The following is a 72,089-nucleotide window of genomic DNA, read 5'->3' on the forward strand; positions in this document are numbered from 1 at the left end:
TCACCAGATACTCGAACTGTCCCATCGGCGTGTTAAACGCCATTTTCCACTCGTCCCCCTCCTTTGTGCGGACCCGGAAGTACGCATCGCGCAGATCGAGCTTTGTGAACACCCTTCCCTCGGCCACAGTACTTAGTAAGTCTTTTATCAGCGGGATCGGGTAGGCGTTGGACATTGAAATCCCGTTTATCCCGCGAAAGTCTGTGCAAAGTCTCAAACTTCCATCCTTTTTCTTGCGAAATAATACGGGGGCCGTGTGGGGGGCTGTGGCGGGTCGGATGAAACCCCGCTTCAAGTTTTTGTCTATGAACTTCCTAAGTTCTTCCTTCTCCGCCCAGCCCATTGAGTACAGTTTCGCTTTTGGTAGCTCTTGCCCCGGTATCAGCTCGATGGCACAATCGGTGGGGCGGTGTGGGGGGGAGCTCGTCCGCTTCCCGTTCACTAAAAGCCCCCCTCAAGTCCCGATACTCCTTAGGGATCGATCTCACCTCCTCTATGGTCAAGCAGAGCCGCTCGTTTTGCGGCGGAGCCTGCTCTCTGCCAGCTGGAGGTCAGTTGTAAAAGCGGGAGAGCTCCAGGCTCCACCTGGAGGTTTGCTACCCTATGGAGTCATAACAAAAGAATTTGACACCTCTGCTCTAGGCTGATCCTCCATTAAGCGGGGGGCTGGACCAGATGGACTGTATGGCTCCTTCCAACGCTGAGTCCATGATTCTGTAAGCTCTTTCTTTTTATCCTGAAGATTTAGGATCATATCAGCTATGCCATAACATGCATTTCCCTACTCCTGATACCAGATTGCTGGCTGCCGTTGGAGGATGCAGGTAAAAGCATACAATGTTACACAGAAGAAAGCTACAAATAGCATAAATGTCATATCCTTTTCCCCATCTGTCAGATTTGTTTTCTTCTGGCTAGTCAATCATGCTCCTTGTTCCCAAAAAGTGACTGGTCTGGAGGGGCCATGCAATTTTATTATGCCAAGGACTTTTTGGCAGGTGCAGTGGCAACAATTCCAAATTGAGGAAGAGACAACTGCTCCCCCAGGACTCTGGATTCTCTTCATGAGCACAGAGAGAGCTGCCACGTTGGTCTGTCACAGCAAAATAAGACAAGTCCAGAGGCAACTGTCAGACTTTGCCGGTTGCTAATCAAAGGACTCTGTCTTATGCCAAGCGAAGAAGATGATGATGATGGATTTATATCCCGCCCCATAATCTGAGTCTCAGAGCGGTCACATTCTCCTTTGCCTTCCCCCCCCCCACTCACAACAGACACCCTGTGAGGTGGGTGGGGCTGAGAGAGCTTTTACAGCAGTCGCCCTTTCAAGGACAACTACAAGAGCTATGGCTGACCCAAGGCCATTCCAGCATCTGCAACTGGAGGAGTGGGGAATCAAACCCTGTTCTCCAGATAAGAGTCTGCGCACTTAACCACTACACCAAACTGAAGTAGCACAGTGTAAAGAGCTGTTTTCTACATGAGGGGTTTTGCCAGGAATAACACTTTTAGGTGTCACTAAAACACCTAAAAGACATGGGCATTTGGTCTTGCCCCTCCCTTTCCCACAGAGTAGCCTAAACATATTAAATCAACCCATTGGCAGACCCACTGGTTAACATCTCTTCTTCTCAAAGTAGCTTCCTGCTGCATGTTGAGACTTGGTGTGAGATTTACACTTTCCTTCGAATTCCATGCCTGTTACCCATGACAACCAGGTAAGTTTATTACTTCCTAAACTACAAAGCATTCTAATTCTAGACAGTAAACATTTCCCAGGATACCTGATCAGAGCATTGACAAAATTCAGAGTACAGAATGCAAATAATTATACATGTCTAAAACATAGGGAAGCCCCTAGAGTACAGAATACAGTACCAATTATGGTCGGAACAGAATAAAGTACCAATCATGGCAGGACCTTGAAAACTTAACATTTATTCCAGTCTGAACTTTCTCCAAATATGTAAAAGAAAACAATACTGGAAATTCCTCTAATGGGGAAAGTTAGTGAAGTGAAGGGGGGTGGGAAAGAGCCAAGGCAGAGGGGCCTGGTGAGAATTCCACCATGAATCTTTCAAGTGTAAATTCTCAGAGGAAAAGGGAAAAATAATCACAGGTTAGAATCTCTCAAGTGCTTCCAGTGCTTTAGGAACCATAACCTCTTGTGATGCAGCTTGACTTTCCTGAAAGCAACACTGATGATCAAGCGCCATTTGTGTTTTTATTTCCTGTGACATGGCTCTGCGGAGTGATCCACTGAGAGCTCCACTGAGGTCACCCAGAACTGTTCCAGTTCCTATGGCATATAACATTGTAGTTTTGACAGAGGAAACTTACGGACTTCCAGCAGGTGGAGTAATACTCACACATCTTTCCATCTGGCCAGAACCATGCTGTCTGAGTCATTCATGTCAGGATTTTGCCATAGAAAAGGCTTATTTGTTTCCTGCCTGGACTCTGTTCACAGAGTGCCAAAGCTTTATCATGCAGAAAGTTGTGTAATGAAGGCGTTGCCTGCATGAAGTTGTGTAATGAAGGCATGCTCTGCACAGAGCTGGGCCTGTCATGGTTCAGTGTCCTGAACTGAGCTGAGAAAAGCTGGAGCATGTGGCCTGTGAAATGGGGCCTGCTACCCGCCTTGGTTCTGATGGCCTGCTTGGGCACCGCCTCTGCTGAGAATGTGCTCGTCTGGCCAGCAGACAACAGCCACTGGATCAATCTGAAAGTGATCATTGAAGAGCTCACAGCCAGGGGCCACCAGGTAACTGTGCTGTGGCCCTCATTCTTCCAGATAAGTGTCTCCAACCAGCTGCCCTCTTTCCACCTGGAAGAGGTCACGGTTCCATTCCCAAAAGCAGAGATGGATGATTTACAGAAGAAGTCCTTGCACCTGTTAATGTATGAGCAGCCTGAGATTTCTACATGGGAGTTTTCCTCCAAGTTTTATCACATAATTGTGGACCTGTTCTCCAGGATCAAAATTCTCTGTGACGTGGTTGTTTTGAATGAAAAACGAATGAAGCAGCTGAAGTTGGCTGGCTTTGACCTCCTCATTGCAGACCCCCTCATGCCTTGTGGGGAGCTGGTGGCTGAGAAGCTTCAGATCCCATTTGTGTATTCCTTCCGGTTTTCTGGAGGAAACACCGCAGAGCATCTCTGTGGGGCCCTTCCGGCCCCTCCATCATATGTGCCAGCAAGCACCTCTGGACTGACAGACAGGATGTCCTTCACAGAGAGGATGAAAAACCTGCTCTTTTATAGCGCCCATGACTTGGTTGCCCATCAACTTATTGTCAGACACTGGAAAGTTACCATGATAGAATATGATGCTTGGTTTAAACTGTGATGAATTGCTTAGCTTAACTGACTCCATTTTCTAACCTATGTTATTAACCTCAAGGAGAAACCTTGCATATCAAAGTAGAAGCATAGTTGCTACTAAGGCTTCCTACAAGCGATGCTACATCAGTACGGGGACCCTCTCCAAGAAGTAAGGGCCCTCACAGCTCTGCACAACCTGCAACAGGGATCGAGGTCGGTGAGGGAATACACGGCAGACTTCAGAGCCCACTGCGCTAAAGTCTGAGGCTGGAATGAGAGGATGAGGATCGAGGCCTACCAGCGGGGCCTCAACACGAGCCTCCTGGATCGGGCGTTCCACCAGGCACGACCAACCACCCTGGTAGGGTGGATACAGCTAGCGGGTGAGGTCGAGAACAACATGAGACACATCGCCCTCCAACGACAGCGGCAACAAGGGGCGAGGGGGGGGGGGGTGAGGCTCGGCCGGGGGCTAAAGCCGAACCCAAAAAAACACCAGCTCAGGGAGGAGCCCCCAAACCAACACCCAGGTGGAAGTGCTTCCGATGCGGTGATCCGGGGCACCTAGCTGCCAAATGCCCGGAGAAGCCTCGAGCCCCCCCCCCCCCCGACCCCGAAGCCAACCGCCGCGGGGCCGAAGAAGGCACCGGGAAAACCTAAAGAGCCCAGTTGGGACAGTGCCGCCACGTCGTTGGTGCTTGACAAGGATGCTATAATTATCGACAACTCGGGCGAGGAGTCGTGGGAGCCAGAGACGGCGGGAAACAAGAGCGACCTGCACTGAAGGGTGCCGGACGGCAGGTCGTGGATTTGACGGCACCACTACGGGTGAGAATAACTTGGGCCCTACTTTTTGTACCAGTGACATTGTTGAACCCAAAACTGAAGCCCTAGTCGACTCAGGCTGCACCCGCGAAATCATAACCCCAAGACTAGTAGATGCCCTGGGGTTATCCAGGACTCCCTCCCCCACCCAATTCAATTCGAGCAGATGGACGGGACCGCTATGAAGGGAGAACCATGCACAGAGGAGACCCAACGGTGGGAATAAAAGAACACTGGGAGGTGGAAGTTTTCGTCATTGCCCCCCTCTTCTTCGTTTGATGTAGTGCTGGGGGTGGGCTGGTTAGCCCGACATCAGCCGGACATACACTGGGGGGAGCAAACGATAGACTTTACCGACCGACTGTGCACCCACCATCATTGGCAGGGACAATGGGGGCCAACCCCACCCCCCAAGAACGAAAAGATGTGTGTGTCGGTGGAAGAGGTCCGATCAATTCCAAAGGAGTATCGAGACCTGCACAAGGTGTTTAGTGAGGAGGAGGCGAATGAGTTACCGCCCATCGAGACACCGACTGCGCAATCGAGCTGATCCCGGGGCAGGAACTACCAAAAGCAAAGCTGTACTCGATGGGGTGGGCGGAAAAGGCAGAGTTACGGAAATTTATCTACAAAAACTTAAAACGGGGGTTCATCAGGCCAGCCACCGCCTCACACACCGCCCCAGTCCTCTTCCGAAAGAAGAAGGACGGAAGTCTCAGGCTTTGCACCAATTTTCGCGGGATAAATGGGATTTCGATGTCCAATGCCTACCCCATCCCCTTGATCAAAGACTTGTTAAGCACGGTGTCCGAGGGGTCCATTTTCACAAAACTAGACCTGAGGGACGCCTATTTCCAAGCCGGGATCAAGGAGGGAGACGAGTGGAAAACGGCGTTCAACACGCCCTGGGGCAGTTCGAGTATTTAGTGATGCTGTTTGGACTACAAGGGGCTCCCGGGGTCTTTATGAACTTTATAAACGAAGTGCTCAGGGAATACCTGTACAAGGGGGGGGGGGTTACCTGGATGACATCATTATCTACTCAAAGGATCTAGCCTCCCACGTGCCACTAGTCAGAAAAGTGCTCTCTACCCTGTATCAGCACAAACTGAATGTGAAACTGTCCAAATGTGAATTCCACCAAACAGAACGAGACTACCTGGAGTTCCGGGTATCTGGGAAGGGATTGGCGATGGACCCAGCCCAAATACAAGCAGTGCTAGACTGGGAAGCCCCGAGATGCTTGATGACAGCCTTCGCTGAGACATTTTAATGAGGTGCCTCCCTTGGACGCAAAATTGCTCTTTAGCTTGCAGAAACGTCGACTGCAGGGTGACATGATAGAGGTTTACAAGATTATGCATGGGATGGAGAAAGTAGAGAAAGAAGTCCTTTTCTCCCTTTCTCACAATACAAGAACTTGTGGGCATTCGATGAAATTGCTGAGCAGTCGGGTTAAAACGGATAAAAGGAAGTACTTCTTCAACCAAAGGGTGATTAACATGTGGAATTCCCTGCCACAGGAGGTGGTGGCGGCTACAAGCATAGCCAGCTTCAAGAGGGGGTTAGATAAAAATATGGAGCACAGGTCCATCAGTGGCTATTAGCCACAGTGTGTGTGTGTGTGTGAATATAATTTTTTTGGCCACTGTGTGACACAGAGTGTTGGACTGGATGGGCCATTGGCCTGATCCAACATGGCTTCTCTTATGTTCTTAACCAGTTGGGAGCAGAGCAGGAAATGCTGTTTGTGCAAACCACGGATCTGTCTTAGTGAAGGAGTGTAGAGAGGTACACTTGCAAGAGTCATGGAGAAAGTGAACCTCTTAGCCTATCTGAAAACTTTAATACACAGATTTTTAATGCCTTTTACCCTCTGCAGACCAGTATTAAATTCTCCCTGGCTCATCACTTGGTGTGGCCCTCAGGGATTGCTGGGCCAAACCGAGCCATGTGGCAGCCTCTCTGGGGCCTGGCTTGCCAGCGAGGATCGTGGGGGCCAGCCGCGCTGTACAGCAGTCTCCCCAGGGCCAGGCAGGGATCACAGGGCCCAGATGTACTGTGCAGCAGCCTCCCTGGTGCCTGGCTGGCCAGCCAGAATTGCTGCAGGGCCTGGAAAAAATATGCCGTTTTCCCACTGACCTTACTCCGGAGCGACGTCCCTCTTCACCGCGCAGCAATGGCTGACATTCTGAATAACAGTCACCAAACAGAGTCTCAGATTCTAATTTGTCAATCAAATCTGTAGCCAGTTAAGGAATTTATATTGTACGTATATTGTTATGTTAAATGTATATTGTTATGTATAATGTATAATGTTATGTTAAATGTATATTGTTATGTTAAATGTGCAGCCTGCAGGCCTTATCTGGCCTCCAAAGGGCTCCTAACAGGCCCACGAGCAACTGGCCATCGTCTTCTTCCTTCTTCCTCTCCTGCTTCCTTCAGACACCATTTTTGTGTTTCTCTGTGCAATGCAGCTGAGCTGAGCAGCCTTAGGCTGATTCCTTCTTCCCTCCTCCCTTTTCCCCAAGGAAGGAGGAGCCTCAGCCAATGGAGGAACTTGGCTCTGCTGTGCAAGTGAGAGAGCCTGGCAGAACTAGAACTTGTTCAATCAATGCTTGAGTTCAGAGTGTGATTGAGAATCTTTGCACCTCAGCTCAATAATGTTTGGAATTGTGGCTTTGTATGATTCCCTTTGATGTATTCCCATATAGCTATCTCCCTAATGCCAAAGTGTATCAGTCTCAATTTCCCTGTGCTCAGATACCTATGGATTACAGAATAAAGCCTAATTTTGGAACAACTCAAGGTCTGGTTGATTCTGAGGTCCCATTGTCTGACAGTAAGAGCTTTTTGCCTTGATACAGTATGTGTGTGTGTGTGTTGTGTGTTTATGCTCATTTTGCCAGGGCTCTCCTGCGTGCTACTGGATTCCCTCCCATTTTAGGACTGTATTCATGCCTTCCTGATCCAGTCTTTCTCAGTAGGAAAACAATGTGGACTAAATAGATGAGGAATAACAGCAAGCCACCAGTGAAGTGGATTAGGCTGATGGTGTGTGTCCGGCACATTTCCTTTGTAGATTGGGGATTCTGAACCTAAACTTCCCAGATAGTAAGCTGCTACTGACCACTATACACTATTCTTGCAATGCCTCATAGGAGTTGCAGTTATTTCTCTGGTGAAAACTATAGTTTTGTCAGGGCTTTTTTGTAGCAGGAACTCCTTTGCAGATGTAAACTGCTAACAACCAGTTTACATCTGTGACGCAAAAGCCGCGGCTCTTCCTGGTTGTGCGCAGCAGTTGGTGGGAAATCCGCGCAGACGCTGCGTGGTGAAGAGGGACGTTCGCTCCGGAGTAAGGTCAGTGGGAAAACGGCCTTACTGTCACAGTTCAGTTTGCACTTGATTATCCCAGATTATCCGTGTTTGCGAACAGATAGTGACCAGCGCACTCAGCTGGGTCGGGGTAAAGAAGGAGTCAATTACCTCCTTTCTCTTGCTGTCATGCTGCGGGAGGTGGGATAACGCATCAGCTAGGAAGTTCAACCTCCCAGGGATGTGGCCAAGTGTAAATTTGAAATAGTGGAAGAATCCCACCCACTGAATCTGCGTTGTTTAGCTTTCGGGTGGCGATCAGTGCCACCAAATTCTTGTGGTCTGTCCAAAGTTCAAACGGTTCCCTCACCCCTTCTAGATAGTGCCTCCATTTCTCTAGGGCTAGTTTAATGGCTGAGGCTTCCTTGTCCCACACTGACCAATTTTGTTTGGCAGAATTGAATTTCTGGGACAAATAAGCACAGAGGTGTAACTTCCCATCCTTCCCCTCTTGGAGCAACACAGCTGCGCGGGCCACATCGCTTGCGTTACATTGAACCACAAACTTTTAGTTCTTGTCTGGGTGGATTAAGCAAGGTTCGGACACAATTTTAGCTTTCAGTTCCTTAAACGCTGCTTGGCATTGCGGCAACCATTCCAGGCTGGCGTTGCCCTTAGCGCCTGCGCTCCCTTGCCCTTCATTTTCAAAAGGTCTGTTAGGGGGAGGGCCGCCTCTGCAAAATTATTTATGAACCCCCTTTAAAAAGTTGCGAACTCAAGGAAATTTTGGAGCTGTTTACGGGTTCGAGGGGCCTCCCAAGCCACCACTGCTTTCATCTTTGCTGGGTCTATTCCTAACCCATCCGCCAAGATTCTATATCCCAAGAAATCTAGTTCCATTCGGTGAAATTCACACTTCGATCATTTGGCAAACAATTTGTTATCATACAATGTCAAGTCAAGTTAGCCTTTATTGGCATAAAATATATAGATATATATATCAGAGTAAATTGGTTAAAAAAAAAAGATAAAATGGAACATGTCTGTTAGCCGCCCTGAGCCCGCTTCGGCGGGGGAGGGCGGGATATAAAAATAAAGTTATTATTATTATTATTATTACATATACATCAGGAAAAGCATAAACATAAACTATTTCTATGAGATCCTCTGCCGTGCCTTTAAAACAGAATAAAGAAACTTAGCCACTTTCTCAGTGACACTAGATGAAGTATCGTTCAAAAGATTAAAGACCTTAAGTGCATCGGAACAATCAACCATGCTAACTAAAAGAGGATGTAAATACTTGTGACAAAGATCCGTATACAAATTACAATAAAGAAGAATATGAGTAACTGACTCCACACATTTTTGCTTACAGAGACAATACTGAGTAGGCTGTCTTGTTAAATCTGCCATAAAGAATGGCAGAGGGCATGGCGTTGCATCTGGCAAGGGAAAAAGCTCTACGCTGCTGTGACACCTGCAAGATGGATAGATATGAGGCCATTTTCCCAGTACTAAGAGAGATCTCAAAACTCAGTGGGAAACAAGTTTTCTTAGCCAGATTGTATAGGTCTTGGCGCTCAATATCTAGCAACCTGTTTTTAATTTGTTGGACTACGGTGGTGAAGGACAGCACGGACAACAGTTCTAGGGATAAACCCATTGCTTTTATTTTTCTCTCAATTTGTGCTGACCAATTTGACAAATTAAATTCAGAGAGCATTTGAGAGAGATAGCTCCCCGGTTCAGAGTTGTACTGCAACCGTAGCCAGAATTTGAAGGTCATGAGCCATGCACTAGTAACCATTAAGGACATGCCAGTTTCTAAGCAGATAACTGCATATGGGACACATTTTGGCATGCCCAGAATTTTACGCAAGAATTTGGATTGGACACGTTCGATAGCACCTTCATAAGATCCAATCCAGATTGGGATGCCATACAGAAGTTGTGAAATTACTTTGGCTTTGAATATTTTCATGGCAGCTGGCACAAATTGGTTACCTCTGCCATAAAAAAGTGAGCTATGGCAGATGCACTGATGTTAGCTATCTTCACTGCATACTTGCGATGGGTAGACCAAGTCACATTATATTGAAAATAAACACCTAAGTACTTAAAATACTTGACTTGCTCTATCTCTTTACCATCAATAACCCATTTGTAAACTCTCCACTTTTTTGAGAAAACTAAGATTTTGGACTTCTCATAATTGAGCTGGAGCTTATTACTAGTAAAATACAGAACACAACGGGACAACAGACATCTTAAGCCCACTGTAGAGCAGGACAACATCACCGTATCATCAGCATAAAGTAACAAGGGTACATGTAATGCATTGAGTTTTGGACTATGGCAGTCAGGACCAGACAACTGAATAGCCAGGTCATTAAGGAAGAGATTGAATAAAAAGGGAGCCAAAATGCAACCCTGTTTGACACCCTTATTGGCAGCAATCTTCTATGTTAGGTTGCCTGCTAATGAGCATTTGATCTGGCAGGTGGTAGAAGTGTGTAATCTCTTAATAAGCATAAGGAGACTTTTATCCATGTTTAGTTTATCTAACTTAATCCAGAGGAGGTCCCTGTCAACTGAATCAAATGCACCTTTTAAATCTAAAAAAGCAACAAATAATTTCTGATTATTATGCACAGTGTACTTGTTGACTAGATGGGATAGGGTAATGCAGTGGTCTAAAGTGGTCTTCGCTTTGCAGAAGCCCAACTGTTCAGGGCCTAGAATTTTTTCCTGCAACATCCAGAGATTGAGCTTGACTAATAGATGTTTGGAGTAAAGCTTGTCAATGATGGAGAGTAGACTAATTGGCCTGTAATTGGCAGGGTTAGTGTGATCACCTTTTCTGTATAGCGGGACCACTATTGCATTGAACCATGCCAAGGGAATTATGCCAGTTTGATCTACAATTGTAAACAGAGATGCAATGGGAGAAGCCCACCAGTCTGGGTCTAATTTTAAGATTTCTGAGGAAATGGCATCTGGGCCAGGAGCCTTTCCTAATTTCCTCTGGAGGGACAGGAGGCCAGTCAGGTAAATCGGCTAGAGGAAATCAGATGGTTCAGCACAAGTTAGATCTTGATGGAACAGAGCTTAGAAGTGCTGAAACCAAACATAAGAGGAAATGGCAGACATAGATGGGTCATCGGCCCAGAATGCACCTGAGACTACGGCCCAGAACTTATTAGAATTTTTTAAGGTAGTAGCATGGTATAGCTCTTCCCATTGAGTTTTAATATAATTGTGCATCTTTTTGGTGATAAGGTGGTGCAACTGAGTCTTAAGCACAAAGTTTTGTGATGTCAAGGTCAGGGCCTTTGAATTGCGGTATTGGTTGTAAACTTTACGTAGAAGAGTTTTTGTTTCTTTACATTCTCTGTCGAGCCATCGGAGTGTAGAATTTACTAGAATAGTTGCACCTCTGCTTGGGCACCCTAAACTGACACTCAGTGATTCAGAGATATAAATGTTAAAGAATTGTAAGTTGCTACAGATATATTTGGGTCAGATGCACATATTAAAGAGGACCAGATCTGAAGAGCTATTGAGTTTTCCAAACTATGCGATCTTTCCATGGAATTCTGGGCAATAAGTCAATCTTGTAAGGTTGCAAGGACAAGTTACAGGAGGGATAAATGTGAGGACAATTTGAAGAGTCAAAATGAGGGGAAAATGGTCACTAATAATAAAATCCCCCAATGTAAAATCTTTGACATAAGGTTTCAATAAAGGAGAGATTAAAATGTAATCAATTATGCTACAGCCTCTCAGGGAGACAAAGGTGAATTCTCCTGAATTTGGGTAGCCAATCAAACTGTTTAACCAAATTCTGTTGTATTGCATACATAATTTGGTAAGACAGATGCCTGCTGAATTTAGAAGGCTATCCTTGGAGTATCTTGGATAGGAGAAAATGGGTGGAAGGGTGTCATCTTAGTTAAAATCAAGGGCTTTAAAAAATATGCTACAGTCCTTCCCTACCCTAGCATTAAAGTTGCCTACTAGAATTATTTCTATAGTGGAAATTTCCTCTCTAATTCCTCCATGAGTGTGGCCAAGTGTTCCCAATATTGCAAAAGAGTTAGCTTATCTAGAGAGGGTGGTACATATACATTCACAATAATTAAAGAGAATTTTTTGAGGAGAAGCTTGACGACCTGCACCATAGAGATGTTTGCCTGTAGAGTGATGTGTTCCATGGCAAAATGTGAGGAGACAAGTAGATGAAGATGAAGAAGATGAAGAAGATATTGGATTTATATCCCGCCCTCCACTCCGAAGAGTCTCAGAGCGGCTTACAATCTCCTTTACCTTCCTCCCCCACAACAGACACCCTGTGAGGTGGGTGGGGCTGGAAAGGGCTCTCACAGCAGCTGCCCTTTCAAGGACAACCTCTGCCAGAGCTATGGCTGACCCAAGGCCATTCCAGCAGCTGCAAGTGGAGGAGTGGGGAATCAAACTGGTTCTCCCAGATAAGAGTCTGCACACTTAACCACTACACCAAACTGGCTCTCCAAGTATAGACAATCCTGCTTGAAAATGACCCCTTGTATTACTCCTGAAGGCTGGGAGGGAATAGGACTTGTACCCTTCTAGTTGGATCTGGTGTGGAGTCCAGGTTTCTTGTAGTAGTATAACATCAAACCCCTTAAGATATCTTATAAACTCAGCATCCTTAGCCTTATTCTGCCAGCCGGCCACATTCCAGGAGACGATCTTAATATCCAGAATGGTGAAGGGTTTGGATGGCGAGAGTATGAAAGGGGTGGTGAGTCAGTCTTCTCTAGTTAGTTGTTCAAGGGTGCCATTGGTATCATGAAACACAGATCCATTACCCAAGCCGCTCAAGATGTTCTTAATTAGTTGACTTGTATTTGGTCACACAATCTCACTATTGCTGCTCAGAAGGGGGTTCTCAGCCATTACTGGAGACGTATGAACTTCAGCTTGTGTTGATGACTCAAGGTTCTCCTTGAGATCCAATTTGCCTTCTATGCCCGAGACTTTGACTACTGTCAAACACAGTCTTTCTACTTGGGGAGGGGAGGCTGAGGGCCCCAGTTTTTATCCCACCGGTGGTGGTCGCAACCCTTATCCTGAAAGTAGATTGCACTGCCACTCCACTGTATAAAGAGGTTGTGGTCCGCTAACCACTCCAGACTAAGAACAGCCTGGAACTTAGTGATGGGGGCAATCATGAACGACCATGTCTCCCAATGTTCCCCCACCCCTAGCGCACAGAGTTCAGTATCCTCCGTGCAGGGCTTTCCCTGCATCGCCCTTCCATCCATCTGTTCAAAAACTAGCAGATTTGGCAGTGGGGTGGTTTTTAGTCCCAGTACCTCCACCAGGCTTGGGAAAAATAAGTCTTTAGAGCACCCCGAGTCCAGCAGTGTCCTGACACAAGAGAAGCGCTTAGTCACTGAATTTACTAGGGTGGTCGAACTTCACCTCATTCACTCGTGGGCCTCTTGGCACCAGGGCTGGCTCCTCCAGTTGAGGAGGGGAGGGAGGAACCGGTTGCTCCCCCCCCCCTGCCAGGGGTACCTATGGTCTATCCAGCTGTTTGACCAGCGCCCCCCTGGTGGTCCAGTGGGGGGGGGGTTGGCGGGGTGGCCAAGCTACTTGTGCTACAACCTCACATAGTTGCCGGTTGAGCCCTTGTGTCTCCTGTACCAGGTAGGCATTCATGGCCAGCATCTCATCACAGTTTCCGCTTTGGGTGGCCAATGCCTCCTGTACCCACTCACTCGAGCTGTCTCCAAATCCACTCCTCCATGAGTGATCCAGACTCTCGTCCTCACCTTGAAACCCCCAGGGGCAGAAGGTGGTGAGAACCAGAGAGGATTGTGAGGAACTCCAAAGGGATCTGTTGAGACTGGGTGAGTGGGCGTCAACGTGGCAGATGCGGTTCAATGTGGCCAAGTGCAAAGTAATGTACATTGGGGCCAAGAATCCCAGCTACAAATACAAATTGATGGGGTGTGAACTGGCAGAGACTGACCAAGAGAGAGATCTTGGGGTCGTGGTAGATAACTCACTGAAAATGTCAAGACAGTGTGCTTTTGCAATAAAAAAGGCCAACGCCATGCTGGGAATTATTAGGAAGGGAATTGAAAACAAATCAGCCAGTATCATAATGCCCCTGTATAAATCGATGGTGTGGTCTCATTTGGAGTACTGTGTGCAGTTCTGGTCGCCGCACCTCAAAAAGGATATTATAGCATTGGAGAAAGTCCAGAAAAGGGCAACTAGAATGATTAAAGGGCTGGAACACTTTCCCTATGAAGAATGGTTGAAACGCTTGGGACTCTTTAGCTTGGAGAAACGTCGACTGCGGGGTGACATGATAGAGGTTTACAAGATAATGCATGGGATGGAGAAAGTAGAGAAAGAAGTACTTTTCTCCCTTTCTCACAATACAAGAACTCATGGGCATTTGATGAAATTGCTGAGCAGACAGGTTAAAACGGATAAAAGGAAGTACTTCTTCACCCAAAGGGTGATTAAAATGTGGAATTCACTGCCACAGGAGGTGGTGGCGGCCACACGCATAGCCACCTTCAAGAGGGGGTTAGATAAAAATATGGAGCAGAGGTCCATCAGTGGCTATTAGCCACAGTGTGTGTGTGTGTATATATATAATTTATTTTTTTTTTGCCACTGTGTGAGACAGAGTGTTGGACTGGAGGGGCCACTGGCCTGATCCAACATGGCCTCTCTTATGTTCTTATGTGACACAGAGTGTTGGACTGGAGGGGCCATTGGCCTGATCTGACATGGCTTCTCTTATATTCTTATGTTCTTAAGGTTTCATTGCAGGCCTGAGGTTCGGAATCGTGAAGGAGCATCGCTATGCAGATCTTCAATAAAACTCTCCCGGAAGTCTATGGCTTCCCACTCCTTTCTCCTGACCGTAATGGTGGATGGAGTCACTTTAGGCCTCTCCGGCTTAGGCTCCTCATCCCCGGTCGTAGCGGTGGTGGTTGTCCCCGTAGCTTGATCCTGCTCATCTGCCATGGTGGGGATGGTCAGGTAGTATGGGATTAGTAGTGAGTTTCAGCAATATGTCAGACCCCAGAGTTAAGGAATACACAGGTAGTTAGCTCAGTCTTTTATTCCAAGCATCTTAAGGCAATACAACCGTTTGCTGAAACTGACGTCCCAGCCCAGAGGCACTTCATATATACCCTCAGTCGACCGTTATCTATTTAAGCAAAGCACTACATAAAACGGCGGGCAATTCTGGCGGGAAACTCTAGAACCCCTCCCTCTGCTGCTATGTTCCAGGTGCACTATCTATTTCTTCCTCCACTCTCCTCCTGTTAACAATCTGAGGGATGAGCAAAGCAGGCAAAGCAAAGCAACAGCAAAAATGCAGGCTGTTTCACTCAACAGTTACATATTGGTTCATGGTCAGTCTCAGAGAACAATTACTTGTTGTTACATGGCAAGAGGATACAATATGGGTTAGACTCTTGACAAGCGGAAGTGATGTCATCGAGCTGGCGATGTCGCACGCAGCCGCTCTAGGCGTTTCCGGGGAAACTCTATGGTTTTCCTGGACGCTCTACCTATTTGGGAGGGGGATACTCTCCCAAATAGCTGGAGCATCCGGGAAAACCATAGAGTTTTCTCAGAAATGCCTAGAGTTGCTGCCGCATGCCGGCAAAATAACAGTACTTTCAGGTGATGTCATCGCACCGGCACCGTAGGAGAAGGTTCCCCCCACCAGCCTAGTGTGGGCTGGCTGATTGGGAGCGTCCTGGGTGGGGGAACCCCCACCTGGATGGGGGGCTTGGCAGCCCTAGTCACCACCCAACCTCCCCACCAGGCCTACGTCACTTCCAGGCTACATACTGAAGGTATGTCATCGCTATCTCCAGCTTCTCAGGGGTAAGAGCAGGTAATCTGAGAGGGGGAGGAGTGATCAAAAGCTGGACCTATCTGGCAACTCTAGTCACAGGTTGTGTTCCCTTTTTCTGTTAAAAAGCTGGCCCCACTACTGTTCTTTCCATAAAGATCTAGAAACAACTCTGTGAGTTGCCATTTTTTTACTTCTTTTGTCTATTGGGTAATCATTAATGAACAACAACTATCCACTGCAATGTATCACAGACCTTTTATTGGATAAAAGAAAAGGAAAGATTTCTAAATATTATTATAGGGTTTTTTTAAAAAAAGAGGGGGCAGAGGTGCTGTGAACTTCCAACGTTGCAGAATGACCCCAATTATAAGCTAAAAAAGGAACACAAGCCTAACATTAATTACCGCAGGTCCTTCCCAACCAAATTTGTCTCATGCGATGAATGGATCCTGGTTCAGGCGGGTAGACTGTACATTCAAATCCAACACAGTTCCTGAAAATTAATACAGGTCATGGAAGCCACTTCCTGTCCAAGTCTGAGTGGACGGATCCATGTAGCAGAACTTGGAGGGAGCATGGACTGGACCACTGCAGGCTGCAAGTGGAAAAGCTGGTTTTTTAAAAAAAAATGCTTCCCTGTGTTAAAAAAATCTACAAATAGAAAACTGACATATAAGGAAGTGAGAGTCTCTGTGTGGCCCCTTCTTGGTGCTTTTTAAAAATGTAGCACAGCCTTTAACTCTATGATCATCTCTCTGCAGGCTAAAGGAATGTTCTCTTGCTGTTCCATGCTGAGACAGGCCAGGCACACATTCTGAAGTGCAGTGGAAGCGATGGGCACACTCTTGGGCTGCACCATGAAGCATTTGTTTCCACGGCAGAGAAAGTGTCAAAATCACGTCTGTTGGCCTACAGGAGCCATACATGTTTTCACGCTTTATCAAGAACTGTCGAAGCTGCAGGGTGCTGGTTGAATCCCTCCGCCAATTACCAGGTGCCCCGAGACTCAGACTAACCCCTGAACCGATTACTCCGTCTTTCTTTTCTTAATCACCCTACCACATTTCTGGCAACAAAGCGTGCAGCATTTCACAGCGCTGAAGATGAACACTGCAGAGCAAAGAGTCAAGAATGCCAAGACGTCCAGGCAGTGATACTGGTACCAGGTCAAGTGATGGGCAGCTGGTCTCAAGTGCTTGGCGCTCTTGTGGCGCATGACAAACTCAATCCAAAAGACAGCTCTGTCCAGGGGCTTCATGGGTTGGTCGTGGTGAATTTGAGACAGCCTGACGGCATTTTCTTTGTACCTGGGGAAAGGAAGGGGAAGCGAGAACAAGTGGGGATGAAACCACAGATAGTATTGATGGTGCCCCTGAGCAAGGTCTACGTCTGGGTTCGTTACAAGCACAGCTACAGGTAAAGATGAAAAATGGCGTGACCTCAAGTCACACCTGACCCATGGCGACCCTGGGACTGTGGGGAGCTTTCAAGGCAAGCTTTCACCTGCGTAGCAGCCCCTGTCTTCCCTGGGGGGTTTGCATCCAAATTGTGGCTGAACCCGCTGAGCTTCCAAGCTCTGGGAAGATCAGGCCAGTCAGGGGCCAGGGCTACTCAGGCTGCTAAGGTTAAAGATTATGTACTAGTTGTCATTCTACATCCAAAATAGTTTAAGGCCCTGCCAACCTTAACGCTTCTGCTGAGATTTCTAGAAAATTGCCATAAAGCAGTATGACGGCTTCAGAAGAAAGCTCACAGGAAGCCACAAGGACTTGAGGGGGCATCTCACTTTCCCCTCCTCCACTATTTCCCCTTCCCTGAAAGCCCCCATCACCTCTCTCCTTTCCCTGCCGCCTTCTTTCTTTCCCACTCGCTAACCGAGCTACCTTCATCCGCCCCTGTCTTCGGTTTTCCTTCCTTCCCTACTCCTGGCAGTCTCTACCCAGGAAAACTGTGGCCTACTTGCATGCTGCCAGTCACCAGGCTGGGCCCAGTTGCCCAGTCAGACTGAAGGAGCTTTTTTGCCAGCTATAGAATTGTCATGGAGACCCCCCCCCCCCCATCCCGCAGCTCAGGCTGGCTGGGTGACACTTTCCTGGTTTTGTGTGGAACTTGGGCAGACTGAGCTGGGTGTTGCTGCTGCCTGCCTCCCGCCTTGTCCTCAGCTGAGCTGAACACGCCTCCATCCCACTCTTGCCTCCAGCAAGGCTCAGACAGGGCCGAGCAGGGTGGTGACACCACCTCCCCCACCCACCTCACATGGGCTGAGGCAGATGCTCCCTTGGGCTCAGGTGCGCAGGCGTCCCCTCCCTCTCCTCATGGGAGACTCTGGCATGCTGGGTGCTCCCCCCCCCCCAAGAAGAGTAATAATATCAGGATTACCTGCAAGACTCTTCTTCTGCCAAACCCACTCTCTGGTACTTAATCCTGCTCTAGACATTCTCTATAGACAATTACTGGCATCTTACTCCTAGAAAGGAGTTTGCAACTAACTCACGTGGCATTGTGAATTGCAGCGTTCATGGCCTCCACCAGATCTGGGGCTGTCATGGTATGGAAGTTCAGCTCCACAGCCATCCCCTTTGCTCTCATGTGGACGATATTATCAAACTGGTCAGCAAACAGGGGGATCCCAACCATGGGAATCCCATGGAAAATGGCTTCATAGATCCCATTGGTTCCACCATGTGTTATAAAGGCCTTGGTCTTGGGGTGTCCTGGAAGACAAGACGAACACGTACGGACAGATATTACAAGATTGTTGGAGTTGATTCCCAGCTGCATATTCCAGCTCAGTACTGCTGGCATGCAGGCCTAGAAGGTCTACTATAGATATTACAACATTCTCAGAATAAAGAATTTGTTCTAACGTAGTGCAAAATCAAGTGCACATAAAATAGTTTTGCAATGGCTGACATTCTGAATAACAGTCACCAAACAGAGTCTCAGATTCTAATTTGTCAATCAGTTCTGTAGCCAGTTAAGGAATGTTAATGTATATTGTATGATAAATGTATGAGCCCTGTGGCGCAGAGTGGCAAAGCTGCAGTACTGCAGTTGGAGCCCTCTGCTCATGACCTGAGTTCGATCCCAGTGGAAGCTGGTTTCAGTTAGCCAGCTCAGGTTGTCTCAGCCTTCCATCCTTCCGAGGTTGGTAAAATGAGTATCCAGCTTGCTGGGGGGGAAGTGTAGATGACTGGGGAAGGCAATGGCAAAACCAGCCCGTAAAAAGTCTGTCGTGAAAATGTTGTGAAAGCGACGTCACCCCAAAGTCGGAAACAACTGGTGCTTGCACAGGGGACTACCTTTACCTTTATGTTAAATGTGCAGGCCTCATCTGGGCCCCGGTGTGCTCCTAACAGGCCCACAAGCAACTGGCCATCATCTGCTTCCTTCAGTCACTATTTTTGTGTTTCTCCATGCAATGCAGCCAAGCAGAACAGCCTCTGGCACATTCACTCTTCCCCTCCACTTTTCCCCCAAGGGAGGAAGAGCCTCAGCCAATGGAGGAGCTAAAGCTCTCTCAATCAAGGGTTTGAGTTCTGCCAGGCTCTCTCAATTGCACAGCAGAGCTAAGGGCCAAACTCCTCCATTGGCTGAGGCTCCTTCTCCCTTGGGGAGAGGGAATGAGAGGGAGGTTCCTATGTTTGGCTGCATCGCAGGGAAAAAACACAAAAAGGCCAACACAGCTTATTCAAGTTTTATTTTTGCCTTGATACAGTGTGTGTGTGTGTGTGTGTGCGTGTGTGTGTATGCATGTATTGTGTGTTTAGGCTCATTTTGCCAGGGCTCTCCTGGGCGCAACTAGATTCCCTCCTATATAACCTGATTTCCTACTTCTGGATGGCGCCAAGTCAAAACGGGAGATTCTTATTTTTCAGATGGCTGATATAAATGGTGCTGACAGCAACAGTAAGATGGGCCAAATCAAATCTGGTCTGTGCCTGGCTACAAACCAGTTTTCTTTCACAAGGGGGACAGTCAGGGAAGCCTATGAGAACAGAAACATTTAAAACGGTCCTGGGGAGGGTGCAGTCTTTGTACATGCAGAGTTTGCCACTCGCTTCCGTTCAAATCTTGTTTTCTTATGGATGTATGCTAGCCCATCTGAATACTTGCTGTGTCACAGTAGAAAAGGAATCTGGTGCAAATCTACAATTCACTTTTTGCATGGATTTAATCAGTGCTGGCATGCATCGATATCATTAATCATATGCCGGCACACATCTGGGGGGCGGGGTGAAGATGTGAACTGAACGATGCAGGGACCATCCACAGGCCAGGAATTCTTCAGACTAAAACAAAGACAAGCAGAGGGAACCCAGAGGGAATCACAGAATCCTAGAGTTGGAAGGGACCTCTAGGGTCATCTAGTTCAATCCCCTACACAATGCAGGAAACTCACAAATGCCTCCCCCTAAATTCTTCATTGCTGTCAGATGGTCATCTAGCCTCTGTTTAAAAACCTCCAAGGAAGGAGAACCCACCACCTCCCGAGGAAGCCTGTTCCACTGAGGAATCGCTCTAACGGTCAGGAAGTTCTTCCTAATGTTGAGCCGGAAACTCTTTTGATTTAATTGATTGGTTCTGGTCCTACCTTCCGGGTCCACAGAAAACAATTCCACACCATCCTCTATATGACAGCCCTTCAAGTCCTTGAAAATGGTGATCATATCACCTCTCAGCCCCCTCCTCTCCAGGCTAAACATGCCCAGCTCCTTCAGCTTTTCCTCATAGGACTTGGGGAAGGAGGGAACAAGCAAAGCCACCCCTCCTCCAAGAATGTGGTGCTGGATCCAAGTGGGCAGCCGTGTTGGTCTGAAGCAGTTGAACAAAGCAGGAGTCAAGTGGCACCTTTAAGACCAACCAATTGTTATTTAGAACGTAAGCTTTTGTGTGCTCTTAAGCACACTTCATCAGACAAGTGACTCAGCCTGCCTGACACTGAGAGAAATGACCACTCTGAGGTCAAGGGGCTTGCCGTGTCATGCCATTGCCTGGGGCCTTGACGTTCTCTGTAACTGTGATAGGAATGTTGGAGGAGGATGCGAGGGGTTGCTTTTGCCAGCTTGCTTTCACTTTTGACTGTAACACATGTAGTATAGACTCTTCCCTGGGAGGGAGGTCTGTGTCTGGAACTCAAGGACAAGTTATCTCCCACCAGAGACTGACTTGGCACCTGCTGGCACAATGCAGGGCTGGGTGAGAAACTGCTTTTGCTGCTTTGTGCGGGCTTTTTTGGCATGCTACCAACAGCCCAAAAAGATGGTATATAGATCTGGCTCTCCCAGAGACCAATTTCGCACTAGGGCTTGTTCCAAGAGCCCTTTTGATCCTGGCACTTCTCTCCGTTTTTGCACAAGTTGTCCCGGAGCTGCAAGCTGGTGCACTGTTGTCCTGCAGCAAACAGAAACCACTTGGAAGAGGATCCTGCTTGCTGCGGAAGAGCATCACACCAATTCACAGCTCCAGGGTAACTTGTGCAAAAATGGAGCAACGGGAGCAAAAGGGCTCTCCACCTGGAACAAGCCTTGTGCAAAATTGGTCAGGGTCATACCTGTTATTTTTGTGTCTTTCAATAAACCTTTTCTGAATCTCAGCAAGAGGCCTGATTATTGAGGACCATGCAGGAGCTGACATCTAAGGGCGTCCAGGTGCTATCTCCTGGAATGGGATGCCTCTCTTTATCTTAACCTGGGAGCTGCCTTCTGACCCCTCTTCTTTCTCTTGCTTTGCACTCTCCCTCTCCTCACATGGCCTTTCATTGGAGACACCTGTCTGCAGATCTCTCTTGTAGATACGATGCCCTCATACTACTACACACATGATGTAGGACAAACTGGTCATTTGTGATAAGGACAGTATTCTTAAGATTAGGCTTCTTTCTCTTCCTTTGACTACAACCTGAAGGTGAACAGGATCCACTTGAAGTTTTCTTTTTTGTCATGTACTTCTTGGGAGATTTATTTACTGCACTCAGGATCACACTTTTATGACTGAGCAAAACTTTGCTACATTAACCAAATATGTGGCAGCAGAGAGGAACGCATTTCCTTACCGCTGGCAGAACAGTACAGGGAAGTCTGCAACACGAGGACTCACCGAGAAGATCATTTTGTGGTATCCAGTCATAGAGCCTGGTGTTGGATCCTAATGTGTCCGGCCTTTTCCCTTTGTACCTCCAAATCACCTGAAATAGAGACATCATAGGAGTCTGCAGTACAGTCCAAACTGCAAAAAGAGTTCATCTTGACATTGACTTTTAATACATTCTGCAGTTGACTTGTGGTGACCCCTCATGGGTTTTCAAGGGAAGTGCTGATCAGAGATGAAAACACACCAAATAAGATTTGTTGTTTTACCAGAAGTGTAACAGCCAGAGCATCCCCAAAGTGAATATTGCTAGTACAGAAGAAATCCAAATATAAATCAATGAAATTTTATTTTATTTATTCATTTTGGTTTAAATTTATATCCGATCCTTCCCATGAACAGGCTCAGGGCAGGCTACAGAATCGGTTTAAACCAGCGATGTTGAACTCATTTGTTTATGTGGACTGAATCTGACATAAATGTCACTTTGTTGGGCCTGGCCATGAATGCCATAAGATATAATAAAATAAAAAAGAGAGAGGCAGAGAGGGGGGGCAGAGAGACCAAAAAAGGGGGCAGAGAGGCAAACAGCGAAGCAAAGAGAGAGAAAGGCAAAGAGAGAGGGGCAGAGAAGCACAGAGAAAGGGACAGAAAGGGGGGCAGAGAAAGAGACAAAGGGAGCAGAAAGACACAGAGAAAGGGGCAGAGAGAGAGGGGGCAGAGAGGCAATGAGAGACAGAGGGGCAAAGAGAGACAAATTTACCTTTGTATCTCTCCCATGCAAAGCAGCCACAGAGCTCTCCATATGCCTGTGTGTGTGTGTGAGAGAGAGAGAGAGAGAGAGAGCGCAAGGAAGGAGGAGGTAGGAAAGAGGCAGGAAACAAGGAGCCATGGAGGGAAAAAACAAGATAAGGTGTGGCTGCAGCAGCAGCCCTGAAAAGGAAACAGGAGAAGGAGGTTGCTTGAAAGGGCCTGATTTGATCCCTGTGTAAGCCTGCCTTCTGAACATTTGACGTCCCTGGTTTAAACAATACAATGAGCATTAACGACTATAAAACTCTTAACAGAATAGTGTTCAACTATTTAGACTATTCATGGTGTCTATCTTTGCTGTAATGTATTTCAATGAAGTGGAGCTCAGTTTCACTTTTTAGCACTTATATGGCTAGTTGGAAGCTATTCCTTGCTGGAGTTTTGTGACCTTGCAAATAAAGGGTTGATGCTTTGAGCCAGCATGTCTCCACTGAATGGACCTTAGAACTTGTGCCTACTGAGTACTCTAACCTGGATCCCACAGCCAAAGGGTGATGTTACACTGGAGAGCCATTGCCAATCTGAGTAGACGGGGGCAGGGGAAGAAGCTTGCAATGCCCAGCCTTTTCATGTTTTCCTAAGCCCAGAGCATTTTATATTTTTGTTTACATTTTGAGTTTCTGCTGTGATCCTTGTACTTTTTCTTTATGTTTATTTTTAAAATTGTACTGCCAAATTCCACAATTCCCTCACCTTTCCATTTTAACCAAAACATTGCAAGAGTTTTAAGCATGTTTGTATCTTAAGTAAAAAACTATATATTTATCTGTATCCTTTATAAAGTTTACACCTCTGCTACCTGGCATTACATTTCAATGACACGCATAGCTTGGCCCCACAAAGTCCCATTTATGTCAGATCCGACCCTAATAACAAATGAGTTCAACACCCCTGATATAGTAGATGATAAAAGGTGGTAACAGATGGTAACAGGAGGGGCCAGATGGTATTTGATGTCCACTGCCGCACCCAAAAGCCTGGTAGAAGAGCTCTGTTTTATAGACCTTGTGGAGCTGTACGAGGTCCCGCAGGGCACTGATCTCCAGTGGGAGCTTATTCCGCCAGGCTGGGGCCAGGGCCAAAAACACCCTCTGTCCCGATTGAGGCTAGGCAGATGTCTTTTGGGCCAGGGATCACCAGTAATCACCAGTAAGTGCTGATTTAATGAGTGCAAGGCTTGATGGGGCAGATATGGTGAAACAGTTGTCCAGGGAACTGACCTTTTGTGGGATTTGGCTGAGTGCCAAGGCAATCATATTACTCTTCTCATCTGTTAAGTTCTGAACCATTGACCCCAGAGAAAAGACCACAATGCCATGATCTCCTGAGCTCTGGACAAATTCTTCCATTTCCTGTTAGGACAGACAGACATTAAAACTCCAACGTTCCTTTTTGAACCTTTTCTGTTACATGTGCTGTAGTCATAAAAATCTGATTCTGTTGGACTTTGAATATTTTGCATTTAAAAACAAGAATTTTGTAAATCTAAATTTTGTAAATCTAAAGTTAGGCATTTTATAAAAAGCAAAATAAACTGGGAAAGGAATCCTCCAGCTACAGATCTAAAGATAAAAATAAAGCTTTTATAACACCAAATAAACGTCCTGTTGATGGAAGAAATGACTAAGAAAATTAAGTTTGCCAGACAGAACTACTTTGAAAATGCAAATAGACCAGGAAGATGGTTAGCATATAGACTCAGAAAAGAAAGAGAAAAAAGAATAATTCATTCACTGGGAGATGAAGATGGAACTGAAAAATTATTTCAAAAATATTTGAAAATAATTATAGAAAATTTCTATTAAAAGCTTTATCAAAAAAAGGGAGATTCCCTCAGAAAACCAGAGACAATATTTGGAAGTACTAATTGGACTTTAAATGATGACCAGAGAAAAATATTAAATGAAGCAATAACAGTTAGAGAAATTACAGAAGCAATTAGGAACCAAAACAAAGGGAAATCACCCGCCCCGGATGGCCTTTCTATAGAATATTATAGAACACAAAGACCCTCCATTGCTGCCTTATAAACAAGTTGTAGAAAATGTGATTCAAGAAGCTATTTTACCAGACTCTTGGAATGAAGCCATCTTGTCAATACAGAAAGAAGGCACAGATGCTAAAGAAATTAAAAATTACAGACACATTTCATTATTGACTATGGATTACAAAATGTTTGCTTCTATTTTAGCTTCTAGATTGAAGAAAATACTCATACAAATAATACATCAAGATCAAGCCAGCTTTTTGCCTAAAAGACAAATGAGAAATAATGTAAGAACAATACTGAATATTCTTTAATACTATGAAGCTCATCCAGAAAAACAAATGGCACATATTCTTAGATGTAGAGAAAGCCTTCGATAATGTGAGTTGGCAATTTATCATTGAGCAATTGAAATGATTACAAAATGGAGATAACTTTATCAAGATGATACAAGCCATATATACCAAGCAAAATGCCAAAGTGTGTGTGAAAGGCAATCTGACAATACATCACAATTGAGAAAGGAACAAGACAGGAATGCCCATTATCACTATTGCTTTTTATCCTTACTTTGGAAGTATCGAATAATGTGATTAGGCGAGATAAGAATATAAGGGGAACAACAGTAAGAGGCGAGGAATATAAATTACAAGCTTTTGCAGATGACTTGGTTTTTATTTTGGAAGAATCTATGGGCTCAATCAGGTATTTGAAGAATAATCTTCAGACATTTGATGATATGGCTGGTATGAAAGTGAACCATCAAAAAATAAAGATTATCACAAAAAATAAAGACTTCAATTCAACAATTAGAAGAAAAGTCAGCATTTCAAGTGGAAAGGAAAGTGAAATACTTAGGAATCTATCTGACTAATAAATCTAGTTCATTGACGGAAGATAACTACGTGAAGCTGGTTAAAGAAATTAAGAAAGATTTGGAGAAATTTATCATTAATGATAAGAATATAGCCACAATCAAAATTAATATTTTGCTGAAATTTATCTTTCTTTTCCAAATGATACCAATTATACAGAATCAATCAATTTTTCAAAATTTAAGCAAAATAATTTCCAATTTTATATGGCAAGGCAAAAAACCAAGGATTAAGCTAAAAGCTATGCAGGACTTCAAGGAAAGAGCCAGCGTTGTGTTATCAGACTGGGGGGTCTTATAATAAAGCCTATATACTAGTATGGATTAAAGAATGGATGAAAATTGAAAACACAAGACTATTAAAGCTGGAAGGATATGACAAGCTAGGATGGCATGTTTTTCTCTGGTACCAAAAAGCAGAAACTCACAAATATTTTAAGAATCATTATATAAGGAAATCAATGATAATCATATGGGAAAAAATAAGACATCAGATATATAAGATTCCAAATTGGTCTCTCCAATAGAAGCCTTCAGCCAACCGAATTTATTTGAACTCAAGGAAATGATCAGATACAAAGAACTTTTAGGGAAAGATGGGATGTTATAGTCAATTGATGACTTAAAAACACAAAATATAATATTGAGTTGGTGGTTGAGGATACAGATTGACTCAAGATATGCCAAGGATAAGCCTCAAGGCTTCTATATAGAACAGACTCCCTTTGATTAGTTACTGATCAATTCAGAGGAAAAGCTAATTAAAAAATGTATACTTTCTTATTGCAGATAAAAATGGAGGATTAAATTGTAAAAGACTGTATGATTAAATGGGCACAAAATGTTGGACACAATACAGAATTTGATCAATGGTCTAAAATATGGAAGGTGTGACTTTGCCCATGGGGTCGCAAAGAGTCGGACTCAACTGTGCGACTGAACAACAAAATGAAAATATAACAAAATATTGCTTTTAAAGAAAATTTGTACAAAATGATTTATAGGTAGTATATAACACCTGACAAACTAGCTAAAATGTTCCCAGGAATGTCAAACTTATGTTGGAAATGTAAAAAAAAATGAGGGTACCTTTTTCATATGTGGTGGTCTTGTAGAAAAGCTATGAATTATTGGAAAGCAATTTGTGAAATGATGCAAAAATGCTGTCGTTGTTACTGTTTAAGCCTGAACTGTTTTTATTGAATATTGTACCTGACGTAATAGACAAAAATGCTAAACATCAAATAATTACTGCAGCGAGGATAGTATTGGAAAAAGATGGAAACACCTACAAAAGAGGAACTGTTGGTGGAAATATTAGAAACAGCAGAAATGGACATATTGACTGAATGGGTGAAAGAGTAAAAAAGAGATAAAATAACTTTGGTTACCATTATATGAATGGATCAATGCAAGTAATTAAACTGAAAATATTTCTTATAACACCATGTCCTAGATATTTAGTAATGTAATAAAGTTTAGTAACATTAAGGTATACATGATATAAATGAAGTGCATCAGAAAAAATGTATAGAAATTACATAAAAGTTTGATGAATGCAAAGGAACATAAGACAATGAAACATAGTGGAAGTGCTTGAATATAAGATGGAATATAAGATGATGTTTTTTCCTCTTTCCCTTTCCCTTCTCTCACATAAAATTCAATAAGCTATTGTAAACGAAAAATCTGTTGATCTCCAGATAACAGAGATCAGTTCCCCTGGATAAAATGGTTGCTTTAGAGGGTGGGCTCTTGGGCATTCTACTCCGCTGAGATCCCTCCCCTCCCCAAACCCCACCCTCCTCAGGCTCTACCCCCTAAACACTTCAGGGATTTCCCCAACCTGAGTTGGCATTTCCTGAGGGAAATGATGGCACGGGTACCAGCAGCATCTTGAAGACCATACCAACCAAGCAGGGGGGGGGGGCGAAGGACCTCAGTCCTGATCCTGCCCTCCCCTGCAGCCAAGACCCTTCCACTCTTGTCCTTCAAAAGTTACACAATGCAAAAGACCAGTTATAAGTAAATAAAGGCTCTCTGTAGTCAACTAACAGCCTTCGAGATTCGAGGATTCAGTTGGGAATCAGGTCATTTGTCTGTACCCAATTCCATGTGTCTCATCTCCTAATATGTGAGTTGGAGGCCCAGTAAGAACACCAGGAAGGTCACTGCAGGGGAGGGAGAACCAGCCAAAGGGGTCAAGCCCCCATTGCCTGGATAAGAATTCCGCAAAGACACCCTCCTGTTTAGAAGCTGCTAAGGGAGGCTGAGAACTTCAGCCCAGGCAAAGATCACCAAGTGACCTATTTCCTTCATTCCCTGCCCTTCTCCTCATTGGGCACCCAAAGCGGCTGACAGCAGACCAGTCTCCTCCATCTTATTCTCACCATAACCACCCTGTGAGGCAGGTCAGGCTGAGAGAGAGAGAGATAGCAACTGGCCCAAGGTTACCCAACTGGCTGCCATGCCAGGCAAACACCTGACTGAATCATCTCAGTGGGGGTTTGTTTAAAGTTCCCCTTGAGCAAGGGGACTTTGGGCTTGCCCATGAGGGCCAGGTCCTGCCTTGGTCATGTGCCAAAGGTGCAACTCAGAGCCATAGGAGCATTTGTGCAGCCTACAGTTCTTAGAGGTAGAGCGCTCCCAAGATCATCATGATGGTCGAGGTCTTCAAGTAACCTGCTCCTCACCCGCAGCTTTGTTTGCCAACCATCAGAGATGGGCCATCCACTAGGCAGCCCAAGGTGGCTGCCTAGATGTAAGTCAGGGGGCACTGGTCTGGGCCCTCCTCCCATCCCTGCCTCCAGGGTGATTGAGATTGCTGTAAGGGGAGAGGCCTTGGGGAGCCAGGAAGAGGCCGTGCACATTCCAGCCTCCTCCGCGGTGCCCGCCACCTGCCCCCTTCTGCCATCAATGCAGGCAAAGCCAGAGGATGGGGAGGGCCAAGTGCAGAGAGGCCGCGTGCCACCTGGTGCCATTGCTTTGCTTCCAGATGGTGGAGCAATGGTAAGTAGGGATGTGCTGCCATGCATGCCCTCCAGCTTTGCCCACCATGGGGGTGGGGGCAGGGGGGTGCCTAGGGTGCCAGATGCCCTAGGGCCACCCCTGTCCATCATAAAAGGATGAGTACGAGGCTGGTGGGGGGAGCTACCAGTCCACACATCCAAATTCATTTGGGTGATCATGATGGGGAGCAGGGGCGCACCAGACCAGCAGATGCCCATGCAGCCCTGCTGACCTGGAACACTGAAGCCATCTGCAGCACCACACATCAGGAGTGCCTTTCAGCACCACGTTTCTACAAGTGAGACTGTGGCTCATCTGACATGCAAATTAGGCCCAAATGAACCAGGTCCTGCCTAGACTGCCCACAGCAGGTTTCCCCAACATGACAGCCTCCGCCAACACTTTTCCTGGTGCTCACCAAGTGGGTGTGGTCAAGTGGGGCTTTTGCCCAGCAGGGCTTCTGATTGGCCACCAGAGAACTGATTGGCTGTGCAGGGTTTTTTTTAAAGCTGCTCACAGCAGAAGCGTCTTCACTGTGTGGCTGAAGATAGGCAGTGTGGGAGCAAGAGTTTGCATTGAAAATAGTTCACTTTAAAAGACATCTTGTTAAGCAGAGCTTTTGCCTGAAATGCTGAAGAGTTCTTATTAGAGTTATGCATGACCTCACTCCTCATTTCTTGTGGCTGGTTCCACCTTTTGTGGCTGTCATTTTGTAGTTGCACCATCCATCCAGCTTCAGAAAGCCAAAGGTTCCCCCTGCAGGGTTAAAAAGGTGGAGGACAGCTGGCCTGCCATGCTCAAGGTTGACAGTGGCTGCTCTTCCACAAGGCAGGAACAAAAGCTGTCTCTGCTCTGGAGCCACCTTTGATCCCTCATGAAACAAAACACAGTTCACCTTTGCCGTGTGCCCTGATTAGTCTTGTGGATCTGGGAAAGAAACATTGATCAACTGGAGATCACTGGAATTTGATCAGGATTTCTATCACATCTACAAAGAATCATAGAGTCGGAAGGGACCTCCAGGGTCATCTAGTCCAACCCCCTGCACAATGCAGGAAACCCACAATACTTCCCCCTAAATTCACAGGATCTTCATTGCTATCAGATGGCCATCATACTTTTGTCTGGGCTGGTCCTGGTTTTCTGGAACTGATCCTTGGCAAATGACTGTCACCTCTTGGAAACATTTGTTCAATCATTAACAGGTTGTTAATATGAGATGCTGGGATTCTTCTGTTTGACGTTTCAGCTCCCCCACCCCCACCCGAGTCTCTAGAAGAGAAGGCCAAAAGAGCACCTTGACTCTTGCTCACGGTGCACACAAAGACACTGACAGGAACACCGCCTCTGCGGTATGCACGACTGGCCATTGTGCAACCATAGCTGGTCATCTTTGATCTGAATGGCTGACGACATGTGGCAGAACAAATGAAAACAGGACACTGTCTAGGAGAGCCTGAGTCTGAGATGGGTGGGGAAGGCTGGAGGGGACACGTGGAAAGTCTGCTTATGAACAAGTACTGTCCTTTTCTAAGCTGACGCAGACGGTTTCAGCATAAGGCTCTTTACAAGGCTGCGGCAGGCAGCAAATCCCAAAGACTGGCAGAAACAGGACAGCAACATGTGGAAGTCTTCAAGAGCCACATCTTCAGGAAATGGGTGCACTCACATGCTCCTTAAACCAGGCACACTGAAGAAGCAAGGTGTTTGTGAGACTGGTATCCAAACACCAGATTGCATAAAATGGCTCATCATGTTTGTGTATTCGTAGGAGCCAGCTGTTAGAAGAGCATCCCTTGCTCAAGAGCCCAGCTTAGCCTGGTGAAAGGGCAGCCCTTAAAGCTGAAGGAAATGGGGTGGAGGGAAGAAGAAGAAAAAGAAGATATTGGATTTATATCCCGCCCTCCACTCCAAAGAGTCTCAGAGTGGCTCACAATCTCCTTTACCTTCCTCCCCCACAACAGACACCCTGTGAGGTAGATGAAGATATTGGATTTCTATCCCGCCCTCCACTCCGAAGAGTCTCAGAGCGGCTCACAATCTCCTTTCCCTTCCTCCCCCACAACAGACACCCTGTGAGGTGGGTGGGGCTGGAGAGGGCTCTCACAGGGAAGCAGGTTTGGCATCTGGAATAGGCCTAGTGCAAGGCAGACAGAGAGAGCCAGGAACTGTTTGAAACAAAAGCACTTTAGCAATCAGGGGCTGATTCTACGTGGAGGGGGGGCGGGGTTGATCATGTTTCTGGTGCAACAGGTGGTTAGTTTGCACCTGCAATGGAGATTTCAGGCAGTTCAGGGCCATAGCTTTTTGACCTTGTTAGCTGTGACTTCCCTTCCGTGACAGAAAGACCCTCCATATAAAAGCCACTTTCCAAACCCTTCAATTACCCTTGTGTCATAGCCACAGCCTAGGGTTGTCAGCTTCCAGGTAACCTCACTGTGTTCTTCCCGTTTGGTTTGCAGCTTCCAGGTAGAGCCTGGAGATCTCCCAGAATTACAACTGATCTCCGGACTACAGAGATCAGTTCCTCTGAAGAAATTGGCTGTTCTGAAGGACAGGCGCTATGGAGTCACACCCCACTGAAGTCCCTCCCTTCTCCAAATCTTGTCTCGGTAGGCTCCACCCACCAGAAATTTCCAAACCTAGAGCTGCACAGCCACCCCACCGCCATGTTCCTGAGGTCCTGTGAACACAAACCAGACCCGGTTCTGATGGCCAGGCGGAAGGCAACACTGAGCATCACCTCAGGCAAAGGCTTGGCTGGCTGGCAGTGCAGACCCCCGACAAATTCGAAATTGGGGAGGAGAGGTCGAGGGAATTCGAAGTCCCAGTAGGTCCGGATCAGCCACAGCTCTGCTTTCCCCATCGTCTCACACAGTGTTGTGGGCCTCCCTACAAAGGAAAAAGAGTGTGGTTACATTGAGCTGGTCTTGCTTTGCAGACAGAAAAGCTTTGGCAACCTTGTTTGCAGGGATGATTCACAGATTTCATTTCCTAAAAATCTGAAGTGGAACAAATTTACAGAGACAAACATGTAATCCGTCTCTTACAGGGGCAAAAGTGAGAGTCACGCTAGGGCAGCGGTGTCAAACTCATTTGTTATGAGGGCCGGATCTGATATAAATGAGGCCTTGTTGGGTTACGCCATGTCAGGTTGGGCCAGGCCATGTTTGAACCTATTTAAGATTAGGGAGCAGAGATATAAACTTTATAAAGAACACAAACACAATTAAATAATTTTTTAAAAAAACCTTAAAACATGCTTAAAACTTTGCACTCATTGGTCTTAAAGGTGCTTTCTTTGTGTTTCTCCCATGGGATCCAGGGAACTGGGCAAAGGAAGATCTGGCTCTTTCATTCCTTCCCTAGGTGACTAGGAGTGGGAGGAGCCTCAACCAATAGAAGGAAAAGAGGCTTGGCTCAATTCTGCTATGCGATTGAGAGACCCTGGAAAAACAAGCTCTGCTTTCTCCCCTTCCTCCCCAAGGGAAGAGGCTCAGCCAGTGGAGAAATAGAGGTTTTGCTCTATAGCTCTGCTTAATGAGTGATTTTGCCTGGTCTTTTCCAAGGTTTAGGAGGGCTTGTTAGCTGTGAGGAGGGAGGGCCAATCTGGCACCCCCACTAAGGCACACACCCTAGGAAAATGCCTATTTGCCAAGCAGATGGGCTGCCACTGCCCAGCTGGCTCATGCTGGAGGGTGTTGGAAATATGTATCTTTTCTGTATGTCCTTTGCAATGTTCTAAAGTTCCAGTCATTATAGGGTTAACACTGTGCCTGATTCCCTATTGTCTGCATGACCTGGGAAGAAGATACTGACTGCTGTCAATCAAGGTCTAGAAGCAGGAAAACCTGTTTTGTTTGTTTGGTCAGTTAGTCAGGTGACTTCCTTTGTTCAGGCAGAGAGGTCAAGAAAGAGAAGGGAGTGGTCTCCATTAATCACATGATCTTCTAGTGTAAGCATGTAGCTCTATAGTGTTTGTTATTTTCACCTGCCAGTACCCCTTCCCTGTAGAAATAAATATGTTTCTGCTTTTTCATGTTAAATGCCTCTCAATGATTATTTGATGCAGTGATCCATCGCACTGTTTGAGATAAAGAAATAGAATTTCAAACAGAATTCCTTAACAAAATTGATAGCAGAGCAGATGGTTCTTGGTTTTTGCCATCAAGCTGGTAGTTTATAGCATGGACTATTTTTTGAACTCTAAATGATTTTTTAATCTGGATCATGTTGAGAGCATTTACAAAGCAATAGGCAAAAAGCTACTATGCTGTGCAGACAAGCCTCAATTTTAAAACGATGCCTTTTTTCTCTTGCCATTACTGAGAGCATTCTGACTTAAATGAGCTTTGAATTCAGATTGTCTTGATCTGGAAACGCTGCTACTTTTGTCTAACAGCCTCAGATGTGCTAGAAAGAGAATTTTTGGAGCTTTTTAACCCTTTTCCTGTGGATTACGTCGGAGACCTTGGAAGAGCCTTGCTGCAATCACACGCATGCACATTCAGCCGCCTTTTCTCTCCAGTGAGGAAGGAAGAATCTTTTACCCAGCCCTGCCTGATTGCTGTGAAAAATGTCGAACCCAGAGAGAGGAGCCACTGGATCTTCTGTTTCCACGTCTTCAGGAACAGCCACTGCAAATCTTGGTTTTGGTACCGTGAGTAATCTACCAGTGATAGGATTTAGTACCCTGAAGTTAACTAAGAATAATTTCTTATTCTGGCTCTCGCTCCTAACGCAAAGACTTGAGATTTATGGAGCTGAAAGAGTTTTGTCTGAAAATCCCCCTGAGAATGAGCAAGAAAAATCAACTTTTAAACAGCTAGATGGTTTTGCAAAAACTCTCATTTTAGATTCTATTGAGGCATATGAAATTCCTGAATTGCACACTCTTAAAACTGCAAAAGAAATGCTTGAATGCCTTAATGATAAATATAACAAAACTCCCATAAGCACTATTCATGATTTAAAGGGCAAAATATTTGGTTTTCAAGTGCAGGAAGGGGAGAATGTGACTAAGAGTCTGAAGGAATTTATGTGCATGCAATCCAGACTACAGGAGCATGGTGAGGCTATTGCAGAAAGAGGCTTAATCTCAACTATACTGAAAGCTCTACCCAGTATTTACAAGCCAATTAAGATGATTTTGAGACTGCAAAAGGATTTGAGTCCGGAAGGCCTGTTAAATGCTATCAAGGAGGAAGCAGCTTCCAGATCTGAGGACAAGGACACTGAACTGTCTGATTCTATGTCTGCTTTAAACCTGAAACCACAGTATAGGAATAAATCAAGAAGAGATATAATATGCCGCAGATGTGGGCAAAAAGGTCATATCGCAAGATATTGTAATAATTGTGATGCTGCTACTGAACAAAGGAATAGCAATGTTAAAGCGCATGTTTCAAATGAGGGAACATGGGCGCCATCTTGTGGCCATATAGATAATAGCAGCAAGAAATTTTTAAAGCAGAAATTTTCCAAGCCACATGGCCCAGGTGGGAACAAAGAAAAGAACAGAGAAAGTACTATGCATGTTAATAATGTGAATTTTATTGGTGAAATAGGAAGATTTTTGATTGATAGTGGATCTTCTATGCATATTTGTCAATATAAGGGCATGTTTTCAGAGCTGGATGAAAGTCAGAGAGCTGAAAGGATAGGTGCCAACCAGAAACCCTTACAAGTTTGTGGTGTGGGTCAGATCAAAATGAAATTGCTTACCACTGATGGAGATTTAATGCCAGTAAGACTGAAAAATGTAGCTTATGCACCTGAATCAATTCAGAATTTACTTTCAAGCCAAGTGCTTATAAGAAATAATTATGCTGTATATCTTGATAAAGGAGATGATGGTGAAATTATTCAAAAGAATTCTGGAATTAGTTTTAAACTGGATGAAAGAAATGGAGCTCATTACGTTATGGACTTAAATGAAAGGTCAGATGCTGTTGATGTTGTGGAAAAGACTGTTTGCCAGACTGAAGGCAGAAAGTGTGACCACAGGAGATGTGTTTATGCTTGGCATGTAAAGTTAGCACAAAGAAGCATGCAGAGAAGTTGCTAAAGGATTGTGGACTTAATGTTGTGCATTGTGATAAATCCAAGGAAAGATGTGATGTTTGTCTGAGAGCAAAAAGAACTGCACTTTGCTTCAGAGGAAAAAGCAGTGTGCATAGTGAAAAGTTTTTGGAAACAATATTCAGTGATACTGTTGGGTCTATAACAGCGATTGAGAGAAATAAATTTTTCTCAGTTTTCACAGAAGCAAAGACAAAATATAGCACTGTCTATATGCTCAAATCAAAAGATGAGACTCTTGATAAATTTAAAGAATATGTTGCCATGATTAAAAACAGATTTGGGCGTGCACCTCAAAGCTTGCTGAGAGATGGGAATGGTGAATATTGCAACAATGAGTTCAAGAAATTTCTGAAAGCAGAAGGGATTGAACACAAAGTGACTGTCCCATACACTCCACAGCAGAATGGGAGTGCTGAAAGACTTAATCGTGCATTACAGGAAATGACCAGATCAATGCTCTTGCATTCTGGATTACCTAAATGCCTGTGGACTGAAGCTGTAAATACAGCAGTGTATATTCACAATAGAATACCTTCAAAAGTAACAGGAATTACTCCGTTCCAGGCTTGGTTTGGCAAGCAGCCAGAAGTTAAGCATATTAAAACTTTTGAAGCAAAAGCCTATGCATATGTTCCTAGAGAAAATAGAAGGAAGCGTGACACAAGGACTGAGATTGGATTCAAAGTAGGTATCCCTCAGTGGGAAAAGGCTACAGAGTCTATGATCCAAAGACTAAGCATTGTAATGTTATGTTTGTGGATGATAGTAATTTGCCTAAAGCACCTTGTGTACCTGAATCTGATCCTGAGGTTATTGATGATGTTTCTGAAGATTGGTGTACCTGGTTTCCTGTAGTGACCTCCGGTGAACTGGCAGGTCTACCTTCTGAAGACTCCACTGAACCAGAAGGGAAAACAGGGACCACACCCCAGGGATCAACAGAACCTCCACTTATTTTAAGACGATCAGAAAGAAGCACATAAGGGCAACCACCACAGAAATATGGATACTGTGACACTGTGAGATCTATAGAGACTGTGAAACCTAAAGAGGAACCCAAGAGCTGGAAACAAGTGTGTGATTCACCTAATGAGGAAAAGGAGAAATGGATTCAAGCAATGGAACAAGAGATACTATCCATTTATGAAAAAGATGTATGTATTCTTACAAAGCCACCTGCAGGAAGAAAGCCTGTTGGATGCAAATGGGTCTACAAAATAAAGTACAAAGATAATGGAACTATAGACCAGGGGTAGCCAATGGTAGCACTCCAGATGTTTTTTACCTACAACTCCCATCAGCCCCAGTCATTGACTATGCTGGCTGGGGCTGATGGGAGTTGTAGGCAAAAAACATCTGGAGAGCTAGCCAAAGGCTATGCACAAGAATTTGGAATTAATTATTCAAAGACTTTTGCACCAGTTATCAATAGTGCTACACTTAAAACGCTACTGAGTGTGACATCATCTAGAAATATGCTTGTAGAGCACCTAGACATTAAGACATTGTTTCTTAATGGTGAGTTATAAGAGGAAATTGTCAGTATTTGAGTCTGTATAATGTATAATGCAATGCTTAGATTGTGAGCATCTGAGAGTGACAGCCAGTGACAGATAAGATCATGTGAGCTGAGTCAGGCGTGCAGGTTTTTTTCCCCTCCTCTGTACAAGGACATGTGGGCGTGGTAAATGACTCAGCACTATGTTATTATTGGCTGGCTGTAGTATAAATGCACATGGGTGACTTAGTGTTCTCCCCTTGGGATTTATCTGATGATTGGCAAAGCACTTTGGCACTCTGTGCAAGCTCTTGTATATATTCACCTTGTAAATACTTGTACAATACACACTACTTTATTTAAAGTCTTTGTGTGTGTGTTTCCTTGTTGAGTCTACCTGAACAGTCAGTTGCGAACATAACTCAGCCATAGACTGAGAAGGTTATGGGCCCAAGCTTTGGTAGCTACTTCTGACTGGTGAGATTCGGAGCAAGTGAGACAAGCCATGGCGGAGAGCGTGAGGTGAGGAGCTTGAGGCTGTTGACAGTGCCGGCATCGTGCAGCTGAGTGGACGGTCTTGGCGTTCGTCTGCGAGTGATTTAGAGTCTGACGGTGAGGAGGGGCTCCAAGGCGCAGTTGGTGTCAAGACCTACGTCATTGGAGTCAGTTCCCCCTGCTTCACTCACTCTGGCTTATGTCACTACAAGGCTTCTTGATGAGGAGAGGAGATTGCTGACTGACAGGGAGGCAGCTGTTGCCTCTAGAAGCGGTGTCAAGTGGCAGGCTGCCAGAGGTGGTTCTATGGAGACCGGTCGTAAAGCTGTTGTTGGTAGAGAAGAGAATATCCAGCCATTCACTTTGCACCTCTGGAAGTGTTTCTTTTGTGGCTCTCAAGCGCATTTGAAGAAATCTTGCCCAGAGTTTAAGAAGAGGAAAAGCAGTAAGGCTTCATCCCAGCAGTCTGCTGGGAACGAGCAGGCAAGGCTTGTCACAACTGTATCCCCACAGAGGGCTATTTCATGGCTGCTTGACTCAGGGGCTTCGTCTCATATATGTAACCAGAAAACTCTGCTGGAGGATGCCAAGCAGTGCAGTCTGCAGCATGTGCATCTGGCAGATAGTTCTGAATCTGAAATTCTGTGTGAGGGGAATGTTAATGTTCCTGTGTTGGGTTGTGTGTTACCACATGTACTCTGCATTCCCTCTCTTTCTCAGAATTTGCTTAGCGTAAGTGCTCTCACAAAAGAGGGCTACACTGTGTCATTTATGTCAGCTTGTGTTCAATTGCATCCTATTGATCCTAACCACATTGCCTATACTGTTTATTTGCTTAGAACTAACCCTAGGGCCCTTTGATAGAATGCTAGGTATGCCAACCAGGGGGAGGGAAGAGCAGGGCGCCAGAAGCCATAAACGGCAGGAAGACCAGAGGGAGGCGCTGCCGCTTCCCAGCCGCCGCAAGGACATCGGTCGAAAGGGGGAGGGTGGATGGCCCAGGGAAGGAGATAGCCAACGTGTGAATCAAACACCTTCAAGAGGGAAAGTAACTTTGTTTTGAGAATGATTTAAAGGCCCCTGTCTTTGATGTGCCTCCATAAATGCTAGTGCCTGTTCCATGTATGTTATCACTCTCAAAGACCTTCTGCAGCAGTAACATTGTATATTCAATAAAAGAAACTTATTTCAAAAGAAAGAGTTCTATTATTTTGAAGAGTCAATGAACCCTGCGCTGACATTTTGAGAGTGATGCCTTAAAAGGGACTTATCGGCGCCAGTTACTTCTAGCGAATGGCTACAGAGGCACCGAACGACCGAGAGCCCTGCATTCCTGAACTACCGGGGTCCCCGGCATGGTACGTGACTGAGAAACGTAAGCCGCGGAACGTGAGCAGCCAGGTGCTCTTCATCACCCCGAAAGCATGGAAACACCGCACCTCCACCACCCTGATGGAGGAAGCCGTGCAACGCCACGCTAACATCCTCTGCAACCCGGGGGACCCAGAGGGGTCCACTGGCTTGACCGACATCTTGGACGAGCCGACCGGCCCAGAGGGACCAGGCGGGAGCCCGGGGTCCGGCCAGAAAGGCGGCGGGGGGGGAGACTCTGGAGACGAAGACGACGGGGACTCGCGAGCCTCCACACCCCCGAAAACCGCCACCATGGACAAGCTTCGAAGGGAGGTGGAGATTCTGGGGTGCGACCTCCGCCGGGAGATGAACATCACTATGAAGCTAATGATGAACGAGATGCAGCGACAGGTGGAGTGAGCGGTCGCAGGCGTAGTGGGGAAGACAACCGGAGCGGCAGCCCCGATCCCGACGCAACCCGCGGCCCCCGCGGCGCTGGCAGCGCCCCCTGCCCCACCGGCACCAGGAGCCAAAGTGAAGACTAGAGAGCTACTCGTCACCTTTGACGGCAGTGCAGACAAGGTGGAGTATTTCATCATCCAAGCCAACAGCTATATGCACTATTGGGGGTCGTCCTTCCATGATGAACGCAGCCGCGTGGCCTACCTGGGATCGAAGCTGGAGGGAGAAGGCCAGTTATGGTACGTGACCCTCTTCGAAGCCAACAGATTAGAGGTGGCCACGGTGGCGGGGTTCTTGCAAGCCCTCCTGTCCCAGTTTGAAGACCCGCTGAGGGAGACCCTGGCGATCGCCGCCATCGAGGGGCTTCGCCAAGGGGGAAAGTCGATCCGAGAGTACTCCCTGGAGTTCCGGAACCATAGCCACAAGATCCGGAGCTGGAGCGAGAACATGAAGATCCGAGCATACAAGAAGGGGCTGAACCCCGGCATCCTGGATCGGGCCCTGGGGCAAGTCCGCCCAGACACCTTGGTTGGGTGGATCCAGCTCGCGGGAGAAATCGAAACCAACATGAAAGAGGTGGCGATCCAGCGCCAGGGTCTGCAACCGCGCCCCAGCCGAGACGCCAGGCCCAAGGCAGAGGCAAAGAAGGCGGGGGGGAGCGACCCCTAAAGTGTTCTCGGGGACCCGCAAATGCTACCAGTGCGGGGACCCAAACCACCTGGCCGCCAACTGACCCGACAAAGTCCGAGCCAGCACCCCGGCGGCGAAAGGGCCCCCAAGCAACGTGAAAAGACCGAGTAAGCCGAAGGAGTCGGGCCGCAGCAGCACCGCCCTGTCGATCGTGCTTGACGAGGATTCTATAATGCTGGAGGAACTGGGGGACGACGCGTGGGACACCGAGCCGGCGGGAAACGAGACCGACCTGCACTAGAGGGTGCCCAGCGGCAGGTCCCAAAGAAAGCGGCACCACTATGGGTGAGAATTTCGGGGGAACTGATGTTCATCCCACTGACTTTATTAAACGTGAAACTTAAGTGCTTTGTACATGCTCGGGTGCTGATAGACTCGGGGTGCATGCGGGAACTAATAACCCCGCGGTTTGTGGACATGCTAGGGATGGGGCGCGAGCGCTTACCCCGGCCCCTCGAATTTGAACAGATGGATGGGACTTGAATGAGGGGGGAACCCTGCGTCGAACAGACGCAAGAGATACTCATGGGGGTGGAAGATCACTGGGATCTAGAAGTGTTCGTGATCGCACCCTCCTGCTCATTTGACATTGTGCTGGGGGTCGGGTGGCTGGCGCGGCACCAACCGGACATTCAGTGGGGGGAGCACATGATTGACTTTTTGGATCGGAGGTGCACATCCCACTTATGGCGGGAGTCCTGGGGCCCCCAACCCCCACCAAAGAACGAGAAATTGTGTGACCATAGAGGAAATAAGGACTATCCCAAGGGAATACAGAGACTTGAAGGAAGCCTTCAATGAAACGGAGGCAGACGAATTACCGCCCCACCGGGCCACTGACTGCGCCATAGAGCTCATCCCCGGTCAGCCGCTCCCGAAAGCCAAACTGTACTCGATGGGGTGGGCGGAAAAGGAGGAACTATGGAAGTTCCTTGACAAAAACCTCCGCCGGGGGTTCATCCGCCCGGCAACGGTGCCCCATGCAGCCCCCGTTCTGTTCTGAAAGAAGAAGGACGGAAGTCTTAGACTTTGCACCGATTTTTGCGGGATAAACGGGATTTCGATGTCTAACGCCTACCCCATCCCCCTCATCAAGGACCTCCTGAGCACGGTCTCGGAGGGGTCGATTTTCACCAAGCTGGATTTACGAGACGCTTACTTTAAGGTCAGGATCAAAGAGGGGGACGAATGGAAGACGGCGTTCAACACGCCAATGGGACAGTTCGAGTACCTCGTGATGCCTTTCGGGCTACAAGGAGCATCCGGGGTTTTTACGAACTTTATCGAGGTCCTCCGGAAGTACCTGTACAGGGGGGGTGGTGTACCTGGATGACATCATTATTTATTCAAGGGACATGCCCTCTCATGTGAAATTGGTCCGGGAGGTGCTGACCACCCTACATGAGAATAAACTATACGCCAAGCTGTCCAAATGCGAGTTCCACAAGGAGGAGTTAGACTACCTGGGCTTCTGGATCTCGGGGAAGGGGTTAGCCATGGATCCCGCGAAGATCCAAGCGGTGTTGGAGTGAGAACCCCCGAGGACATGTAGACAGCTCCAATCTTTCCTCGGGTTCGCAAACTTTTATAGAACGTTCATCCAGGGGTTCGCCAAGGTGGCCCTGCCCCTCACCAACCTGTTACAGACGAAGGGGAGAGGGCCCGAGGCGAAAAAACCGGGGGCAAAACTAAACTGGACTAGCCAGTGCCAAGAGGCGTTTGACACTCTAAAGCGCCTCTTCACAAGCAAGCCGGTGCTAGTGCATCCAAACGAGCTCAAGCCCTTCGTGGTCCAATGTGACGCCTCCGACACAGCCGTAGGAGCAATACTCATGCAGAAAGACGAAGGGGGCTGCTTGAGACCCTGTGCCTATATATCCAAAAAAATTTCGAGCGAGCAGAGAAACTGGTTGGTGTGGGACAAGGAAGCCTACGCTGTCACCTTCGCTTTAAAAACGTGGCGATCGTGGCTAGAAGGGGATAGGGTCCCCTTCGAGATTTGGACCGACCACAAGAACCTAGAAGCCCTCACGGGACGCAGGAAGTTGACCGGCAAGCAGATTCAATGGGCGGGGTTCTTTGCAAAATTCGATTTCACCCTCCGCCACATTCCCGGCTCTAAGAACTTTTTAGCAGACGCCCTATCTCGACTCCCGCAGCATGAAAGCGAATGGGAGGAGGTCATAGACTCCCTCATCCCCCCAGAAGCAGTGGCAGGAGCCGTGCAGACACGCTCGCAAGCGGTGGGGCCCCATAAGAACCCCTGGGGGGGAAGCAAACTCATCGAGGCGGAGGCAGAAGGGAAGGACCAGCCCGATGGAGTGGAAAAGGGGAGGGAGGATTCTGGTTCCACGAGGGGAAACTTTACGTCCCGAAATCACTCCGAGTGGAGGTGCTCCAGCACTGCCACACTAACAAACTGGCGGGGCACTTTGGTTACGTGAAAACCCTCCACATGGTGCATAGACAATTTTGGTGGCCACAAATGAAAAAGGATATATCGGAGTTTGTGCAAATATGCCCCACTTGCCTCATGGTCAAGAGAAGGGGGGGGAAGGTGCCCGGATTACTCCAACCCCTCCCCTCGGCCAAACGACCCTGGTCAGTGGTGTCCATGGACTTTATAGTGGAGCTACCCCCCTCTCAAGGGAGAACTGTGATCCTGGTAGTGGTGGACACGTTCTCCAAACAAGCCCACTTCATCTCCTGCAGAAAACTCCCCAACGCCAAGAAGCTGGCTCGCCTGTTTTTCATTCACGTGGCCCAGATCCCCTCATTCCCAGATAAGGTCATTAGCGACCGCGGGCCACAGTTCGTTGCCAACTTTTGGCGGGAGTTCTGTCGGCTGATCGGTATGGAGCAGGGACTGAGCTCCGCCTACCACCCGCAAACAGACGGTCAAAGCGAGAGGGTGAACGGGCTCCTGGAACAGTATTTGAGATGCTATGTGAACTTTCAACAGTCTAACTGGGTAGAACTATTGCCATTTGCGGAATACAGTTACAACAACAGCCTGCACGGGTCCATTAAAGTCTCCCCTTTCCAAGCCGTGCATGGTTATGAAGGGAAGCCCTTCCCAACTCTCCCCGGGGGCAACAGCCCTACGATTTCACCCGAGTGCCAACAGTGGTGGAAATCATTAGAGAGCTCCTGGAAAGTCATCCAGGAGAACCTGGAAGAGGCAAAAAGGGACTACAAAGCCCAATTCGACAAAAAGCACAGCCCGGGGTGGGACTTCAAAGTCGGAGAGACTGTATTTCTGTCAACCAAAAATCTCCCGCTCCCACAGACCTTCCGGAAGCTCGCCTATCGGTTCTTGGGACCGTTTAAAATCAAACGGGTGATCAATAAAGTGACAGTGGAGTTGGACTTGCCGAAACTGTTCAGTAAAATACACCCTGTTTTCCATTGCAGTCTTATCCGTCGAGATCCGGGTGGGTCGAGGTGGCATCCCCGGGGCCCCGAGCCGGAACCTATTCTGGTGCGGGGCCAGAAACACCACGAAGTGAAGGAGATCCTCGACTCTAGAGTGCACCGGGGGGGTTTGCAGTACCTGGTGCGCTGGCGCTATTTTCCGCCCAGCTGCGATGAGTGGGTGAAAGCTTCGGATCTCAATGCCCCTCAACTGCTTAAGCAATTTTACCTACTGCACCCAGACAAACCCCGAGCAAGAGCTTAGGGGGGGCAGTATGTCAGCTTGTGTTCAATTGCATCCTATTGATCCTAACCACATTGCCTATACTGTTTATTTGCTTAGAACTAACCCTAGGGCCCTTTGATAGAATGCTAGGTATGCCAACCAGGGGGAGGGAAGAGCAGGGCACCAGAAGCCATAAACGGCGGGAAGACCAGAGGGAGGCGCCGCCACTTCCCAGCCGCCGCAAGGACATCGGCCGAAAGGGGGAGGGTGGATGGCCCAGGGAAGGAGATAGCCAGCGTGTGAATCAAACACCTTCGAGAGGGAAAGTAACTTTGTTTTGAGAATGATTTAAAGGCCCCTGTCTTTGATGTGCCCCCATAAATGCTAGTGCCTGTTCCATGTATGTTATCACTCTCAAAGACCTTCTGCAGCAGTAACATTGTATATTCAATAAAAGAAACTTATTTCAAAAGAAAGAGTTCTATTATTTTGAAGAGTCAATGAACCCTGCGCTGACAATTTAGTGACAAGGAGTGCAATGTAGACAAGCAGGGGAAGGTTTTGGCTACAGGTAAATGTATAAAAAATGTCTATGTGCTGGAGAGTATGTCAGCTCAGGCTGGCAAGGTAACAAATGTGTGTTCTCATAAGGATTGTGTACATCTCCTGCACAGGAGGCTGGCTCACGTGAGTTTCAATATCATCAGCAAGACCTTGGGGCTCTTGTTTAAAGAGAAGGTAAATCAATGTAATTGTTTCCTTGATTGTCAGGTTTGCAAAAGGGTTAAAAGCAAGGCTTATCCTGTGGCTAAAGAGAGTGATAGAATGTCAGAGCGGCCCCTGGCTCTGATACATGCTGATGTGATTGGTCACTATCCTAACAGCCATTCAGGTTCTAGGTATGCTCTCACCTTGACGAACGACCATTCATGATATGGGTGGGTATTTCCCCTTAAGTACAAGTCCCAGGTGTTCCAAACATTCAAATATCAGGTGTTCCAAATATCAGTTCCTCAGGGCCTGTAAGACAACCCTCTTCTGGTTAGCCTATGCCTGACTGGATAAATGTAGCTTACTAGATTTTTGTGATTTATACAGTATAGTTTTAATGTTGAAATTTTAAGGTTTTTAGGTCTTTAAATGCTTATTTATTAATTGTAATAACTTTGCTCCTGTTTTATTGTTTTATCGTTTGCTGTGAGCCACCCTGAGCCACTCTGTGGGAAGGGCGGGGTATAAGTTACGGAATAAATAAATGAATAAACAATGGGCCAAATGTACTCAAAAGCAGTTAGGGGTACAGATTCTCACTGTCCAAACCAATCAAGGGGGCGAGTTCATGTCTAATGCTTTTGAAGGCTGGTACAGGAGTAATGGGGTGGAACACAGGGGGGAGAATACATGTGCGCCAGAGGAGAACGGGGTTGCTGAGAGACGCAATGGGGTACTCCAGACCATGGTACGTGCTATGCTAGAGGATGCTGGGTTGCCAATGTCCTACTGCGTGGAAGGGATCTGTGTTGCCTCCTTCCTAGTCAATAGGATTTGGACCAAATCTATTGACAACATAACCTATCGTGTGCTCTTTAAGAGAGATCCTAGCTTTGGGTTCCTAAGGGTATTTGGGACCAAGGCCTGTGTCAATGTGCCACTAAAACAGAGGGAAAAAGGTGCTGCCAGGTCTAGACAGTTGGTGTTCCTGGGTTACCAAACAAACATGAAGGCCTACCAGTTTGCTGACCAGGGTAAGAAACTGACATACAGCAGATCAGCCAGCTTCAGTGAGCATGCCAACTGGCCAAAACTTCATGGCACTGAATCTGATCCTCAGGTGGTGCTGCCTTTTGAAAATGGTGGTCAAGAGTCTGGTTCACCAGAACCTCAAATGGTTAAACAGGAGGCTAGTACACCTAAAGATCATAGCTCAGTCAGCACACACAGTCCCGAATAAGGTGTAAGGGTGTCTGCAAGGCTGAACAAGGGGGTGCCTCCAGTGAGACTTGGGTTTGAGCCAGAGGTGCACCATGTCCATGCAATTGAGCCAGAAAACTATGCTCAGGTAATGGCTCTGGATGGTACAGAAAAGGAGGCTTGGTTAAAAGCTATGAATCAAGAGTACCAGTCTTTGGTCAAAAAAGAGGTTTTCTCCAAAACTAGAGTACCTGAAGGAAAAAATGTGGTGTCTTGCAGGTGGTTATACAAGATCAAACATTTGCCTGATGGAACTCTGCAGAGAAAAGCCAGGCTGGTGGCCAGAGGTTTCTCACAGGTACCTGGGACAGACTATGACCAAATATTTGCTCCAACAATGAGAGCTGAGACTATCGGGGTGGCTTTGTGTAAGGCTGGTATGGAAAATAGAAGGGTTCACCATTATGATTTTCAGACAGCATATCTCAATGCAAAATTGTCTAAAGAGCTGTATATGTGTGAGGTGCCAGGCTATGAAAGCAACAAAGAAAGTGTTGTTTTAAGACTAAATAAATTGCTTTACGGTTTGAAACAGTCAGGGTGCTGTTGGTATGAATGTTTAAGCAAAGCTTTGCTGGATAAAGGGTTCAGGCAAGGAATTGCAGCCCCCTGCATGTTTGCTAAACAGGTGGGTGAGTCTGAAATCCAGGTGGTGGTGGTGTTTGTCGATGACATGCTAGTCATGTTCCATTCTGACTCACAACCAGAGTGGTTTCATGCTACTGTGCAAGAATTATTTGCTGTACAACACCTAGGGCCCATCAGACACTATTTGGGTATTGACATCACCAGAAATGCAGAGGGTCAGTATGAACTGTGTCAAAAGAGAAAAATAGTCAAACTGTTGGAAAAGTTTGGGATGACAAATGCAAACTGTGTCTCAACACGTATGGTCTCTGGCTACATCAAAGAGCCAGAAGATGCGCTTTTTAAGGAGGTGTCCTTGTCTCAATCCTTGGTGGGCTCCCTGCTGTACTTAGCATGCTGGACAAGGCCAGATATTTGCTTTGCTGTGCACATGCTTTGTCAGAAAACTGCAAAGCCTTACCAGAAGGATTGGATTGCAGCAAAGAGAATATTAAGGTATCTGAAGGGCACAAGCTGGTACTAAAGGTTGATAATGAGCCACAAATAAAGATCTTTTGTGATGCAAGCTGGGGTGGTAGACCAGATGGCAGGTCAACAACTGGTTTTGTGGTGTACATTACAAATGCCTTGGTCATGTGGAAAGCTGTAAAACAGTCACTGGTGGCAGTGAGCACTTGCGAGGCTGAATTCAGTGCTCCAAGCCAGTGTATTGTAGATGTGGAATGGTTGTGCCAACTGATTAAAGACATGGGCATTGAATGCAAATTACCTGTGCCAATCTTCTGTGATAATCAAGCTGCCCAGCAGCTAGCTGACAGTGTTGGTGGTAGAGCCAGGAGTAAACATCTACTTATTAGGTACCAAAATGTTAAACAATCTATATGTAGTGGATTAATACAGTTGTTCAGATGTACCACTGCAGATAACATTGCAGATATGTTTACAAAGTGTCTTTACACTGAGAGGTTTGAATCTCTGAGAGAAAAACTTAGCATCAATCCTTAACAGACTAGGAGGTGTGTCAGTATTTGAGTCTATAATGTATGATGCAATGCTTAGATTGTGAACATCTGAGAGTGACAGCCAATGACAGATAAGATCATGTGAGCTGAGTCAGGCGTGCAGGTTTCCCCCCCCCCCCCCTCTGTACAAGGACATGTGGGAGTGGGTAAATGACTCAGCACTATGTTACTATTGGCTGGCTGTAGTATAAATGCACATGGGTGACAGTGTTCTCCCCTTGGGATTTATCTGATGATTGGCGAAGCACTTTGGCACTCTGTGCAAGCTCTTGTATATATTCACCTTGTAAATACTTGTACAATACACACTACTTTATTTAAAGTCTTTGTGTGTGTTTCCTTGCTGAGTCTACCTGAACAGTCAGTTGCGAGCATAACTCAGCCACAGACCGAGAGAAATCTATATGGAAATACCTGAAGGTTTTCAAGTCCCTGGCAAAGAGAACTATGTTTTCAAACTCAACAAAGGACTGTATGGTTTGAAACAGGCCACAAAAGGTTGGTATGACAAAATAACTGGACTACTACAGCAACAAGGATTTGAGCAAGGGAAAGCTGAACCCTGCATGTACACTAGACTCAAAGATGGAGAATATCAATACATTCTGGTTTACATTGACGATTTGGTTGTGAGCTGCAAGAACAAAGAGGACATTAAAGACATTGTTGGAAAGCTGAACAAAGAGGATGAAGTCAAAAAACTTGGAATCTAGGAATACAGATTGAGAGACTCGAGGATGGAACCTTTCAACTGTGCCAAAGAAAAAAGATTATGGACTTTATAGAATCTCTTGGCATGAGAGACTGTAAAGAATCTAAGATACCTCTTGAACCTGCATACCTGAGAGCTCAGGGCAGTCAACCACTTAAAGACACTGGAGAGTACAGAGAAGCTATAGGAAAGCTACTGTACCTGAGTAAAACTACCAGACCTGATATAACAGCTGCTATCGGAATACTGAGCAGAAAAGTAAGTTCGCCTAATCACCATGATTGGAATGCAGTAAATAAACTTGCCAGATACTTAAAAGGCATTGTGGACTTAAGACTGATCATTGAACCTTCTGAGAATCCCAGACTAGTTGGATACATGGATGCCAACTATGCAGAAGAATCGTGCAATTACAGATCAACCAGCAGATACTTGTTCTTCTATGGAAATGGACTTGTAGAATGGACTAGCAGAAAACAGCCTATAATCACACAATCTACAGCAGAAACTGAGTGTGTGTCAGCAGCCAGTGCCTGCAGTGAATTTGAATGGATTTTTCATCTGCTGAAAGACTTCAAGATAAAAGAACCTGTACCTATTGTAATGTCTGAAGATAATCAAGCTTGTATTGCTATATGCAAAGGGGAAAGTAGAACAGCCAGAAGTAGATCTATTGGTATTAAATGTGCTAGTGAAAGATCTACACCAGAAGGGGCTGATTAAAACAGAATATTGTTGTACAGAAGCTATGGTAGTTAATATACTTACAAAGCCATTCCTTGTGCTAGATTTGAACGTTTACGTGAAATGATGAATGGTTGGGTGGCTCAGGCTGAGTGGATTGAAGCTGAATCCGGTGAAGACAGAGGTCCTTTGCTTGGGTCGTCGTGGCCCGGGAAGGGAAATCCCCCTGCCAGTTTTTGATGGGGCACCACTAACAGTGGCGCACAAAGTCAAGAATTTTAGGGTACTATTGGAGCCTTCCCTAAGAATGGAGGCTCAAATAGCAGCCATTGCCGAGTCTGCATTTTTTCATCTTAGGCGAGTGAGGCAGTTGGCCCCTTTCCTGGAGCACGACGATCTAGCAATGGTGATTCATGCCACGGTCACCTCGAGGTTGGACTACTGTAATGCCCTCTACATGGGGCTGCCCCTGTGCCAAACCCGGAAGTTGCAGTTAGTGCAGAATGCCACTGCCCGGCTGTTAATAGGGCTCCCAAGACAGGAGCACATTCGGCCGGAGCTTCGGGATCTGCACTGGCTGCCAATAATAAACCGAGTTCAGTACAAGAAGAAGAAGAAGAAGAAGAAGAAGATATTGGATTTATATCCCGCCCTCCACTCCGAAGAGTCTCAGAGCGGCTCACAATCTCCTTTACCTTCCTCCCCCACAACAGACACCCTGTGAGGTGGGTGGGGCTGGAGAGGGCTCTCACAGCAGCTGCCCTTTCAAGGACAACCTCTGCCAGAGCTATGGCTGACCCAAGGCCATTCCAGCAGCTGCAAGTGGAGGAGTGGGGAATCAAACCTGGTTCTCCCAGATAAGAGTCCGCACACTTAACCACTACACCAAACTGGCTGGTTATTACCTTTAAAGCCCTATATGGCCTAGGACCTGCCTACCTTAGGGACCGTCTCTCCCCACATGTTCCCCAGAGAGTGCTGAGATTGCTGAGAGTGTTCCCCAGAGTGTGCTGAGATCGGGTTCTCAAAACCTGCTTGTAATTCCCGGGCCAAAGGAGGCCCATCTGAAATCCACCAGGGACAGGGCCTTTTCGGTAATGGCGCTTTGCTGGTGGAACCAGCTGCCGGAAGAGGTGAGGGCCCTGCGGGACCTTGGGCAGTTCCGCAGGGCCTGCAAGACAGCTCTCTTCCGGCTAGCCTATAACTAACTGACATTGGAAGGTTGTAGTGTATCATTTGGCAGATTGCTTGTTCTATATGTTTTATTATTTTACTGTTTTAAATTGTCTAAATTGATGTATTTTTAAAGCCACTGATGTATTTTAAAGCCAAACTTTATGTTAGATTTTATATGTTGTGAGCCGCCCTGAGCCGCTTCGGCGGGAAGGGCGGGATATAAATTGAAATAAACTGAAACTGAACTGAAACTGAATCTAGTTGATGTGAATGTTACAGTGAATAATGAGTAATGACTAGTGAATGTATAATGACTTGTACATTAGGCATGGAGAAGGGGTGTTGGAAATATGTATCTGTTCTGCAAGTCCTTTGCAATATTCTAAAGTTCCAGTCATTATAGGGTTAACACTGTGCCTGATTCCCTATTGTCTGCATGACCTGGGAAGAAGATACCGACTGCTGTCAATCAAGGTCTAGAAGCGAGAAAACCTGTTTTGTTTGTTTGGTCAGTTAGTCAGGTGACTTCCTTTGTTCAGGCAGAGAGGTCAAGAAGGAGGAGGAAGTGGTCTCCATTGAGCACATGATCTTCTAGTGTAAGCATATAGTTCTTTAATGTTTGTTGTTTTATCTCCCAGTACCCTTTCCCTGTAGAAATAAATATTTTTGCTTTTTCACGTTAAATGCCTCTCAATGATTATTTGATCCAGTGATCCATCGCACTGTTTGAGATAAAGAAATAGAATTTCAAACAGAATTCCCTAACAGAGGGGTCTAGCATCCCTACTCTGAAGAGGCTGCTCTGGCTGCAGAGGACGCTAGGTGCCCCAGTTGCTGCCAGCCTCTTCCTCTGGGCTGTTCCCAGGTGCCGTCTGCTGCCTGAGCCCTGCCTGGAATTACAGTTAATCTCCAGACAACACACACCAGTTCCCCTGGAGAAAGTGACTGCCCTGGAGGGCAGATACTATAGCACTGTACCCTGCTGAGGTCCCCCCTCTCCTGGCTCCGCCCCAAAAATCTCCAGGTATTTCCCAAGACAGAGCTGGCTACCCTAACCCCCAGGCAGACATGTCACAAGAAGTGGGAAAGGCCATGTCTGTTGTACAGAGAAGAGAAGAAGACCCTGAAGGGGGCAGCAAGAGGATCGTGAGAACAGCACCTTCTCTCTCCTGTTCAGGGTCATTCCTTGTCTGTCTCCAGATGGCTACTCTCAGGGCAGTTATCCCCTTCTTCTTGGAAATTCCACACTTCAGTCTTACCCTCTCTCTCAACTAGAGATGTAGACTGGAACTGATCTCTGTTTCTCCTCTTTCCTATCAAGTATGTTAGTTCCTAAATAAATATTTGTCTGCTCTTTAATCAGGTTGGGCACTGTTGCTGAGTTAATTACTCTGCCAGATACAGAAGCTTGGAGATGACTTGTCAGTACAAATTTAATCTATCTATTTAAAATACTTATACCCCACCTTTTCACAGTACTCAAGGCAACTTAAAAAATACGGACACTGAAAACATAGTTAAAACAGATACTATTGTAAGCTAATTGCTTACAGATCGCATCACAAATGTGTGCAATATTTGACTACAACACAACACCAAGCGATGACTTGAGCATGTGCAGCAGCCTTCACAGACTCGCGGAGAGCACTTGACACAGAAATCATCAAGCATGACCAAACCATATGCAGGTGTGAACCAGCTTGTTTCAAAGGGGTGTCACAAATAGTGTCCCTGGAACTAGGACCAAGTTCTTACCTAGGACATCGCTGTAGTACTGGTTCCAATCTCTGAAGATAAGTTGATGGGCAACCAAGTCATGGGCGCTATAAAAGAACAGGTTTTTCATCCTCTCTGTGAAGGACATCCTGTCTGTCAGTCCAGAGGTGCTTGCTGGCACATATGACGGAGGGGCTGGAAGGGCCCCACAGAGACGCTCTGCGGTGTTTCCTCCAGAAAACCGGAAGGAATACACAAATGGGATCTGAAGCTTCTCAGCCACCAGCTCCCCACAAGGCATGAGGGGGTCTGCAATGAGGAGATCAAAGCCAGCCAACTTCAGCTGCTTCATTCGTTTTTCATTCAAAACAACCACGTCACAGAGAATTTTGATCCTGGAGAACAGGTCCACAATTAAGTGATAAAACTTGGAGGAAAACTCCCATGTAGAAATTTCAGGCTGCTCATACATTGACAGGTTAAAGAACTTGCTCAGCAAAACATCCATCTCTGCTTTTGGGAATGGAACCGTGACCTCTTCCAGGTGGAAAGAGGGCAGCTGGTTGGAGACACTTATCTGGAAGAATGAGGGCCACAGCACAGTTACCTGGTGGCCCCTGGCTGTGAGCTCTTCAATGATCACTTTCAGATTGATCCAGTGGCTGTTGTCTGCTGGCCAGACGAGCACATTCCCAGCAGAGGCGGTGCCCAAGCAGGCCATCAGAACCAAGGCGGGTAGCAGGCCCCATTTCACAGGCCACATGCTCCAGCTTTTCTCAGCTCAGTTCAGGACACTGAACCATGACAGGCCCAGCTCTGTGCAGGGCATGCCTTCATTACACAACTTCATGCAGGCAACGCCTTCATTACACAACTTTCCACATGATAAAGCTTTGGCACTCTGTGAACAGAGTCCAGGCAGGAAACAAATAAGCCTTTTCTATGGCAAAATCCTGACATGAATGACTCAGACAGCATGGTTCTGGCCAGATGGAAAGATGTGTGAGTATTACTCCACCTGCTGGAAGTCCCTAAGTTTCCTCTGTCAAAACTACAATGTTATATGCCATTCTGGGTGACTCCACAGAGCCACATCACAGAAAAAGACACAAATGGTGCCTGATCATCAGTGCTGCTTTCAGGAAAGTCAAACGGCACTATGCAGGTTATGGTTCCTAAAGCCCAGAAGCACTTGAAAGAAATGACAGGCATGAGGAGAATCTTCTATTGTGTGTAACTGCTAGTTCTATGTATTTACAGTGGGATTCTAACCTTACCTTGTTTATTTTTCCCGTTTCCTCTAACATTGAGAATTTACACTTGAAAGATTCATGGTGGAATTCTCACCAGGCCCCTCGGCCTTGGCTCTTTCCCACCCCCCTTCACTTCACTAACCTTCCCCATTAGAGGAATTTCCAGTATTGTTTTCTTTTACATATTTGGAGCCATGAGGTGTGACACATGAAAGCTCACACTGAAATAAATGTTAAGTTTTTAAGGTGCTCTCAGAGTCCTGCCATGATTGGTATTGCATTCTGTACTCTAGGGCTTTCCTATGTTTTAAACATAGGATTTGTATTCTCTACTCTGCATTTGTAAATGCTCTGATCAGGTATCCTGGCAAATGTTTACTGTCTAGAATTAGAATGCTTTGTAGTTTAGGAAGTAATAAACTTACCTGGTTGTCATGGGTAACAGGCATGGAATTCGAAGGAAAGTGTAAATCTCACACCAAGTCTCAACATGCAGCAGGAAGCTACTTTGAGAAGAAGAGATGTTAACCAGTGGGTCTGCCAATGGGTTGATTTAATATGTTTAGGTTACTCTGTGGGAAAGGGAGGGGCAAGACCAAATGCCCATGTCTTTTAGGTGTTTTAGTGACTGTTTGAATCAGTAGTGTTATTCCTGGCAAAACCCCTCATGTAGAAAACAGCTACTTCAATAAACTCTCTATTGTGCCCTGGCAAACCTGGGATGGTGAGTGGGGTAGCGGCCTGTGTGCGCTTGCCTTCAAGGCAGCTGGGCAGGGCGTGCTCTCCTCTTGCAAGGGAAGGCAGGCTCCAAGGAGTGCACACTCCAACGTCCCGCCTGGCCGCTGTCACCTTTAAGGTGAGAGTGGTGGGGTGCGCTGTCCTCTGAGCCGTCTTTCCCTGGAAGGGAAGGGGGAGGCCAACGTGCTGCCTGGCCGCTCTCCCCTTCCTGGGTCTGAGTGGACCCAGGAAGGTGAGAGCAGTGGGGAGGGGGTGGCCAGTGGCACCCCTGTTGTCCAGGTGGACCCCTAGGTGGCTGCCTACCTGGCCTACCCCTATGCACATTTTATGCAGATGTCCAAATGGCTGCAAAAGCCATCATCCTGCACCCCACCTTTTCCTTTTACCTCAGACAAGTCACAACTTGCAATGGCCTATTTTGCATTTGAATAGAATTAACTTTGAAATAAATGCAGAGGCAACAGATTTAGCCTTAGTAAGATTTCCTTGCAAATGCAAATTCATTTAATTGAACCTTGCAAATAGTTGATAAATAAGCATCATTCCCAACCTCTTTGAGTTCATTGCTGTGAAAGAGTCTGAACCTTCAAAAAACTCCATTGACAGTGTCAAAAAGGTTGTAAAGTCATCCCACATAGTTGCCTGAGTCTCTAGTGTCAAGTACTGTAAGTTCTTCATCAATCAACGCACCTGAGTTCCATCAAGGGCTTTTATTGATAGAGAAAACATGACAGTCAAGCTGGTCCTTGGAAAACTGGCTTTTGCAGGCAAAGCCCACCTACATATACCTAGGATCCATCCGTTACATAGTTCAAATGCAAAAGTGCCAAAACCCACCAATCCCAATCCTTCCCTCCTTAGCCAATTCCATTCTCCAGGTTCTCAAAGCAAGCTGGAAATGTCTCTATGAACCAGATAAGCTGACCTCAGCCACCACACTGTGTCTAGTCACAGAGCAGAGAGATACATGTTGTGTTATTCACACAATACTGAGGTGTGTAAGAACAAGAGATAGCATGCAAGCTGGATCCTTCCAGGTTACTACAGGTCAAAACAATCTAAAAGCATAAACCATGGCAAGAGGCATTCTTGACATCTAGATACCAACATTCCTCACAAAGATGGACTACAAGCCATCAGGAGGACTATTCCTGACAATACAATAGCTGTCCTGCCATTTTATCCTCATCTAGAATTTTTTCTCCAAATTTGGTAGTGATGATCAATGGCACAGCTATGGGACCTGCATGGCATTACAATATGCCAACCTGTTCGCAGCTGGTTTGAAGCAGGACTTCCTCAGCTCCTACCCTCTAAAAGCTCTCTTGTACTTGGCGTTTATTGAGACCCTTTATAATCTGGACACATTGGAAAGTTCACTAGGCAACTTTCAGCCTACCATCCACCCAACTGTGAATCAATCTACACAAGAATGGTGTGGAATTGTTTTCTATGGCCCCAGAAGGTAGGACCAGAACCAATAGGTTCAAATTAAATCAAAAGAGTTTCCGGCTCAACATTAGGAAGAACTTCCTGACTGTTAGAGTGATTCCTCAGTGGAACAGGCTTCCTCGGGAGGTGGTGGGCTCTCCTTCCTTGGAGGATTTAAACAGCTAGATGGCCATCTGACAGCGATGAAGATCCTGTATAGGTATTTGTGGGTTTCCTGCATTGTGTCAAGATCGACTGATTCTGACTAAAGACTGGGGGATCTTGGCCTGTTGTATCAGACTTGGTTAAAATCATAATGGATCCACTGCTGCTAATGTTTTACCCTTAGTTACTTCCCTTCCCCCCTTTTCTTATTTTGATTTGCAACTGGTGTGAAGGAAATAGTCGGCGCCTTCTCAGGGCCTAAGGTGGGAGGAAGCCTTGCATGATAATACAAGGACAAATGGCTAGATATCGCCTGAAAAAGTATCTTGTAGTTATGTGTGAATGTTCCCTCCTGGAACCCACCCTCCGTAGGAATGTTTTTGAAGTGTATCTTAAAACCCATGTATCAGTCTATTGGTTTCATTCTTAGCAAGCTAGAGGCCTGCGCCAGAGTACCGGTTATCAATAAATGTAGTCTTAGTATCAACTTTGACTCATTCTTGAATCCGTCAACTTGACATTTTGCTAAGAATCCTTTTGAAGCTTAACCACCCTGGCCACTTTGTAGCCTAATGGCTGAAAAGATATCAGAAGGCTTCCCGATGCTGAAGAAGGGCCATCTATTCCGCGGCACGTCCTGGACGCCCGAAGAGTAGCGGCCTCTCCTCCGCAGATTCAGCAACTCCTCGTCACCCCTCGGCAATGGCAACCCCGGACCTCCACCAGCACAATGGATGAGGCCCTGGCTAGGCGAGAAGCCATCCTGACCCAGCACATGCAAAGGATGCGGATGGCGAACACAGAGGGGCCCAATCTGGGGCCTATGGAGCCGGAGGAGATCGACACCATCATGGTCCTCCCGGTGCACGAGGGGTGTCCAGAGCTGGGCAAGGGAGAGCCAGAGGCTGCGGCTCCAAAGGACGAGGAGGACGAGATGGCTAGGGAATTTTGAGCGATGGTTCGCAAAGAAGTAGAGAGCGTGGTCAAGGGCCTGAAGAATGAGATGCAGACCATGACCAACCGCATGGCAGGGGAGATTACCCAAGAAATCTCTCGCTCTCTGGGGTTGCCGGGGCCCAGGAGGGTCCCTCAACGCCCACCCCCCCCATGATCCAGCAGCAGCCAGCACCAGCGGGTTTAGCTCCAGCTGCACTGGCAGTGGCACCGGCCGCGCCCGCAGCACCCCGGCCAGCGGTTCCCCCTCCAGCCCCTCGAGATGGAGGGCGAGGAAGGGAGCTCGACGCTACCGTTGACGGGGACCCGGATGAAGTGGAGTACTTTATGATCCAAGCGAACAGCTACATGCATTACTAGGGGAATACGTTCCCTGATGAGTTCAGTCAAGTGGACTACCTGGGGTCGAAACTGAAGGGGGCGGCTAAAAGATGGTACGTGAGCCTATATGAAGCTATGAGCCCGGAACTGGACTATGTAGCAACGTTCCTTCAGGCTCTGTTGGCCCAATACGAAGACCCCCTCCAGGAGTCCCGGGTGCTGGCAGCCCTACGAGACATGCAGAAGGGCCAGAAGTTGATCTGGAAATATGCAGCAGACTTCAGGGCTAACGCGGCCAAGGTTCGGGAATGGAGTGAGCTGATGAAAAATCGAGCACTTCAACCAGGGTCTGAATGCAGGCATATTAGATCGGGCCCTCACCCAAGCCCAACCTACCACGTTGGTAGGTTGGATCCAGCTAGCGGGCGAGGTGGAGACCAATATGAAGTGCGTCGCCATGCAACGCCAGCAGCAGAGCGGGAAAGGGGGATGAGACCTGAAAACAACCCCGAAAACGGAGACGAAGAAGCCGACAGGGGGGTCCCGTGGGGGGAAACCAGCCAGACCCCGCAAGTGCTTTTGGTGCGGGGACCTGGGGCACCTAGCGAGCAGTTGCCCAAATCCCCCGTGGGCACCACTGAGCGCCCCGAAGCAGAGCACCCCCATCCCGAAGAAGACACCAGGCCGCCCTAAGGAAGCGGCAAAAGGCAACATAGCGGCCATCGAAGAGGCAGAAGAAGACACGTTCCTGGCGGACAAGCTGAGCAAGCTGGTGTGGATGGAGGAGCCATCGGGAAACGAGAATGACCTGCTCTGAGAGGTGCCCACCAGCAGGTCGCAGAAGAGCTGGCACCAGTGAGGGTGAGAGTGACTGGATCCCTATACTTTGTACCAGTGAGACTGTTGAACCCCAAGCTCAAAAGGTTCATGCAAGTGAGGGCCTTAATTGACTCTGGGTGCAATCGAGAGTTAATTACACCCAAAATAGTGGAGGCCTTGGGCCTGACTACCACCGCCCACCCCTGCCCTATACAATTCAAACAAATGGACAAGTCAGTAATGCAGGGGGAACCCTGTGCCTTAGAAACCCAATTTTTGCCTGTGGGAATCAGGAGCATTGGGAGCAAGAGTCTTTCGTGATCACCCCCTCTTGCTCCTACCCAGTAGTGTTGGGGGTGGGGTGGTTGGCCAGGCATGAACCGGACATTCGATGGGGAAGGCAGACCATAAAATTTATAGACCCTTTGTGCAAGGACCACCTATGGAACCTAGAGTGGGGACCTCGCCCCCCACCCTCTACCGAGAGGGTGTGTTTGACAGTGGAAGAAGTCCTGGAGATTCCCTGGGCATATCAGGATTTGATGGGGGTGTTTAGCGAGCAGGGCGCCAATGAGCTGCCACCCCACAGGGACATTGATTGTGCCATTGAGTTAATACCGGGGCAATCACTCCCGAAAAACAAACTGTACCCGATGGGATGGGCGGAAAAAGCGGAGCTGCGCAGATTTCTGGACAAGAACCTAAAGTGGGGGTTCATTAGACTGGCCACGGTCCCCCACGCCGCCCGGATCTTGTTCCGGAAAAAGAAGGACGGCTCGCTTAGACTTTGCACAGATTTTTGCGGGATAAACGCGATCTCGACTTCAAACGCCTACCCCATCCCCCTCATTAAAGACTTGTTAAGTACTGTGTCAGAGGGGAAAATTTTTACTAAGCTGGACTTGAGAGATGCGTACTTCAGAGTGCACATTAAGGAGGGGGATGAGTGGAAAACAGCGTTCAACACACCACTGGGACAGTTCGAATACCTGGTGATGTCATTCGGACTACAAGGGGCCCCCGGGGTGTTCATGAGTTTCATAAACAATGTGTTAAGAAAGTTTTTATTTAAAGGGGTGGTGGTCTATCTGGATGACATCTTTATTTACTCACAAGATGAAAATCCCATGTGAAATTGGTGCGGGAGGTGTTAAGTACCCTGTTAAGTAACAAGCTGTATGCTAAACTGTCAAAATGTGAATTCCATAAAACGGAGTTGGATTACTTGGGTTTCCGAGTATCCACCAGGGGGTTGGCAATGGACCCTGCAAAAGTGCAAGCCGTATTAGATTGGGCTCCCCCGAGGACACGTAGACAACTCCAATCGTTCCTCGGGTTCGCAAATTTTTACAGGACGTTCATACTGGAGTTCACCCAAATCATACTCCCCCTAACTGAGTTGTTAAAAACCAAGGGGAAAGGCCAGGATGCCAAACAGCCGGGAGCACGTTTGAATTGGACATCCAACTGCCAGTCAGCATTTGATAAATTGAAGAGCCGGTCCTGAGTCACCCCAACGAGCTCAAACCCTTCGTTGTGCAATGCGACACCTCCGATGTAGCCGTTGGAGCCATCCTCATGCAGAAAGATGAGGAAGGGAAATTGAGGCCTTCTGCTTATATTTCGAAAAAATTCTTGGCAGAGCAAAGAAATTGGTCGGTGTGGGACAAGGAGGCTTTCGCAGTAATGTTTGCTCTGAAAACATGGCAGTCTTGGTTAGAAGGGGCGAAAGTGCTGTTTGAGATATGGACCAACCATAAAAACTTTGAAGCCCTCACAGGGAAGAGGAAACTGAGTGAAAAGCAAATCAGATGGGCGGGCTTCTTCTCTAAATTCGATTTTGTGCTTAAGCACATCCCAGGAACGAAAAACTTTTTAGCTGACGCGCTGTCCCGCCTACCCCAGCACAATAGCCAGAGGGAAGAGATAGTGGATTCTTTAATTCCACCCACCCAGGTGGCCGCGGTTGTAACCACCCGGTCACAGAAGAAACGCCAATTACAGGGGTGGGGAACAGAAAGGATAGCAGCAGCAACCGAGAAGGAGGGGGAAGAGCAGCCAGGGGAAATTCAGAAACGAGAGGATGGGCTATGATACAAAGGGGAAAAACTATGCGTTCCAAAGACCATGAGGTCAGAAGTGTTACAGTTCTGTCACTCTAACAAACTGGCTGGGCACTTTGGGTATATCAAGACCCTGTGTTTGGTTAACAGACAATTTTGGTTGCCATCCATGAAAAAGGATATATCTGAGTTCGTGTCTACGTGCCCCATTTGCATAATGGCCAAAAGAAGGGGGGGAAAGCCCCCCGGGCTACTCAAACCGCTGGAGACCGCCTCTAGACCATGGTCGATAGTCTCCATGGATTTCATTGTGGAACTACCGCCCTCTCATGGCAAAACAGTAATATTGGTGGTAGTGGACACTTTTTCTAAACAAGCCCATTTTATTCCCTGTGCCCAGCTCCCCACTGCCAAGAAACTGGCTTACTTATTTTTTAACCATGTAGCCAAACTGCACTCAATCCCAGACAAGGTAATTAGCGACTGCAGCCCACAATTTGTTGCCAATTTCTGGCGGGAGTTTTGCAAGCTAATGGGCACAGAGCAGGGGTTGAGTTCCGCCTACCACCCTCAGACAGACGGAACGCGTGAACGGGTTATTAGAGCAGTATTTGAGGTGCTATATCAATCATCAACAATCCAATTGGGTTGATCTACTCCCCTTCGCTGAATACTGCTATAATAATAGCGTGCACAGCTCCACTAAAGCCTCACCATTTCAAACGGTGAGTGGGTAGGAGGGAAAACCCCTCCCCTTGCTCCCGGGGGGGGGGGGACACAAAGAAGGAGCCAAGCCCGTTCAACCAGTGGTGGGGCACACTGACTAAAAACTAGAAGGAAATACAAGAGAACCTGGAAGCAGCCAAAGAAGCTTACAAAAAACAATATGACAAAAACCATGTCCCCGCTTGGTATTTCAAAGTAGGGGACTCAGTATTCATGTCAACTAAGAACCTTCCACTAACCCAACCATCCAAGAAATTGGCATATAAGTACCTGGGTCCTTTTAAGATCAAAAGGGTGATAAATAAAGTTACAGTAGAGTTGGAGTTACCAAAGATGTTTAGTAAAGTACACCCTGTCTTTCATTGCAGTCTTCTTCGGAAGGACCCTGGTTGTTCCCCTTGGCATCCTCGGCCTGAAGTACCTCAACCTATCCAGATTGGGAGCCAGAGTCACCTTGAGATCCAGGAAATCCTGGACTCTAAGATTAAACATGGGAAGCTGTACTATCTAATTGAATGGAAACATTTCCCTCCTAGTGAAAATGAGTGGGTAGCAGAAAAGGATGTGTCATCCCCTGATCTGATTAAGAAATTTCTAACTAAGCAGTCTCAGAGACCGAGAGGGTCAGCTTAAGGGGGGCAGTATGTCAAGATCGACTGATTCTGACTAAAGACTAGGGGGATCTTGGCCTGTTGTATCAGACTTGGTTAAAATCATAATGGATCCACTGCTGCTAATGTTTTACCCTTAGTTACTTCCCTTCCCCCCTTTTCTTATTTTGATTTGCAACTGGTGTGAAGGAAATAGTCGGCGCCTTCTCAGGGCCTAAGGTGGGAGGAAGCCTTGCATGATAATACAAGGACAAATGGCTAGATATCGCCTGAGAAAGTATCTTGTAGTTATGTGTGAATGTTCCCTCCTGGAAACCCCCCCATAGGAATGTTTTTGAAGTGTATCTTAAAACCCATGTATCAATGTATTGGTTTCATACTTAGCAAGCTAGAGGCTTGCGCCAGAGTACCGGTTATCAATAAATGTAGTCTTAGTATCAACTTTGACTCATTCTTGAATCTGTCGACTTGACACATTGTGCAGGGGGTTGGACTAGATGATCCTGGAGGTCCCTTCCAACTCTATGTCAAGTCGACGGTTTCAAAAACGAGTCAAAGTTGATACTAAGACCACATTTATTGATAACCGGTACTCTGGCGCAAGCCTCTAGCTGGCTAAGAATGAAACCAATGAAGCCAAAGCAAGCCTGAGAACGAATTGGTAACATCAATGTGTGAATGTGCCCTGCATAGTCCCCCCTCCCTGAAGAATCCCTTTGAAGTGTACCTATATGATTGCATTCTACTGTATGATCCTTAGTCTTTCAATCTTAGCCTTGTCGAAGACAACAGTATCAATAAACTAGTTATTTTGTTTCAACAACGACTCTTATTGAATCTGCCGCCTTGGCACTCCGGGCGTCCAAGACATGCCAGGGAATGGATGGCCCTTCTTCAGCGTCGGGAAGCTCACCGCCTTCTGGTATCTTTTCAGCCATTTGCTACAAAGTGGCCAGGGTGGTTAAGCTTCAAAGTTGATTCTTAGCAAAATGTCAAGTCGATGCATTCAAGAACGAGTCAAAGTTGATACTAAGACCACATTTATTGATAACCTGTACTCTGGCATAAGCCTCTAGCTTGCTAAGAATGAAACCAATACATTGATGCATGGGTTTTAAGATACACGTCAAAAACATTCCTACGGGGGGGAGGGGGGTTTACAGGAGGAAACATTCACACATAACTACTAGATACTTTCTAGGCGATATCTAGCAAATGCCCTTGAATTGTTATGCAAGGCTTCCTCCCACCTCAGGCCCTGAGAAGGCGCCGACTAGTTCCTTCACACCAGTTACAAATCAAAATAAGAAAAGGGGGGGAAGGGAAGTAACTAAGGTAAAACATTAGCAGCAGTGAATCCATTATGAGTTTAGCAGGGCCTATTGCTTAGGCCATGATCCCCCAGTCTTAAGTCATTACTAGTCGATCTTGACACTCTATGATTCTAAGTACATTTTCTAAACATGACTTCACGAAAATATGATGGATGCATTAACAACATTTTAAATCAGACACCTACTGACCCTCAAGCATATCTACCTGCCCCCCAGCTACCGCCCTAAATACCCAACAATCTATTGTTGGCAGCCAGGTTGGTGCTACAGCTCCACCTGTTCCAGTTCCCCTAACAGAGGAGCTACTGCAGACATTTTTGGAATAGTAAAACCTGCACAAAGGAGTCAGGAAACAGTCTAACAATGGCAGCTCACAGCTCAAACGAAGCCTGTTTCAGTATTTAAATGTTTCTTGCCATTGCTTGATACTGAATGTTTCCACTGCATGCATCCTGTGTGTTTGAATGTTTTTACTCAATTAAAAGTAAAACTCCTTTTTAATTTGTGCTGTGTGCTGAAGGCTCCCGCTGCCACTAATGAGTGGGAATTGACTTATTGAAACAAACCCCAAGGTCAGCTGGACCTGATAGGCCTCTAACAAACCAAGAAGCCAACTTCGTCTCCATATATGTTCTAACAACGCTGTAACTCCACTATGACCACCACCCCAAAACATCTCAGGTTCTTTCACTTGCTCATCTTCCAACATTATACAGTATACGTCATCAAGTGTCAACAATGACCTTTGACTTACATTGGACAAAGTAGTCAGTTCCTACTCAAAAGACTAAATGGACATACATCTGATGGTAAACAACACAATACTAAAACAAGTAGAAGACCCCTTGAATCTTCCCAGGAATTCCCTTGCTGACCGAAGAGTTGCAGTTCTCCTACCAAAAACGTGGGGGGATCTGAGTACATGGAAACCAAAGCCTTGTATGTGGCCTGCCATGTTTTGCATGGAATCATCAAGTTGGATATTAGTAGCATTTTTTTGTGTGCACCTGCAGGTGGCAGAAACAGACTTTCAAGTTTTTGATGTCAGCATTCCCAGACCTTTTTTGCTGGGTGTGTTTTTAGAGATGATGTAAAGCCCACTCACACCTCCTGAGGTCTCAGCCTCTCTGGTTGCAGGGAGGCCTCTTTTAGATCCAGACAGTCTGTTTTCACCCCCGGAAAATAAACTGCTGTTGAAACACAAAAGGGATCAGAATCCAGAGCAAGCGATGGGAAGCCAGGCAATACCTGCGGTTTGTGCCAATTACTTTGCTATTGAATTCTGCTAATCACAAAGGGGCCAGTGGGAACAGACCACAGAAGAGAATCTGAGACTCTTCTTTCCTTGGCGCACTCCTTGGCATTTTTTTAAAGCCTCAGTTCCCATGCCATCATTAATCCTGGTGTTAATGCCATTTTTGTTCCAAAGCAGATTAGCTAGAATCCTGAGCCCCAACCCATTCCAAATCACTGAGTGTCCATTTCCTGCACTGCCTTTTGCTTATGGCAGCAGCTGATGTTTGGAAGGATGGGGGAACAGCCTGCTTGCATAAGGAGGCAGGAGGTCTCAAGCAGGTTGTTGTGACGGAAGCAGATCTCCAGGAACAAAGGCTTTTGTTCCTTTGAGACATTAGAAAAGACAGGTGGCAGCCCAACGTCCTTTAAGCAGAGAGACAGAGGGACAGATTGATGTCAGCATTCCCAGGGTATTGCAGATTTGCAAAAAAAAGAAAAGAAAAGAAAATCTAAATAAAAGAGATTGGATTTATGCCCTACCCTTCACTTAGAGTCTCTGAGCAGTTTATAATTTCCTTCCCTTCCTCTCCCCACAACAGACAGTCTGTGAAGTAGGTGGGGCCGAGAGAGTTCTCAGAGAGGTGCTCTTGAGAGGAACAGCTCTGAGAGAGCAATGACTGACCCAAGGTCACTCCAGTAGCTGCATGTGGAGGAGTGCAGAATCAAACCTGGTTCTCCCAGAAAAAAGTCTGCACACTTAACCACTACACCAAACTGAAGTCACAGGCTTAATACTTATTAAAAGAAATTCCAAAGCAGAAGTGCAGAGGATAAAGAGTAGAGCCAGGGATGGATCAGGGCTCTCCCCCCCCCACCACCCCTCCAAGAACACAGAGAAAAGAGAGACCTGTGTGCTCCACCTCATCAACCACACTTGGTCCCTAGCCTGTTATGTATATGAATCTATGTGTTACCAAACAGTGTTCCTGCCTGGCTCAACTGAGTCTGATGGACTGAGCTTGGGGGCTTTGGAACAATGGGCAGGAGGATCCAAATCCCAACTGCCCTGCTCCAAGCACAGGCCCCCTGCTGGTTTGAATGATCCAATAACGTGCTAGTGTGGGAACCCAGTGTTGTATATAGTTGGCCCAGTGGGCCCTGTTCTCCAGTCACTTAGTGCAGCCACCCACCATGCTGTACGCAATAAAGAGCTTGTTATCACGACCACCTCGCCTCTTCGATGCCTAAGAACCCACTATATTATAGCGGCGATGAGGATGGGATCCTGGTAGGCGATCCAGCAACCGGCACCATGCCTCGCAGCAGCTGCTTCCAGCTCTGCGCATCACACCTCCATCACTGAGAAAGGTCGCCAAGCCAGGACTGGAGATGAGCGAAGACCAAGCATCCAGAATTTCCATGCCGCCAGCTGCTGACCTCCCACCAGCGGGCTACCACATGGCCGGCTGGCCCGGGCCGCAGGGGTTCATCCGAGAGTTCAACCCCGAGCAACTGCAGTGGTGGGAGAGATGGGGAAAGCAGCTGAACTTCTTTATCTCATACCACAAAATCACGGATGAAGAACAGCAAAAGCATCTACTGCTCAGCTGCTGTAGGGAGAACACGCTGGAGCTGGCAGACAATTTGCTGTCACTGTTGACGCTGCACGAGGGGACGAGGCTAACAAAGGGGGCGAGAGGCCCGAGCCGGGAGAGGAAGAGAGCGCAGCGGCCACAGCAGTAGCTGGCGCGGAAGCCGACCCCCCTCTGGGCGCAGTGGCAGGGACCCATGAGGTAACAGGCCCGAGAGAGGAGGAAGACAAGATTGCTCGAGAATTCCGAGCGATGATCCGAAAGGAAGTCGAAGAGGTCGCCAAGGGGTTGCGGGATGAGATGCAAGTAATGACCACCATGATGGCCGGGGAGTTCAACAGGCAAGTCGACCGGATCCTGGGGACGACTGATCTGAGAAGAGCCCCACAACCGCCTGCGGCTAGACCCTCGACAGCACCGCTAAGGGTGCAATCGGCGGTGCCTCCGGCCCCTCAAGAAGGGGGCCGAGGAAGGGAGTTGGACGCCACCTTTGACGGGGATCCCGAGGAGGTGGAGTATTTCACAATCCAGACTAACAGCTACATGAATTATTGGGGGAACACCTTCCCCGATTAATTTAGTCGTATGGATTATCTGGGATTGAAATTTAAGGGGGCCGCCAAAAGGTGGTACGTGAGCCTGTACGAGGCCATGAGCCCGGAACTGGACTTTGTGGCCACTTTCCTACAAGCTCTACTGGCTCAGTATGAGGACCCCCTGCAGGAGACCTGCACCCTGGCTGCTCTGAGGGATATGCAACGAGGCTGCAAGACGATTCGTGAGTATGCAGCCGAGTTCCGCACCAATGCGGCCAAGGTGAGCGGGTGAAGTGAGTTGATGAAGATCGAGCATTTCACCCGTGGCCTGAACTAGGGTTGTGCATTCGGTTCGGCCAAACCGTATATACAGCCGAATCAACACTGATTCGGCTGTATACGGAATTGGCCGTAGCCGATTCCCATTGCCGCCTATTATGCGGCAGCCGAATACGGCTCGCCGTATACTGCCGAATAGCTATTTGGAAGTATACGGCTGTCAATGGAAAAGGCAGGAAAGTAGCTTCTGCAGCCTCAGTGGAGCTGCTTGCCTACTTTCCCGCCTTTAGTGGCCTCTTCCCGCCTCTCCCATAGCCTCCCTGGGATCAGGGGGGGAGGGGGAAGAGGAGCCCCAGCAGCCAATCCAAAGCATGCATTTGCAAAATGCATTGCAAATGCATGCTTTGCAGGGCTGTTGTGTAGCTGATGGCCCAGCCATCAGCTACATTGTTGTTATTTTGATCTTTTGCTTACTTGGGTATCCAAGTAAGCACTGTTGTCTGGCCAATCAGAGAGCAGTGCTATTTTTTGAAATTGCTCTCTGTAGGGCCAGAGAACCTTTTTAAGGAGTCTTCCTGGCTGGACTCCTCCATTGCTGTGTTGGTGTATGTGTGGGTTGGTGGTGTGAGAGAGATTGTGCTGCTGCTGGCTGGCCCGTGGTTTCAGCTGCTGCCTGCTGCTCTCTCACTCAGCCTTACCAGACTTCCCTGGAGTAGAGAAGACAAGGTAAGACAGTTTTGGGGTTCTTGTTTTAGTTTTTGTTGGTAAAAGGACTAGAGTCCCTTTACTTGTCCAGATTTGGGTGGGTGAGTACTGGGTGGGTAGCCTATTTGGGGCTGGGGTTAGGTTCTGCTGGGGGTGGGGGCCTGGGGTGGGGTTTTTTTTGCTAATTTGCCCATATCTTAATTTAGTGAGAGGACTTTTAAAAGTGCAGTGTCCTTTTACTTCTCCTGATTTGGGTGACTTGGATTTCTTGGGGTTAGGGTGAAGGGGGGTTTTTTTTGGGGGGGGGAAGTTCCTGTATTGTTAAAAGTTGAGTTTTTTACTGTTTTAAAAGTATTCAGTGTTTGATTTGTTGCTGCTGTGTTGTGCTGCTGCTGTGTTACTTTTCTCTTCAGGTTATTGGGGGGGGTGCTGTTTGGCCTAATGTTCATTGTTTAAAAGGCCACTTTTGTCCCCCTTTTCCTGGTTCTGGTTTTAGGGGTGGGGGTGTTGTTGACTGATTTGGCCTGAGTTTTCTTATTGGTGAAAGGCCACTTTTTAAACACTTGAGTTGCTTGGCCTTTTTTCCTGTTGTCCCTTTTCCTGGTTTGGGCGTGGGGGACTGGGGGTGGGGGTGTTGTTGACTTATTTGGCCTGAGCTTTCTTGTTGGTGAAAAGGCCACTTTTTTAACACTTGGCATTTTTGTGATTCTGCTGGTTTTGTTTTGGTTTTTTTAAATTACCTCTGGTTGGTGTGGGGGTTGGCGAGGGTGTGTGTGGGCTGTGTGGGCTGGGTCACTTTCTTGTTTTTATAGAGTAGATTGTGTGTTCTGTGGCAGGGAAGCTGGCACCTGGGTGAGAGACCCAGAACCAGCAGGCTTGTTGTGGTTGGCCAATGGCCAGCTCTCCCCGTGTTGTTTGGGGCAGGGCTGGAGAGCTGGCATCTGTAGATTGTGTGTTCTGTGGCAGGGAAGCTGGCACCTGGGTGAGAGACCCAGAACCAGCAGGCTTGTTGTGGTTGGCCAGCTCTCCCCGTGTTGTTTGGGGCAGGGCTGGAGAGCTGGCATCTGGGTTTGCTGCAGCCAGGTCTGCCTCAAACCCCCTGCCCCCCAGTAGCCTCTAATTATGCCCTATGTTGCCATTGATGTCAATGGCCCATAGGCTATAATGATGGAATAGGGGCACCCTCTTTGGGTGCCCCTGGAATGGGATCCCCTGGCCCAATCTTTTTGGGACTTGGGGGGGTTGGAGGGGAGAGTCCCCTGCAAATTTGGGGGCTCTCCCTCAAACCCCCTCCCCTCCAGGTGGCTTCAAATATACCCTATTTGCCATTGATTTCAATGGCCCATAGGGTATAATAGGGCCGTATATTCAGAAATAGCCGCGCATCTACCGTATATGCGGCTATTCCGAATGCGGTATTCAGCAGTATACGGGGATTCCGAATTTTTTCCCCCCGTATACTTCCGAATCCGTGTAATGCCAAATTTTATTTTATTTTTTGCACATCCCTAGCCTGAACATGAGTATCTTGGATCGAGCCCTGCAGCAAGCGAGACTGACCACCTTGGTGGGATGGATCCAGCTGGCAGGAGAAGTGGAGACCAACATGAAGTGAGTGGCCATGCAACGCCAACAGCAAAGCAGCAAGTCGGGTCGTGACCTGAAAACAGGGGTGAAGATGGAGGCGAAGAAAACCCAGGTGAGGAGAGCAGCCGGGAAGCCCCCAGCAACCCGCAAATGCTTCTGATGCGGGAACCCGAACCACCTGGCCAGCAGCTGCCCGAACCCTCCTAGACCACCATCTAGCTCCTCAAGACAAGCACTCCGACTCCAGAGAAGCAGACCGGCCGCCCTAAGGACGTGGTGAAGAGCAGCGCAGCTGCGAGTTCGAAGCTCGACGAGGACACTATCGTTACCAATGAGCTGAGTGAGATGTCCTGGGAGGACGAGCCGGAAATTGATTTGTTAGACTCCCCTCCCTAGTAGGCTAAAGGGCTATAGTAGACATCTATCTAATGGTTAGGAAATCATGTAGGGCAAAGTAGAATGTATACACACCTATATATATATCCTCCCTTTTCTATATATATATCCCTGATCTCACATGTGTGATTATTCACATATGGGTAATATTCTTGATCTCACATGTGTGTGATTTTATTATGATACAGTATGATATTATGCTTTAATATGATATATGTGTATCAAGGCATTGATTAGGAATGGGTGAGATAGGGTTATCAGGCTTTCATGGGAAGAGTTTGTCCCAAATGGGGTTTTTGCCCTTTTGGCTCTGGGAACAAAACCCAAATGGGTCTTACCTTTTGCCCTTGTTATTTGGCAATAACAAGCGGTGTTCTTATCTAACGAAGCTTTTGGCTTTCTAGCTGAAAGGTGATGGAGTTTGACTTGTTGGGTTCTAATTGGATAGAAGGAAAGGAGTACTTTCTGGGTTCTGATTGGATAGATCAAAGGAGGGGAGGAGGTTTCCTGAATTTTGGTTGGACAGAAAGGGAAAAGGTGGATAGTGGAAAAGGTATAATTGGGCTTACCAAGGAGGGCATGGTTAATTAGTTAGTTAGCCAGTTAACAGTAAGTTTAGGAGAAGCCTCTTGAGAAGCAAGACCCCTCTACATACTTCTACATAGACCTGAAGCCAAAGGAGAGGTGAGGATGGGATGCTCTTTGCTATCTTTACAATGGCTTTGCTTTTACTAAATGTAATAGGCTAAGGGATTTGAGTATAGGAAATACTATAACTATGTGACTAAAAAGCCATTCAACCATGGGTCATGTAAAAGCACACACCCATGAGTCCAGGTAGTCATGTAATCATGTATTACTGCCAAAAATGCTGCAGTAACTAAGATTTAAATAAATTTCCAATGTATTTCAGAACCTGAAGTCTGGTGTTTTTCTCCCTGAGGGGTATTCTTCCCAGAGTATCTGAATAAAGATCACCTTTTATTATATAGGGTTAGAACCCTGTATACTTTATCTGTTAACAAGGATCCCATCCTCATCTCCAGTGTAACGTACTGGACTCGGAGACATTCAACAGGTAACATTCTTTATTGAAGAGCACATTACAAGGGAACATGGCGGGGCTGGGTCCCTGCTTAAATGTGTTTACCCAGAACAACCCACTTCCCAGTCAGGTCCAATTCTGACCAGTTAAAGTTCGCGCCACTGATCTTCATTGGCGATTAGCGTCTGTCCCTTACAGTCAGGTGACCTGCAGTTTCCTGTGGCTCACCTCAGCTCGCATAGCTGCGCTGTGTTGTAAATTCAGGGACTGAATTGTAGGACACAACAGCCAGTTTCCAGATGTTATGGCAATGGAGAAGAAACTTTAAACCACAAACAGCTAGAAAACAACTTGCTAGGACTTTGCCTTGATCTATCTATCTATCTATCTATCTATCTATCTATCTATCTATCTATCTATCTATCTATCTATCTATCTATCTATCTATCTATCTATCTCTCTCTCTCTCTCTCTCTCTCTCTCTCTCTCTCTCTATCTATCTCTCTCTCTATCTCTCTCTATCTCTCTCTATCTCTCTCTATCTCTCTCTATCTCTATCTCTATCTCTCTATCTCTATCTCTATCTCTCTTTCTTTCAAAACAGAAATAAATTAAAACCTAATCAAATATAAGAACAGTGGTGACAATTCTGTAGATACGCATCTATTAAAAGGTTCCAAGTGACTAAAAATCTGCCCGTGCCCTATTGTAGGCCATGCATTCAAATGCCGATAAGGTTGTATGGACCTCAGTCTTCTGGATTACTGGGGGGGGGGAGGGCTTTTGTCTCTCCATTGTTGTCATGGAAGTCCTTCAGCAACACTTAAGGGCTGAGACTAGGGTCCGTTTTCATTGACCTACAGGACACGGCCGGCACGTGAGAGTAGGCCAAAGAGGCGGCTGCCTCAGGTGCCACCTGGCCTAAGGGGCCTTGGGGATGTATCCCATTGCTTTGGCAAAACAGGGTGTTCTAACTCCTTATTCGATTGATTTCAGAGTCTTTGCATATAATTTATAATTCATCAGTTTCCCTCTCCATTCTGTTCTTGAAGTTCCTTTGCAGTAAAATAGCTACTTTGAGGTCACCTAATGAATGTTCTGGAAGGTTAAAGTATTCTCTCACAGGTTTCTCAATTTTGTAATTTCTGTCAGATTTCATGAATGTATATGTCAAAATATTAACTGTCATTATTCATGCTAAAATAGACTGTTTCTCCTGTAATTTCTGCAGTTAGAGAATTATGGCATATAAGAACATAAGAACATAAGAGAACATAAGAGAAGCCATGTTGGATCAGGCCAACGGCCCATCAAGTCCAACACTCTGTGTCACACAGTGGCAAAAAATGTTATATACACACATACACTGTGGCTAATAGCCACTGGTGGACCTGTGCTCCATACACTGTGGCTAATAGCCACTGATGGACCTGTGCTCCATATTTTTATCTAAACCCCTCTTGAAGGTGGCTATACTTGTGGCCGCCACCACCTCCTGTGGCAGTGAATTCCACATGTTAATCACCCTTTGGGTGAAGAAGTACTTCCTTTTATCCGTCTTAACCTGTCTGCTCAGCAATTTCATCGAATGCCCACGAGTTCTTGTATTGTGAGAAAGGGAGAAAAGTACTTCTTTCTCTACTTTCTCCATTCCATGCATTATCTTGTAAACCTCTATCATGTCACCCCGCAGTCGACGTTTCTCCAAGCTAAAGAGTCCCAAGCGTTTCAACCTTTCTTCATAGGGAAAGTGCTCCAGCCCTTTAATCATTCTAGTTGCCCTTCTCTGCACCTTCTCTAAAGCTATAATATCCTTTTTGAGGTGCGGCGACCAGAACTGCACACAGTACTCCAAATGAGACCGCACCATCGATTTATACAGGGGCATTATGATACTGGCTGATTTGTTTTCAATTCCCTTCCTAATAATTCCCAGCATGGCATTGGCCTTTTTTATTGCAAACGCACACTGTCTTGACACTTTCAGTGAGTTATCTATCATGACCCCAAGATCTCTCTCTTGATCAGTCTCTGCCAGTTCACACCCCATCAACTTGTATTTGTAGCTGGGATTCTTAGCCCCAATGTGCATTACTTTGCACTTGGCCACATTGAACCGCATCTGCCACGTTGACGCCCACTCACCCAGCCTCAACAGATCCCTTTGGAGTTCCTCACAATCCTCTCTGGTTCTCACCACCCTGAACAATTTAGTGTCATCCGCAAACTTGGCCACTTCACTGCTCACTCCGAACTCTAAATCATTTATGAACAAGTTAAAAAGCATGGGACCGAGTACCGAGCCCTGCGGCACCCCACTGCTTACCGTCCTCCACTGCGAAGACTGCCCATTTATACTCACTCTCTGCTTCCTATTACTCAGCCAGTTTTTGATCCACAAGAGGACCTGTCCTTTTACTCCATGATTCTCAAGCTTTCTAAGGAGCCTTTGATGAGGAACTTTATCAAAAGCTTTCTGGAAGTCAAGGTAAACAACATCTATCGGGTCTCCTTTGTCCACATGTTTGTTCACCCCCTCAAAGAAATGCAACAGGTTAGTGAGGCAAGATCTTCCCTTGCAGAACCCATGCTGAGTCTTCCTCAATAACCCGTGTTCATCAATGTGCCTACTCATTCTGTCCTTGATAATGGTTTCTACCAACTTTCCCGGTATTGAAGTCAGACTGACTGGCCTGTAGTTTCCCGGATCTCCTCTGGAACCTTTTTTAAAGATGGGGGTGACATTTGCTACCTTCCAGTCCTCAGGAACGGAGGCAGATTTCAATGAAAGATTACAGATTTTTGTTAGAAGATCCACAAGTTCAACTTTGAGTTCCTTCAGAACTCTCGGATGTATGCCATCCGGACCCGGTGACTTATTAGTTTTTAATTTGTCTATCAGTTGTAGGACCTCCTCATTTGTCACCTCAATCTGACTCAGGTCTTTCAACACCCCTTCCAAAATTAGTGGTTCTGGGGCGGGCAAAAAGTTCTCGTCTTCTACAGTGAAGACGGAGGCAAAAAATTCATTTAGCTTTTCAGCCATTTCCCTATCCTCCTTCAGTAATCCTTTTACCCCATGGTCATCCAAGGGCCCCACTGCCTCCCTGGCTGGTTTCCTACTTCTAATATATTTGAAGAAAGTTTTATTGTTGGTCTTTATGTTTTTTGCAATATGCTCCTCATAGTCCCTTTTTGCCTGCCTGATCACAGTCTTGCATTTGATTTGCCACAGCCTGTGTTCCCTTTTACTAATCTCACTTGGACTGGTTTTCCACCGCTTAAAGGAGTCCTTCTTACCTTTTACAGCTTCCATTACTTTATTTGTTAACCACGCAGGCCTTTTCTTATGCCTGTTTGTGCCTTTCCTAACTTGTGGTATGTATTTTATCTGAGCTTCTAGGATTATAGTTTTAAATAGCGTCCAAGCTTTCTCAAGGGTTTTGACCGTATTTACCTTTCCTTTCAGTTTCTTCCTCACATGCCTCCTCATCTCAGTGTATTTACCCCTTTTAAAGTTAAACGTGGTTGTGGTGGTCTTTTTGGACAACTCCCTATTTATACAAACGGTGAAATCAATAACATTATGGTCACTGCTCCCAAGCGGCGCAATCACTTTTACATCTCTCACCAAGTCTTGGGCATTACTTAGGACCAAATCCAGGATCGCCCCACCCCTTGTAGGTTCTGAGACCATCTGCTCCATAGCACAGTCATTGAGAGCATCAAGAAACTCAATCTCTTTCTCTCGACCAGAACACATATTGACCCAATCAATCTGCGGGTAGTTAAAATCACCTATTACAACACAGTTTTTACGTTTAGCCGCTATCTTTAAGCCTTCCATCATATTATAATCGTCCTCTCTCTTTTGATTTGGTGGGCGATAACAAACTCCCATAGTTAAATTTCCTTTTGGGCCCTCTATTTCAACCCAAAGCATTTCTAAAAGTGAATCTAATTCTCTGATCTCAGCCTTACTGGACCGTATATCCTCTCTGACATACAGAGCCACCCCACCTCCAACCCTTCCCTCCCTATCCTTCCGATATAGCTTATATCCAGGAATCACCGTGTCC

At 46.7% G+C, this 72,089-nt stretch overlaps 1 protein-coding gene across 1 annotated transcript; it reads right to left on the minus strand.

Moving 5' to 3' along the window:
* Window positions 1-14,590: 14,590 nt before the first annotated feature.
* Window positions 14,591-51,019, minus strand: LOC132578032 (UDP-glucuronosyltransferase 2A2-like). Its single transcript, XM_060247851.1, has 6 exons — window positions 50,259-51,019; window positions 30,872-31,020; window positions 23,479-23,610; window positions 21,455-21,542; window positions 17,850-18,069; window positions 14,591-16,662 (listed from the first exon to the last, which is right to left on the minus strand). Exons 1-6 carry the CDS (start codon window positions 50,980-50,982, stop codon window positions 16,383-16,385), a joined length of 1,593 nt encoding a protein of 530 aa, XP_060103834.1. The 5' UTR covers window positions 50,983-51,019; the 3' UTR covers window positions 14,591-16,382.
* Window positions 51,020-72,089: the final 21,070 nt, after the last annotated feature.

Source organism: Heteronotia binoei, chromosome 10, assembly GCF_032191835.1.
Source record: "Heteronotia binoei isolate CCM8104 ecotype False Entrance Well chromosome 10, APGP_CSIRO_Hbin_v1, whole genome shotgun sequence".
Classification (NCBI taxonomy): domain Eukaryota; kingdom Metazoa; phylum Chordata; class Lepidosauria; order Squamata; family Gekkonidae; genus Heteronotia; species Heteronotia binoei.

What these genes read in the sequence shown, in the direction of transcription:
- LOC132578032 (XM_060247851.1), bottom strand. Translation starts at nt 50,982, where the DNA reads ATGTGGCCTGTGAAATGGGGCCTGCTACCCGCCTTGGTTCTGATGGCC. An exon ending in ACCACAAAATGATCTTCTCG is followed by an intron (nt 18,070 to 21,454) that starts GTGAGTCCTCGT and finishes CTTGTCTTCCAG; the next exon opens with GACACCCCAAGACCAAGGCC. An exon ending in GCTGCAATTCACAATGCCAC is followed by an intron (nt 16,663 to 17,849) that starts GTGAGTTAGTTG and finishes TCCTTTCCCCAG; the next exon opens with GTACAAAGAAAATGCCGTCA.